General features: G+C 39.6%; 1 protein-coding gene across 2 annotated transcripts; it reads left to right on the forward strand.

The window, feature by feature from the left end:
- Positions 1-23,018: 23,018 nt before the first annotated feature.
- PDGFRA (platelet derived growth factor receptor alpha) lies at positions 23,019-52,522 on the forward strand. 2 transcript variants are annotated; one of them, XM_063458013.1, is made up of 23 exons: positions 23,019-23,126; positions 35,070-35,133; positions 35,535-35,852; positions 36,161-36,424; positions 37,184-37,314; positions 38,274-38,445; positions 38,939-39,128; positions 39,715-39,830; positions 40,188-40,314; positions 40,401-40,594; positions 41,420-41,514; positions 41,602-41,734; positions 43,164-43,268; positions 43,500-43,610; positions 44,188-44,341; positions 44,797-44,963; positions 45,576-45,685; positions 45,775-45,897; positions 46,945-47,056; positions 47,673-47,772; positions 48,221-48,326; positions 49,317-49,552; positions 50,148-52,522. In XM_063458013.1, exons 2-23 carry the CDS (start codon positions 35,082-35,084, stop codon positions 50,293-50,295), a joined length of 3,264 nt encoding a protein of 1,087 aa, XP_063314083.1. In that variant the 5' UTR covers positions 23,019-23,126; positions 35,070-35,081; the 3' UTR covers positions 50,296-52,522. The 2 variants fall into 2 exon arrangements, with proteins under 2 accessions (XP_063314083.1, XP_063314084.1); XM_063458014.1 differs by lacking the exon at positions 23,019-23,126 and adding an exon at positions 23,365-24,076.
- Positions 52,523-72,089: the final 19,567 nt, after the last annotated feature.

Here is a 72,089-nt window from a genome sequence, read left to right on the forward strand (position 1 = left end):
CGGGCCGACCACAGGGACCGGAGCAGGTGAGACCTCCTTTCCGGGGTGTTCAGACCCCTTACGTTGTTGTTCCAGAGGCGCAGGGGGGCCGGGCCGAAACCCCAGCCCGGGCTCCCCGCCATAGCCGACAGGGGAGGGAGGGGGGATAGGTTCTGGGGGGTTGGGGAGGGGGGAGGAAGGTAGTCAGGGGAGGGGGGGGTGGGGGAAGCATCAGCAGAGTCACCTTTGGCCAGCGTCCGAGGTTCAGTCCCACCTCCCAACCTACTGACTATTGCCCACTATGGTCAACCGCGATGCCCACCCCAGGTACCTCAGTGGTGGTCCGCGTCTAAGCTCCAGTAGGTAGTCACTCCTCAGATCCCGCCGGGCCACCAAGCATCCGGGCAGGGGATTCTCTCACTCTCCGCGTGTCCGGCGGTGGGCTGCCGTATCTCTTCTCCGGTTGGGAGCCAGCGGCGTCTCCAGCAGCCAGTTACGGGTGCGTACGTAGGGGATGTGTAGCGCTCGCAGTGTGGGAGCCACATCGTCCGGCCATCGGATGTGCAGCCAGGTGTTGCCATGTCGTATCTGCAGGCTGAATGGGAAGCCCCAGCGGTAGGGCACATTTTTCTCCCGCAGGATAGCCGTTATGGGCCGCAGTGCTCTCCTAGCGTCTAAGGTCAGGCTAGAGAGGTCCTGGAACAGCGCCACATTTGCGCCCTGGAACAATATATTATCTGAGCCCCTGGTGGCCGCCATTAGTGCGTCCTTCAGGCTATAGGCGTGTAGGCAGCATAGCACATCTCTGGGTTTCCCATCTTGCCTCGGGGGGCCCAGGGCTCTGTGGATCCGGTCAAATTGAATTGTCTCTGGGCAGTTGCGGCCTAGGATCTGTCTGAATAGGGCCTGAACCTTCTCTGACAGCGGGGTTGAGTCCGGCTCAGGTAGGCCGCGGATGCGTATGTTCTGGCGGCGGCTCCGGTTTTCTAAGTCCTCTACCTGCCGTCTTAGTGTTAGTAAGAGGTTCCCCTGTCTAGTGGTGGCAACCTCAGCAGACCTGTGTTGGGACCTGCTCGCCTCCGCTTCTGTCTCCAGGGCCTCTACTCTTACCTCCACTGCTGTCAGCTCGGTGTGCATGGTGGCTATCTCTTCTCTCATAGCTGCTCGGAACTCTTTCAGCATTCCGGTGGAGTCCGCCTTCGTGAGCATGCTGGACGAGATCCGGGTGAGTTCTTGCCGTATCATTGTTAGCGCGGTCGTCTGATCTCCGCGTTCGGAGGAGACTCCCGCGCTTTCTGCATCAGGGGAAGCCGACGCCATCTTTGCAGTAGGCCCGGCGGAGCGAGAGTCCGACGGAGTGGACACAAAATCGTCTAAGGTACCTCTATTGTTCCGCGGGGAACCGGTGTGAGGGGTACCCAGGAGCAGGTTTCTCTTAGTTCGAACCATTGAGGGCTCTTTTGCAGGCTTTGTTAGCTGTTAGTATAGGCCGAGGGCACGGAGCTCTGAGTCTACACGTCTGCTCTCATGCACGGTCCGGCCACGCCCTCTACTTTTCCCTTTTTAACATGTTTAATATAGTAATTGGGAAGTTATCGTTGAACGTTTTATAGTTCAAGTTGTACTAAAATGAGTTGCTTTATTGGATTTTTAGTTTGTTTTCTTTACGATATAATATTTAGTCTGGAACTTTAGTAACAACGTTAATAAAAAAGAATATTCAAAATTTGTAGAAACAACAGAATGTGACTACAACTCCAAAAACTGTCATTGATTAGAGTGTAAGAGGGCCTAGATCCCCACAGCCTACAAAGATTGTTTCTCTCGGCAGAGGAAAGACCGTAGAAGAAATAATAGCCATGGCTGCTGTCCGTTTACTTTTATTTATTTCGTTTTTAATATTTTAACAAGGAAGAAATAATAGCACAGAAAAATAATAAGATACAAAACTACCATAATGAGACAAATTATTAGGTTATAGTATTGTCTAGCAAATACAATCCAAGCATAAAATACAGTAAGTGACTTTGTACAGGTAAGTTGGCGTTGATCACAAGATTATGGTATGTGACAATGAACCTGGTTTACACAATTAAAAGTGGGAAAGAGTAAGTGAGGACATGAAGAGTGCAAGAGGTGTAGGATGAGAAAGGTGAAGGTATGTTTTGAAGATGGTAAAGAGGTGGAAGATGATATTAGAGCCTTATGTGTGCAAAAAATAGGCATTCCAATGACGTCACATTACAAGGTAATCAGAGTATCTGTGGTAATATCTGTGGCAAAAGCACTGTTTCCCAAAAGAATACTGCTACCTGTTTCTATGGAGAAGAGTAAAATGGGCTCCACTGTGGAACCTGGAGGTTGTTTTCTCATGTAGACTACACTGCAGTACTTACTGCTCAGTGGACCAGGACCTGATGATCGTATACAGGGCCGGACTGGGAAAAAAATTAGGCCCGGGCATTTTTTAATCAAAGCGGCCCCCTATGAAGGGGGCGGGGCCAGAGAGGGTGTGTTTTGTCATCACTAATGACAAGCACGCCCCCTCTCAAAGTGAGCATGTTAGTTCAACGCGCAGAGCCGCGCTGAAGAGCTCTGGCATTAGAAAAAGGCCCTGATTTTGTTCTGCGCAGCGCAAGCAAATTTAGTAACATGCTTGCACTGTGTTTGCTTTTAAATTGTCTCTGGTGTCTCCACAAGTGGGATACCAGAGGACAAAGGGCCAGGAAAGTGCATGGTGCATATGTTTGGAGCCTGTTTGTGGGATTGCGTGTATGTAGAGTGTGGTGTGGTATTGTGTAAATAGGTCAATTTAATTTGTGTTTGTGGTGTAATATGTGTGGCTATGGGCTGTAGAGAGTGTGTGTATATTGGGGGCATAGTGTTATAGGGGATGTAGCGAGTGTGTGCATACGGGCTGTAGTGTGTGTGTATAGGTGACGTAGTGTGTGTAGGGGTTGTAGAGAGGGTGTGTTTAGAGAATGTTGTATGTGTTTGCTGACAAGGAATGTAGTGTGTGTGTAGGTGGTGCAGTGTGTGTGTAGGAGATCTAGTGTGTAAAGGACCCAGAGTGTGTGTAGGAGATTGTGTGTGTCTGTGTGTGTGTGTGTAGAGGATTAACCCCTTAAGACCGCAGCCAAATGTACAAGTTGTGATCCAAAAAAAACGTAAACAAAACCTGGCATTTGCGCTACATGTCTGTCCAACCGTAATTCACCTCTTTCATATTAAATGCACCCACACTTATTATATATCATTTTATTCAGGGGAAACAGGGCTTTCGTTTAACATCAAATATTTAGGTATGGAACATAATTTAATATGAAAAAAATATTACAAAAATGAGAGAAAATAAGATTTTTTTAAATTTTTTTAGTTCTACGTGACATTCTAACTGTGAATGTCATAATACTGTTTGCTTTTACTGCAATACAATACACATATTTGTATTCAGCGATGTCTCACGTGTAAAACAGTACCCCCTATGTACAGGTTTTATGGTGTTTTGGGAAGTTACAGGGTCAAATATAGCATGTTACATATTTCAGTTTTTTCACATTGAAATTCGCCAGATTGGTTACGTTGCCTTTGAGACCATATGGTAGCCCATAAATAAGAATTACCCCCATGATGGCATACCATTTGCAAAAGTAGACAACCCAAGGTATTGCAAATGGAGTATGTCCAGTCTTTTTTAGTAGCCACTTGGTCACAAATACTGGCCAAAGTTAGTGTTAATATTTGAAAATGCAAAAAACTAATTTGAACGCAAATTTTGGCCAGTGTTTGTGACTAAGTGGCTACTAAAAAAAAAACATACCCTATTTGCAATACCCTGGGTTGTCTACTATTGCAAATGGTATGCCATCATGGAGATAATTTTCATTCCTGGGCTACCATACGGTCTCAAAGGCAACCTGGCGAATTTTAATGTGAAAAAACTGAAACGCAAACCTTATATTTGACTCTGTAACTTTTGAAAACACCATAAAACCTGTACATGAGGGGTACTGTTATACTCAGGAGACTTCGCTGAACACAAATATTAGTGTTTCAAAACAGTAAAACGTATCACAACAATTATATCGTCAGTGTAAGTGCCATTTGTGTGTGAAAAATGCAAAAAATGTCACTGTCACTGACGATATCGTCGTTGTAATATATTTTACTGTTTTGAAACACTAATATTTGTGTTCAGCGAAGTCTTCCGAGTAAAACAGTACCCCCCATGTACAGGTTTTATGGTGTCTTGGAAAGTTACAGGGTTAAATATAGTGCTAGCAAATTAAATTCCCTATAGTTTCAGCATGGGTTGTCAGGCAGGTCCCGCTAATTGTAATTAATAAAATGACCTAATTATGTAAAATTATTACATAAATATATGCGTAGAATTATTATATATATAGGTGTGTATATATATATATGTGTGCATATATATGTATATAATTTTTTTTATTATTTTTATTTATATATAGGTATATATTTAGTGATATATACGTATATACTTATGTATATAGATATATATATTATTTCGTTCTACATGTATTTTGATATCAATATATATATATTAATTTTAAAATACAGTTAGAACGAAATTTCGCATGTTTATATATTTTTTATCTATTTATTTTGTATTATTTTTTTAATTTTATTTTTTAACGTATTTATATATTTATTTATTTTTTATTATATATAAATATATATATAATAAAAATTATATATATATTTAATCAATATCATTGTACGTGTATTTTGATATTAATATATATATATAATTATGTATATATTAATATTAAAATACATGTAGACAGTGTATGTATATTTATGTGTATATGTGTATATGTGTATATATATATATACTTAGATCATATATATAATAAATATATATATGATCTAAGTATATATAATCTTATTTTTACACTGTTTTAATGGATTTTATTTGAATTTCAGACAGCAGGGGGAGTACCTGTCATTAAAGGCACTCCCCCTGCTGGCACTGCCTTGGACGGCTATGTCGTCCATGTGATCGCGGGGTCCTCGCAAGGACCTCGCGATCACATGGCCCTGGGGGGCCGAAGAGGACGGAGGGGGACTCCCTGGGCTCCCAGGTAAGTCCCCCATACCGCGATCGCCGGCGTGGGATCGCCGGCGACCGGGTAAGTACATAAGACCGCAGGACGTTCTATGCCGCCCTGCGGATTTTAGAGCCATCTAAATAAGGACGGCATAGAACGTCCTGCGGTCTTAAGGGGTTAAGAGTGCATATAGGGTAAGGGATCTAGCGTGTATCTGGAGCGTAATGTGTGTAGTGGTGCAGTGTGAGGGGTGCTGTAGTGTGTGTGTGTGTGTATAGATATATATATAAATATATATATATATATTTGGACGTATTGTATGTGTGAGGGGTGCAGTGTATGTGTATGTAAGAGGGCTGCTGTGTGTGAGGGTGTTTTTATCTGCCGTCACATTCTAGGTTTCTAATTTTCTTTGTCTGTTAACTCACTGAGGGTTATTTTATATATATATATATATGTGTGGGAGTGTGCTGTGTGTGTGAGCGAGGGTGCTGTCTGTCTGAGGGTGCTGTCTGTCTGAGGGTGCTGTGTGTGAGTGAGGGTGCTGTGTGTGTCTGGGGGTGCGCTGTGTGTGTTTGGGTGCTGTGTGTGTTTGGGGGTGCGCTGTGTGTTTGGGGGTGCGCTGTGTGTCTGGGGGTGCGCTGGGTGTCTGGATGCACTGTGTGTCTGGGGGTTCTGTGTGTGTCTGGGGGTTCTGTGTGTGTCTGGGGGTGCTGTGTGTGTCTGAGGGTGCTGTGTGTGTCTGGGTGCTGTGTGTGTTTGGGTACTGTGTGTGTCTGGGTGCTGTGTGTGTCAGGGGGTGCTGTGTGTGTCAGGGGGTGCTGTGTGTGTCTGAGTGCTGTGTGTGTCTGAGTGCTGTGTGTGTCTGAGTGCTGTGTGTGTCTGAGGGTGCTGTGTGTGTCTGGGTGCTGTGTGTGTCTGAGGGTGCTGTGTGTGTCTGGGGGTGCTGTGTGTGTCTGAGGGTGCTGTGTGTGTCTGGGGGTGCTGTGTGTGTCTGGGGGTGCTGTGTGTGTCTGAGGGTGCTGTGTGTGTCTGGGTGCTGTGTGTGTCTGGGGGTGCTGTGTGTGTGTGTGTGTGTGTGAGTGTGAATGTATTTTTTATTTAAATTTAAATATATTTTTTTAGTAATAAAAAGTTATATTCCCCCCCCTCCCTTCTTACCTTTAGCCTGGCAGCCGTTCTGCCTGGGAGGGGGGGGGGGGAGGTTCTGCTTGGGAGGGGGGGGGGAGGAGCCATTCGGCATGGGGGGAGGGGGGAGCCGTGCTGCCATCCTTCCCTGGTGGTCCAGTGATGAGAGTGAACTCTAGCCTGCAGGCTAGAGTTCACTCTCGCGAGATCCGAGCATTGCCACGGTAACTGCGGCAACGCTCAGAATCCCGAGAGAGGACCCGGCGGAGCTGCTGGCTAGAGCTCAGCCGGGCCTCTCTCCTGCCTCCCTCCCTCACAGCCCAGCAAGCGGCCGCCTGTTACAGTGCCTCTAGGCCAATGAGGGAGATCTTTGATCTCCCCACCGGCCCATGGAGACACACATTAGGGCCGGCGCTCGGGTAGCGCTGGCCCTGCAGAGGCTAGCAGGGGAGATCCTGTGATCTCCCCTGCTGGCCTCGGCCACACGGCCATCGCGGCCCACCGGGTATGCCCGATGGCCAGTCCGGGCCTGATCGTATATATGAAACCAAGAGGGCTGCACTCACCTGAACATGCATACATTATAAGGGTGCTGCTGGGGCCGATTCACACAACACGAAAGATCCAGTGCACTAATCATTAGATTGCTAGGATAAGACCTGCCAAAAATGGGATGCATTGGCGTTTATGCAATGTATGATTATTTACTGTAACAATACCCCCATTATTTTTGCCTAGGCGAGGTTTTTCTAATTAAAACTATTATGTTCTGTGAACTTTGAAATTGCCGTTTAGTGAACGAGTCAGTGTCCTGGATCTTGTATGTTACAGGACCTAAAGATCATCCTGGTGGGTCTAACTGTGGCATCCAGTGGCGACCCAGGTATGTACTCACTGGGCCAGCCTCTTCTCCTGGGGGGCCCAGGAGCCGGCCACCTCCGGGCCCCCCGAGGCTGGCCCTGCTTACACCCGGCGGGCAGTCAGGCTGGCGGGCGCGCGAGGGAGCACTCTCCCCTGAGTGCTCCCTCTTCAGCTCCCTCGCGCACCGCACTGAAACCGGAGCCGGAAGATGACGTCATCTTCCGGCTCCGGCATCAGTACGCGGCGCGCGAGGGAGCTGAAGAGGGAGCACTCAGGGGAGAGTGCTCCCTCGCGCGCCCGCCAGCCTGACTGCCCGCCGGGTGACACCACTGGACCCCAGGGAATCCCCTCAGCTCTCCCACAGGTATGGAGGCTGGGGGGATTAAATAGAAAAAAAAACAAAAAAAAAAACGTGTGTGTGTGAGAATGTATGTTAGTGAGTGTGTGTTAGTGTGAGTGTGTGTTAGTGTGAGTGTGTGTTAGTGTGAGTGTATGTTAGTGTGAGTGTATGTTACTGAGTGTATGTTAGTGAGTGTATGTTAGTGAGTGTATGTTAGTGAGTGTATGTTTGTGTGAGTGTATGTTAGTGTATGTTAGTGTGTGTGTGAGTGTATGTTAGTGAGTGTATGTTAGTGAGTGTGTGTTAGTGAGTGTGTGTTAGTGAGTGTGTGTTAGTGTGTGAGTGTGTTAGTGTATGTTCGTTAGTGTGTGTGTGTGTTAGTGTGTGTGTATGTTAGTGTGAGTGTATGTTAGTGTGAGTGTATGTTAGTGTGAGTGTGTGTGTGAGTGTGTTAGTGTGAGTGTGTGTTAGTGTGTGAGTGTATGTTAGTGTGTGTGAGTGTGTGTGTGTGTGTGTGAGAGTGTATGTTAGTGAGTGTGTGTGAGTGTGTGTTAGTGTGTGTGTGAGTGTATGTTAGTGAGTGTGTGTTAGTGTGTGAGTGTATGTTAGTGAGTGTGTGTGTGTGAGTGTGTTAGAGTGTGTGTGTGTAAGTGTTAGAGTGTTTGTCTTAGTGTTAGAGTGTGTGTGTGTGTTAGTATTAAAGTGTGTGTTGGAGTGTGCGTGTTAGTGTTAGAGTGTGTGTCTGTTAGTGAGTGTGTATGTATGTTTGTCAATGAGTGTGTGTCTGTCAGTTAATGTGTGCGTGTGTGTCTTAAGCACTTACCTTTCTCCAGCGCCGGACTCCCTTGGCGCTGGGGATCTCTCCGCCCCGATCCGCCTCTCAGCTCCGAATGCGCATGCGTGGCAAGAGCCACGCGCGCATTCAAACCGCCCATAGGAAAGCATTACTCAATGCTTTCCTATGGACGTTCAGCGTCTTCTCACTGTGATTTTCACAGTGAGAAACGCAGAAAATCCTCTAGCGGCTGTCAATGAGACAGCCTCTAGAGGCTGGATTAACCCTCAGTGAAACATAGCAGTTTCTCTGAAACTGCTATGTTTTCAGCTGCAGGGTTAAAACTAGAGAGACCTGGCACCCAGACCACTTAATTGAGCTGATGTGATCTGGGTGTCTGTAGTGGTCCTTTAAGTGTATGTGTTTATGCATGCACTGGCGTACATAACGTGGTCGCAGGGGTCGCAGCCCTGCGACCAGGTGCCCGCCGCCATGTGTTGTGGCCCCAGCCCGCGCAGAGTAAGCGCGCGCGCGGGGGGGGCCCACGGATCACTTTTCGCACCGGGGCCCCATGGGTTGTGTGTACGCCACTGGTGGCATCTATAGGATGGTTGACTTGTCAGTACCCCATACAAAGCTTTGCCTTCCTTATCTGCCAGGATAGGACCAATAGCAGTATAACAAGAAACAAGGGGGTGACAGGCAGAGCTGGGTATCATCAGCATAAAGGTGATACTGTAATACTAAGGAATAATAAGATTACAAAGAGAGGCAGTAAAGTCTAAGAACAAAAGGTGGCTGAGTACAATATCTTTGGGAAACCATCACTAAAGTAATCCTTTCACGGTGAAGTTGCAAAGGGCTCCCAGCAATATGTAGCATTAAATGTCTGCCGGAGTGAAAGTAATTAATCATAGTAACTCCTTTGGGTTAAATGCCATGGTTAATTAATTAATTTTGGATGTATGCTATACTTTCCAGGGGCACTTTTCATGCAGAGCCCCACAGCATGAAGCATTAGGCACCATTGGGGTTTATTTTCTAAACTCGGTATCATGTAGAATTCACATGAGCATTGTATAAATTAGGCCATGCAGCTAGACTGGAAAAGTAACTAGGAAGATTTTTTTTAAAGTGATCTGAAAAAGACTGCTTTACTTTTGGTCTCAAATGTGTTGATGTAATTTAAACGGTTCTAAAAATGGTCTAAAAAGTGTCTGTGTAAATTCTGCCATTTGCACACGTCTACTAAAGACCATTAGACTGCCAAACTGAGAGTGGTAGATAAAAGACAAGTGAAAAAGAACACCTTTCTGATAGAAAAAGAGAAAAAATGCTGTATATTCAAAAATGACGGTTAGGGCGCAAAAGAAAGCACTAAAGATTTAGTAAATAGCACTAAAAAAACAAACCACCAAGAACATAAACCAAAGATATACCAGTAAGGAAATAAACCTTGTGACACAGTGAGTAAGTAAATAAATACGAATACAAATGTATACTGGATAAAGTTGATACATGGCCCCATGTTGCAAGGTTCTGTACACAATTCCTGGAAGCTGAAAACATCCCAGTTCTTGCATGGCCAGCATACTCACCAGACATTTCACCCATTGAGCATGTTTGGACTGCTCTGGATTGGCGTATACGACAGCATGTTCCAGGTCCTGCCAATATCCAGCAACTTCGCACAGCCATTGAAGAGGAGTGGACCAACATTCCACAGGCCACAATCAACAACCTGATCAACTCTATGCGTATGAGATGTGTTGCACTGCGTGAGGCAAATGGTGGTCACACCAGATACTGACTGGTTTTCGGACGCCTCCGGACCCACCCAATACAGTAAAACTGCACATTTTAGAGTGGCCTTTTATGTACAGCGCTACGGAATGTGATGGCTCTATAAAAATAATAAAATGGTAATAATAATAATAATTGTGGCCAACCTAAGACACACCTGTGCAATAATCATGCTGTCTAATCAGCATCTTCTAGTGTATGTATATTATCTCTTCTAGTGTATGTATAGATCATAATATGTTGTATAAAACTTCAACCTCAACTGTAAAATGGTTGAAGACAGACATTAGATCGTGAAACAGTTCGAATGGTGAAACAGTAAAATAAGCAATGCAGATGCACACATGAGAAAATGTGACTATAACTAAGGCCTCAATTTAATAATTTTTGGGTAAGTTTTTCAAATAATTTTATATTTTTTTGAAAGATTTTAAAATGCTTTTTTTTTAAATATACAAATATATAATAGATAAAGAAATACATCAATAGATCAAAAAACATCAAAATATTACATTATCAAAATATTTTTTCAAAATATGACATAATTTCAAAAGCTTATCTAGAAGTATTAAATGGAGGCCCAAAATTGAGTACATTATTAAGTTATTTTCTCCTAAATGTATCAATTTGGTTTACAGTCCCTGCAAACTGGCATTTAGTCAATAAACGTGAATGTGTAATATTATACTGCACAACAAAAAAATATTGGATAAGGGTAACCTTCACTAGGCAACTAGACACTGGAACCGGGCATCTTATTACTAATGTATCTATTAATCTATACATTTACTAACAGTAGCGCTTAACAAAAGATAGCGTTATCGAAAGAGCAAAATAGTGCTCTCATATTATGCGTGACAAAGTCTCATTAACTGGTTCTACACTGTGTGTCAATCAAATGATCCTGTTGCATCTTAGCAGTATTTAGTGGAACCTTGTTTTACTACCTTAGAATGAACCCATTCATTTGACAGGACTATAGCTGAGGAGGAGGGGCTCAAGCTCCCAAGGAATCTCATCCCAGCAAATGGCCAAAGGCACATGTGCTATTCACAGAGAAGACTGCTACACCCTAGGGCACATATGGTGTTAACATCAGGGCAGATGCAGAGATAAGAAACACACATACAAACCCTCTGAATGTAAGGCATTGTTAAGACTCTCCAAGAGTCTCCTAGGAAGACCACACCAGGTTGTGTTTGACAATATACTCTGTGTTCTTTAACTTGTGCCACTAAAGGTTTTGCGAACTACCTTTGTAATGATGCTCCGTCTGTTGAATGGATGGCTGGCTGAGCATTATGAGAAATGTACTCCGCAACAAATAAAAAGAGAAAAAGTATTTTTTTATTACAATAACTTGAATATCAAAATATCAAAATACCACGGGCCCTATTTAAAAGAGCAGTCTAGGCTGGAGGAGGTCAAAATGTATAAATCCTTCTGGACAAAATCCGTTATAGTAAGAAAAAAAAATAAAGATAGGCAAAATACTTCTAAATTTACCTCACACCAATCAAATCATGATTAATTGTTTGCACCATCCCCCACCCCCCTCATATCACACAATTCTGCACCACCTTTTACTTTCAGAACCCACCCTTCCATGTATTACCCACATATTGCAACAATGGATAACCTTGGCACCTCTTGGTATATATTTAAATAGCTGTTCCCATGTGTAGCGGTACTTACCCTTTCCAGGGGCGGGCCGGGGTCCTCTGTTTCAGCCGCGCGTGATCCTGCTGCTTCACGAGCCGCGTGCGGCTCATCCGACGGCTGTAACAGAAAGGCGGGCAGTGACCGCGAGAAGCAGTCACGTGTCCCGCCTGACTCTAAGAGCGCGCCGCGGGTCTCGGGCGCGCTCTTAAAGGAACAGGTGAGAGCCTAAATTTGAGAAGGTCTCCCATTGGCCCCTGTCATGCCACATTCCACATACACTCACCTTTTGGGGGCGTGGATATGACAGGGGCCAATCAAATAATTGCTAAGGTATATATACTCACCTTTTCCCTTAGTACCTTGCCCTATCGTGGTTTCTGTTACAGTTCCCTTTAGCGCTTGTTGTGTTCAGTTGTGTTTCTTCGTACTTGACCTTGGCTTTGTTTCTGACTCCGTTATCTCTTTATCCTTATCTGCTCTGTTTGCCGGCTTGCTAATTTTTGTGTACCAGACCTCGGCTAGTCCTAGTTTATGCTGTCTCTTTGTGCCCTTGACCTCGGATCTTTCCTGGCTCTGTATCTCTCTCCTTTAAGTAGAGTCCGGACATTCTAAGGTCTGGTAGATGTATCTCGTCTCTGTGCTGTCATTTGTTAAGCTGAATCCTGCGTCTTGGGGTATATCACCGTTACACCATGATGCTCAGCCAGCCTGCAAACCTCTGATCAGCTGTACTACGCGTTATCTCGTAGAATGCTGTGAAATTGCTTGATAACTTGCATGTTTTGAGCAGGTACCCATGATGCACAAGAGCTTAAAGAGCCAAGAACAAACATTACTACCCTCTGAGTCTGAGATATCTTCATGTAGGGGTGTAGGTTTTTCCAGGGTGGGCATTACATTGAGATGAATTAGGCATATGCCTGGAGCACTGGTTCAAAGTTGGTACTCTGCAGCACCATAGGAACATCAAAAGACCCCTCTCACTGGCACAGCAACATGCTATAGGTAGATACAGATCACAACTGCAGGGTTATTCACTACAGTGAGCATTCAAAGTGAATCTCAAATTTTGGATCAAAGCTGTCAAACTGGAGAAATTCTCAGTACTGCTACTTTGGCATCAAATCCTAAATACATTTTAAATTCATTTTGAATTCTCACTCTAGTAAATCAACCCTGTGTATGTTCCCGCCAGCACTCTGATTCACATGCAAGTTTTGATGGTGGTGTGAACACGCTGGAGGGACATACCTTCCAACAGCACCTGATTAACGCCTCCCAGCACATCCTTCTTCAGCTGTAGTGAAATGAGTTGCTTAGACTCCTCTGGCACGCAAATGGTTAATAAGTGTGCTTGGCACTCTTTATAAGTAGACAAGTATAAGCATATTGGAATTTGTATTATTATTTGTTGTCTCCATAGTAACTAGATACTTTTAGTTAGCGTTTCTAATCCTATTTCTTGCCTAATCTTTTTCAGTAATTAGACTGCTTGCAAACTGTTATATATCCAGCTACATTGCTGATCCGGATCACCCCCCACCTTGCGGCATTGTTTAGAGTAAGGATACAACATTAATCATGGACTGGAAAATGTGCTGACAACAGGTAGGCATAGCGTTATGGGAACCCAAATGAAATATGAAGGCGTTTTAAGCCCAGTAATACTATGCACTTATTAAACACATGCAGAGGTAAATAAACCGATCACGTATATGAAGTAAACATTATTTGCTCACGTACGCTGCTTATGGTAGATAGTAAGATTGCAAGCATGCTGTTTCAAGTACCTGTAAACCCTTAGAATTATGTCAGGGATACTTCGCTTTTATTTCATTTTTATTTGTTCTTTTTAATCGGGATGATTCCGCATTGCAAATGTGTTGTCAGAAATTTGGGATTATAGGACCATATAATACTGTGTTTACTTATCCCCTATATTTAACAAATACAAATGTGCAATGTGTGAAAAATACAATTCAATATTGAAATCTACACCTCTTTGTCCTGCCTCCATCTTAGCTCTGTGTCAGTCATTGTGACTGTGTCAAACTCTGTTCTTTGTGCTTGGCTATTATTATTATTATCGCCATTTATATAGCGCCAACAGATTCCGTAGCACTTTACAATGAGATTATGATCGGGGGGATTTAACTATAAATAGTACAATTACAAACACAGTTACAGGAACGATCGGTTGAAGAGGACCCTGCTCAAACGAGCTTACAGTCTATAAGTATAGAGAGTTTTATAGGAGAAATGTGTCTATTTGTAATGTGATCCCTGGCTGTGCCTGGACCTAACTTCAATGTGATGTCATTTGCGTCTTCTTTTTTAAATGGCATCTGTAACATTTTGAACTTTTGGAAATATATCTATCTATCTAAATGCTAACTAGGAGCTGTACTATTTGTTTTTTAAATCTCAAGGATTATATTTATTTTCATTGTATGCAGGGCCGTCTTTATTATTGATTGGACCCTGGGCAAATCATTTGCCTCGGCCCCCTGGATCCTGCCTTCCTCCTCCCTTGCATGCAATCACGTCCTCCTCCCTTGCATGCAACCACGCCATACACCCCAATGCAGTGGTGGAACTAAAGTAAAGAGGTGAAAGAATTTTTTTGGGCGCCCCTATTGCAAGGGTGACAAAAAGGTAGATCACCATCTGTCGTGCAACTCCAACAATGCATTGACAGCTGGGGATCTACCATTTACCCATGTTTGCAGGTTTGTATTTAGCACTGAGCAGTGTTTGTGTGTTTGAATGTAAGCATGTTTTTGTATGGAGTATGTTTGTGTAAATGTAGGGATGTGCTTGTATGTTGTGTTGATGTTTGAATGCAAGCATGTAGTTTTGTGTAGTGTTGGTTTTTGAATGCAGGGGTGTTTTTATATATAATTTTGTTGTTTAACACAGAAGTGTGTTTGTGTGTAGTGTTGATGTTTCAACGCAGGAGTGTGTTTATATGTAGTGTTGACGTTTGAATGCAGGGGTGTATTTGTTTTTTATTTTTTGAAAAATATTTTTTATTTATCATAAAAGCAAGCATCTGATGTAACACTCGTGGACATGCAAGTCCAAATCAGCAACTATTCATAGGTCGCGTACGACCAACATAACCAACTTGCAAGACGCGCAGGTCCATAGCAATCAATTTAAGTATTTTTAGTATAATGTATCACTGTGTAATACACCAATTTCATCTATACACGTTTCAGGCGCTAAGTTGTACTGGTTAGAGATAAGCTTAAATAGTGTAAGCGCACCACCCTCCCGCCATCCCTTCGCTAGTCCATCCTGATCTGGTAAGAACATGTCCTTATTCCGCCCTTGGACCCGCCTGAAAGGGGTTCAGTGATCTTTTATCACAGATGAGATTGTTACAATGACTGAAATAATTTACAACAGGTATATTAAACTTATGAAGGGTTTAGGAGGCAGGATCATTACATTTTTTGGGCAGCTGCTTTGGTGGACGAAATCATGGCCACCCATGATATGAATTGTGTGAAATAGTTTTGTTAGCATTTATTTAGGTTGTTCTACTACATGTTGTGACAGATCCATTTAATTTAGCTGAGCACAGATGTTACTAATTTCTATTGGTATGTATGACTCTTGCCACTTCTGGTACACCAACACCCACTGCATGGTGATACACTTTGTCTCAAAGTGTCTTGTTTGTTTTGTATATGATTTTTTTTTTCTAAATGTGTTTTTTTACACATTTGTTAAACATATTTGTAAAATCTGTTTGGTGCACCTGGAAATTGTGTGCCTACAGACAACTGCGTAGCAGTTTGGGAAATATTGTACTTATTTTTATAAATAAAATTTATAAAGACTGTCTGACCATATTGGTAGAACTAACCATCATATTAAAAACATGCAATTAATTCATCCCTTTCGGTAAATGGCACCAAATGCCCTAGTTCATTTTTTTTCAAACTCCAGTAAAAATCCAGTCATTAGGATGCTGATATATTATAAATAGTGCGTGCCCTATTACCTCTTGAACCCTTGTCTTTTTTTGAATAAACAAACAAAGTAATAATACTGCATTGACTCCTCATCGTCCTTGTGTTTGTTTGCTTTGACAGCTTGAGACACACTTCACTACAAGCATCTAGAATCCAGATTAGTGTTGACTAGTTTGTGGCAAGCCAGCTGTTGACGTCTATTTTTCCCATGAATTTTGGCTGAATGAGAATCCTGTGAATTAGTCTCCACAATTATTCTAAAATCAAGCTGCAGTGTGCATGTACAATGTCTTATATGGAAACATGGTAGTGTGTTACATATGTTTCTAACCCCAATATTGGGATCTGCATGTGTACAACTGCTGTGCACTAAAATCCCTATTATGTGGACCCAGCAGTTATTGTGTACAGTAAATGTATTTAATTAGATATATTTTTTTTGTATTCTTTATTTTTGTTGTGCAAGCAAATAACAAAATAATAATAACAAAGTATTTAACCAGGAAAGGTACATTCAGATTACTCTGGTTTTCAAGTACATCCTGGGGATGTTACCTTAACCCAACATCCAGGGGTTGTTACTCTTACCCAAATTAATGGTACTCCTGTTATCTACCTCAGAAGGATGCAGGGCTGAGTCAAACCTGCCAGGATTTTAACCTGAGACTCAAGGGTTGAATAGATTCTACTAGTGATGCATTAGCCCACTAAAAAATTGCAAATGTGTCATTCATTGTATGTATAGTATTCTGCACAATTTTTAAAGAAAGACCAGCGAATAACAGGATATTACATAATGATTTCCCTAGGAGGTCTCAAGCCTATTGCATTCATAGTAACTAATATTAAGAAGCCTCAGATAAAAAATACAAAAAATAATAATGAGAAATGCAAGATAATAGATCAGATGCATGGGTAATGAGCAGGATATAGCTCATTAACCTATATAGCATGGAATGGTCAAGTTTGAGGGCCATGAGCTCGAGAGCCCAGATCAACCTATACCAGCCACCAGCATATCAATAGGAGATATAGTGACAGGCTTTCAAGCTCTGGTGTAGACCATCATGCCGAGCCATTCAGCATGAGAAAAGTTCCCCAAGGTACCTCCAACACTTTGAGAGTCCCAGCACTAAACAGCAGTGGAGCCCTCTTGTGTGTCGTCCTGCGTAGCTGTGATGGATGCTTCTTGCCCTGTCGACATCTTGGGGCCTGTCTACTGCTGGAGTCATGGACTGCCATTGTGAGGTGAGTGGTCAGCTAACTGTTACTGGGCATGTGAATGCATCCGACTTTCAACATGTCAACAACAATCTTTAAAAACTTTGTCTGGCCTGGACAAGGGGTCAAGCTTAGCTTCGGCGATGCAAGGAATCAATGTGCCAACCGCCATCTTGATAGAGTTGCCAGATATTCCAGCAGCATACTTGGACTCACCCTGTGTTGCTACTAGGTCATAGTTCCCTTCTAGGGGCATACCGAGATCACCCCCGCTGGTCCAGGGGGGTGGGGGTAACGGGGCACTTACTCAATGCTGATAGCTGCCGGGTAACCCCGGGACAGGAGAGCGCCCGCCTCTCCCGCCCGGTGCTCACCAGGCCGCATTCTCTCATGAATATAGCAAGAGGTCACTTGTCGAGTTGTGATCCACTACACAGGGCACCAAGCACATCGAGGGGTCTGGTAAGTTGTTGTATTTCTCACAATTTGAGAGAAATGGAGATTAGTAAGGAGCTCATTTGAGAAATATTTCTTTTCCATGAAAGTCAGGCCCTGCCCCCCTTATTTGGATAAAAAATGTAATCTGGTTTGATCCAAATATGCTCACTTGATCGTTTTACCTAATTTTGGCTACGCTTGGTAGGGTTTGTATTCCAGCTGTCAGATCTTTGATAAAAACCGAAACCGCCTTTGGACAAGTAAGAGTCAGATTGACATAGGGGCTACTGGAGAGGCAGCTCCAGATCCATGCTTTGAAATAGTCCTAAAACAGCTACAACACAAATGATAAGTTATTTGTCGGTTATTTATGAATTATGAATAGAATGCTGCAATTAAAAGCTAAACTCCACTAATTATATATCATAATTGGCTTTTTTATGTATTAATAGTTTCTCAGTTGCTGCTTGGTACTCAGCTCCAACTTAATATTAAGGTTTCTTGTTGCGTGTGCAGCCTTAAAGCCAGATCTGCAACGCTATATTCACACAGCAGGGAGTATTCAGAGGTTATGTCGACCTGTAATAGAATTTCCATATGTTTGACAAGTTGTCCACGACAGCCACCACCACATTGTAAATGTAAATTTGACTTCCATCATTGGGTCCATCAACATTTTCCTCTCCAGGGCCCTAAATCCAGCACTGGGGTGAGCTTACAGTGAGTTCTACAATGCATAACATCTGGATGTCATGTTCCTGGAACCTGGCCCAATCTGTGAGAGATTGTTATATAAATAGAAAAGAAAGTAAATTACATACTGACGTCATATTTTTGTCGATTCCGTGGCAGTGAAGGTTATCCTTTGATAATGCAGCTGTTGTGGGCAACGTTCCCCATGATGCACAACCAGCCAAGTGACTGGCTAAGCATTATAGAAAGCACAGACTATGGCACTTGCAGTGCTAATATTTAGACATCACTATGTTATAAAATACATCTGGCAGATCAAAATTGATCCAAAGTTAAAAGCTCCAGAAATTGACCATCATAATACCACTGGCATGGTTCTTTTCAAGAAAGTAGTTATAGCGGCTTCACATCTGGCTCTTAATCTCACCCCTCCTGGTGTGGCAGGCATGCATGGGGAGTACAGTATATACCATTAAATGCTTTAGATATGCTTATCTTGTCAAGTTAACATAATCTGGTTAACATGTTTAGCTATGATTAGAGTCTTCCATGGATATAGCTTTACAACACTTACCCATTTGCTGTATGTGGACTCTGCAAGCCTCACACTGGCTCATCTAACCAGATGTTCAACAGCGTCACATATATGATCTGAAATGAAAGGTCCTTAGTTCTTAATCGTTTTCATTCTAAAGGTCTAATACTCCTCTAAAATTGTTAATAAACTAATTTATACCTTGACTGCGGGGATACGAAAATCTGCTGGTTGTGTGGCTGGGACATGTGGGACCTTTTTCTGCTGCTTAAAATATTTCAATATTTTGGATGGATACACCAGTTTTATAATACAATGGCAGAATGATTTATAGCATTTAATTGGAAGCTTACTGCTTTGCAGGAATTACAGTGTGTTTTTTTCTTAAACTCTGGCACAAATTGCCATTCATTGAATACTGTAAATGTATCCTTGTTGTTAGCACGTTCTTTGTTAAGCAGTAAATTGCTCTCCTGTTAGAATAGAGAAACATTAATTATAACAGCTCAGGCATTGAGAATATTGGTTCTATGTTTGGGATCCAATGATCTATGATTGAAATGTTTTGTTGTGTGTAATGAATCCCAGGTTTAGGGTGTATTGTCCACATTAGCCAACAGATCCAGACTTTGGAGCAATCGTAGAAATGCACAGACACTGATTTTGTGCTGGGGCTCTGGAGAGTTACAGGTTTCAGATGTTGACAACAAATCTTCAATTTAGGGCTTTGGCTATGCCACAGTTTCTGTCTGTTATTATTTATCATTATTATTAGTTATAGAGCGCCAACAAATTCCACAGCGTTGTACAATGCGGACTAACAGACACATATTTGTATCCAGACGAGTTGGACACAACATGCTAGAGCAGGGATAGGCAACCTTTCGGCACTCCAGATGTTGTGGACTACATCCCCCATAATGCTCTTGCACCCATAATGCTGACAAAGTATCATGGGAGGTGTCGTCCAAAACATCTGGAGTGCCGAAGGTTGTCTATGCCTGTGCTCGAGGGAGTATTGAACCACTGGGCTTGTTTCAATATTTTGTTTTAAATACCATTAAATCTTACTATACTCCTTTGGAGCAACATGGCTGTAGGAATGCGCTTACTGTTTGCTAGATGTGGGAAAATGATGGGCACGATATAGGGTTCATTGGCATGTGCAGCACATTATTAGGGTATGTGCACAGAGAGAAGACACTTCGACCATGTATTGGGGTGTGCCTGGTCACACATGCACCCTGTTGCACGTGCCTATGCATGGAATAATGGGTTCTAGAGGTAGAATTTAGACATCATCTGTGGAGTATGATTGCTGTGTCATGACGTTTGGTTTGCTGTGGGATAAAGACGCTGAGGTTAGGAGTATGATGTGTTGGAGAAAACTGTGAGAGAAAACTGAAGGGTTAGATTATTTTTTTAAACTATTCCCTGCTTTATGTCACTCACTGTGAATGACAGCTGATTCCATAGATGGTATGTGCCCAGGCTGGAGTACCAGTGTGTGTCTTGCATGCCGTTATATAAGAGGGTATGACAGTGCCCAGCTATAGTACAATATGATAAAGCCTTCTAACCATCTTAGAACCCTTTATGTTAAGGTTTAACTCAAAGGGAATGTCAAATTGTAGGCCTGTATAGCCAAACAGATTAAATATCTGACTTGGAGGATCTTTCTAATTCAGATATACTAAAATGTGAAATTTACTTAGAATTCACTAGTTATTTTGACATTTCAAGCCTGTGTACTTCTATTCATTAGAGCTTCAGTGTTACATCACAACCTATTTACTGCTTTAAATAAACAATCTATGGGAGGTTGTTTTTAATGAGGATATCTTTTTTTTATATATATATTTTACCATAATGCATTTCTAGCCTTCTCTAAAGTGATTATCACTGTTATTATTAACATATTAAATGAAACAGAGATGCATGTTTTCAGGGACTGTTTGCGGGTTATTTAGGAGAACTACGGTATCCTGTTAGCATTCCTAACAAGAGTCTGTTCATATATTGGCTTCCAATGACTTCCTGGAGCAACATATGGAAGCAATAGCTGGGTTATGCAGCCAGTCAAGCTGAAGTTGTACTACAGGAGGAGACTATAATAGCAATCAGAGAGCTGCAGGCTGTTTGCTATCCCCATAGAAGTGCAGGAGGCAAATCCCCCATAGAAGTGCAGGAGGCAAAGAGTACATCTTCTCCCTAACCAGTCAGATACTGTGTACAGTCAGAAAACATTCTACCAGATCATGCTTCCCCAAACTCCATCCCTCCTGAGGTTGCTGAACTACAACTCCCATGATTCTGTGAATGAAATAGATTGAGGCTGAGAATCATGGGAGTTGTAGTTCAGCAACATCTGGAGGGCCGGAGTTTGGGGAAGCCTGTACTAGATCATGCTGAGAATTGTGACCCACTACAGCTAGAGTACAGCAATGGCGTCCCATGCCATAAACTGATGTAATGAAAACATGCGGGCACTCACCAAAACATCCATTTAGTCAAGTAATGGATACAAAGCCATCCAGTCCTTGCCACAGCCGGTGACAACGTAGAAATAGAACAGAATGTCCAGAACTCTTACTTAGTGAATTAATTTCCTTTTAGAACATCAACAACAGCCACAACATGTCAGCCATTATAAAGATGTAGTAAAAGGGATTTCATTTACTAAGAAGGAGTTTTGAGCTCCTCACTTGTTTCTACGTGAACTAATGTAACAGTTTTACATAAAGTATGAGTTTGATCAGGTTTTTTGTGTCATTGCAGACAATGAATTCAGATGGACCAGTCCTGACCTTGCCTGGAGCAAGAAGAGTCTCATTTGAATAAAATGCCACTGCTGTGCCAATAAAATAATAAAAAAAAAACAAGCACTCAAACCATTTATCACCAATTATAGGTCATAAACATGTTCTGCAGAGTACACTGGCAATTCTACCCAGATCCAAAGTCCCAGGGGGCCCAGAACCTCTGCACCCCTCCTGCCCCTGCTGTTCCTTTAGTGACTAACCCTGATACAAAGAGTGGGTAAAAGAATAGTTACATCTCTGCGATTACCCTGTTGCAAAGGTTGCTCTGGAACTGGGAAGAAAAAAGCCAAGACTCCTAGCCCTCCCTATCAGAAAGCCATAGGCTAGGCAACCGAGTGGATCCAGGTGGTTCATTGCTCCCAAAGGTTTATCAATAATTCAGAATTCTCCCTTTGCAGAATATGGGGGTGAATGAGGACTGATTCGGAAAACACACACAATGGTGATCACATCCCTGCTGTTGGGAGTACTTTTGGTACTTTTTACAAAATGCATGTGCCAGGCCTGGATTCAGTAAATTGTATGCAGCAGCCTCAGTATTTACTTTATTGCCTGAAACTCCAAAGTATGCATTTTCTAAGCATCCCTGATACTATATGGAAAATTATCGTCCTCTAAATGTACTTTTGTGGTAAGAAACTGGATTCGAGCTTAATATCCTGGATATAGGCTGTTACATTTTGTGTTATTTGATAAAGGCTGGATACAATACGTTGCCAATCTTTTCTTGCTGGCTGCATTCTGGACTCAATATATACAATACACACCATTTTAATCAAAGCTTTAAATATGTGTATTTTTTAAACATATGGACACAATTATACTAAACTCCCCTGTGCATGATATAGTTGATATAGATTTTTATTGGAGCAACAGCGCCCCCAGGCCGTCAAAAAGGGGCAGCAATGTTATTTTTTTCCTGCAATTAAACAGCTAACTTTCCGTTGTTCTCATTGAAATCAGACACAGTACTTTATTGCAAAATAATCCCGGATGCAACTCCAGTTCTGTTTTTGCATTTTTTTCTCCACTAAAGTATTTGTTTTATACAATGTTGCAGATCTCAGTTTCAAAACCAACTACTTAATGTTTTATTTAATTTTTTTTGACCGGGATAAATGAAATAAAAACAATAATTATCATGTCGACCACTGAACTGTGAGTCATTGTATAATTCGATATCTCACTCTGCATGTTTGTCTATATTTATGTTAAAAACTAGAATCCGTACCCTTCCCTCTGGCTTAGAGAAGGGGTATTAAAGAGATGAACTGCAGTCTAGACATTAATTCTTTAGACAAGACAAAAAATAAAAAAAACAAAATAAAAAAAGAGAAAGGGATCTGAATAGCAGTAAAGGAACACAAAATAAATCTTTGTGTTAACATAGCTAAGAGTGCATAGAGAATCTGCACAAACAGATAAAAAAACCAAACACACAAGTAAACACACATCACCTACAGCTATAGAATGCCCAACATATAAACAAGATTTGAAGTTGACTCTAACTGTATAAAAGTCCCTGACTTTTCCTGACACCATGTAGGCAGGACTTTGTACGTGCAAACATCACCGGAGACTATTATTATGAAGCAGAGAGAGGAGGGCTTCATTCTAAGCCTGCAATAACTGTTTAGAAGGATGGACTATATTGAATCAATTACAAAGCACAGTGTTTGAGCTCTATTACAGTCGAATTTAGGAGGGAGATCAACTAACTGCAGGAAGTTCTCAGGATAAATACTTTTATTTTTATTTTATTTTTTTCTCAATATAATTTTTTTTATTGATATTTAACACATACTGAAAAGGTAAGGGTGGTGATTATATATCTATACAGATACATAGTTATATAGATTTTTTTTTAATTATTATTATTATTATTATTTTTATTATTATTTTTTTAATTTAATTTAGGAACAAAACACAAGTTTCTCTCGAGATATTTAGAGTTTTCCAGTTTCTTTCAGGGTTGGGACAAGATAGTAATTTTGTATATTTTACGAGATTGTTCTATTGCTGACTGGTCTGTAGGGGTAATTACTTTGTATCTTGTGTATGCAGAATGTTCCCTGCAGAAAGCGTTTTAACTTGGTAAGCGTTGTCTAGATCAATGATACATGCTGATAAACTCCAGATAAGTCGTTTTAATATGGAATAGGGTATTGGCAACCACCTGGGAGAAGTTATTGGATGGGTTTCTAGACCTTTTATTTGGCTCTGGATGAAGTTTACACAGTCATTGCTGGTGCTGATGGAGGTCCCACTTCAGATCTAAGCGAGGAGAACATCTCCTGAGGATGTGGAGATAGCTCCAATTCCCTGCTAATTCTTGGCTTTTGGTACACTGGATATATGCACATTCAGGATTTCATTCTTGGAGCTAAGTCGATTTCGTGCTGGAAGTTAAAGTTTCAGGAAGGACTGTATCTGCCCAGGGCTCTGTGGATGGTTCCTTTTTCTCTGGGGCACATGCGATTTCCCACTAATGACAACCACATTGTGAATTGAACAGTCTCTCCCTCTCTCCAACATTCCTGGAACCTGGTCTTCTGGAATTCAGAGCTGGACTCGAGGCTCTCTCTCAGGATTTGGGGGATTGCTTTCTTGTTGAGGCGAAACTCTTTTCCAACTTGTATGATCTTCAGATGATTCATACAACAGGAAGGGCAGCCAACACTCTATTTGGGACAATCTAAATAATCTTCTAACCTTGAGGTGTTTGGGTGTACTTTTAAGACTCATAGAGGAACAGAAAGAGGTAAGTGGGGACTTTTAAAATATCACGCTATGCATTATTATTTTCATTATTTTGTTTCGATTTTGTTTATGTTTTGTTACAAATATGTGTTGTTATATTTAATGTTTTGTGTGTGCTGGTCGTATACTTTCTTAAGGCGATATATCCTCACGGTGATTCAATTTCCTCTACCAATGGTTCTGTTGCTTTTCCTATTTAGCTTTTATAGCCTGATTTATTCATCACTTTAATAGCTTGGTGTTTGTTCTTTATGCGTTCTTGTCACACCTAATTCTCTCTTTCTCTAAACCACATGTTTGCATCCTATTGCCATGTCAATTGTCTTTTAACAATTAGTGGAAGTCAAAGGACAGTGGAAGGGGGTTATAACTGTTAGTCTCTTTGCATCCCAGCTCCCCCGTGGTGATCCCCAGGCAGCAAGGCTGCTAAATCGCTTTATCGTCCTTCCAGATTCAAGTATTTGGTAGAAAGTCCTAGGAAATCCAGTGTTCTATTGAACCTTGGTAGAAACCCCAAGAAAACCAGGGTTCGTCTATAGAACCTTGGTAGAAATCCAAAGAAAACCAGGGTTCGTCTATAGAACCTTGGTAGAAATCCCAAGAAAACCAAGGTTCGTCTATAGAACCTTGGTAGAAATCCCAAGAAAACCAGGGTTCGTTTATAGAACCTTGGTAGAAACTGCAACCAATCTAGTATTCTTCTCTATAAAACCTTGACAGCAACACCAAGGGGTCCAGTTTTCTTCTCTAGGACCTTGGTAGAATCTCGTAGGGAGTCCAGTGTTCGCATCATTCGTGGTTGTGCAGATCAGTAACTTGGGAACACCTAGCTAAAATAAGCAGGATTCGTAAAAAAAAAAAAAAAAAAAAAAGAGATTCTCCTGAGAAGTTTTACCCATTGATCAAACATCCAGGCTTATCCCCAACTTGGCTGATAACCTGTGTAAATGGGCCAGGCTTTTTGGCTCCTCTGAGCCCCGCTGAACATTTTTGGATGTGCTTGCTGTAGGTCAGGATCCAACGAAATTTACTGAACAAGCAATTTGGTTGTAAGTATGCAAACTAACACACACACTTTCCCCATCAGTTTATAAGGATAACATTTTTCCATAGTCTTGCTCTGGCTGTTGTGTATTGTTATAGTCTTTTACTTGTGACACTAAGGATTGTGTTTATCTCTAAGCTACAAAGTCATATCTGATATAGCCATGCATAGGATTGTGTTGAAATCTGCTGAGTTTTGGGATTGAAGGTACATCACCCTTAGCTATTTTTATTACACCATTGCACCTCTTCTATTGGCTAGCTCTGCATCATCTTTAGGATACACCAAGACTGGCAATAAGAAGCTGATAAGATAAGGCTCTTTCAGGAGACATTAAGAGGTTTCAGTTAGACATAGAACATCTGCTGGTGAAATCAAGGTTCCCAGAATCCTGGAGCACAGCAGGGCAATCTGTCACTGGCTTTGTCAGCCATTTGGACATTCAGTTAAGGCATGTGTCCCTTCACACCTTTCATTCCAGCCCTAACATTCTCCCAGACATGGCATGATAACTTTCCTTCACATTCCTGCGAGGCTCTGTAAGATGTCACATGAAGAGGTCTCTCCCCCCTACCTATCATCAGTATTTAAAAAAAAAAAAAAAAAATCTTTTCACTTTTATAAGTATGGTAACAAAAAAACTTAAAACTCTTAAACACCATTAGTCACTCACTATATATTTGCTGCTGCTGTTGATCCAAACCAAAGGAAAACATTTCCATCCATATAGGATTGTGATAACTTGTCCATTGTCCTGCCCTTTGTAGTATGTTTGAGCTCTCCAGGACTTGCAATACATATTAGTTAAAGAAACCCAGTCTTGTTTTGCAGAGATGTTGGGAATGGTCTGTTTGTGACTGATGGCTTTTCGTGTGTTGTTTAGAAGGTGAAGCTGGATGTCTGCCATCCATTATTTTGTAGTAGACCTCAAGTTGCACTGCACTATGGTATATGTTAGAACTTTGTAATAAAGTACCAGCCGCAGCAATGTGTTTATATAACATTCTAGCCTTGGTTTTTTTTGGGAACATTCAAACTCTTGTGCAATCTGAGGTTCCAATTCTTTCCTAGACTTCTACAGAGACATTTGTATTCAGTATTTCAGAGTTCAGACAAAACTCTATCTGGGGTGTATGTAGGTGTGGAGGGAACTCTTATTTCACTACGTAAACAAAGTGATCATATGAAAGCTGGCTGTGCAGATTGCCACATACTGATAGGACAGGAGACGCCAGATCACCCTTCTCAAAAACATTATGTAAACGGGTCCAGTTTATCACCTCCCTCTTCCAGATGTGCCCGTGGGAGGGGAAAGTCCATTATTCATTTCCCAGAAGCCTGCCAGACGCAGGGACACTGGATGTGTGCATTGCTATATGCACACTAATGGAAAAAAGAATTGTGTTTAAAGATGTGGACACTTCATTTGGCAAGTTATGAAAGACTAAATACTCTTTACGGAACCGCTGGACTAAAACTCCCATCATCCACAGCCTGTCTGAGGATAATGCGAATTATAGTCCATAGAAATGGAATAAAATTGCATGTGAGGGTTCCTGCCTCTGGATTCAGTGTGGCTCCCAGTTTAGGGTCAGAATAAAATGTGTTTAATTCCAATTTGTGTGCAGTGATAGAATTAGTCTAGTACCCCATAGACAGTGGGTTACAACTCCAATGATGCTATGCCAGCCAAATGAATGCAAATCCTGTGTGTTTTAATCGAAATTTAGAAAAATAAATAGGGCACAGATTTTCACTATTTAAAGAACACTGTATAAGGAGAAACGTTTTATTTTCTTTATTGAGTAACAATTATCCAACAAAACAATCATAGTTTTTGATTTTAGATTCTTTTGATTTTTTTTGTTAATAGTGTTGGATCTCCTTTTTTATTTTTATTTCCACCGATTCCAGTACAAGTATAATGTATTATAGGGGACACTTCTAAATACATACATCTATCTATCCAATGTGTGGAGACAAGTTGGCACCATTTGTGATATACAGTTATTCAGTAGTTTCTGATAGTCTTAAAGAAAAACAAATTACTCAGTGGTTGTGTGGGCAGCTTGACATAATGATAAGAATAGGCAGATCCCTATGGGTGGTGCCTTAAGGATGTCAAGGATAACAGTGGAGCCACATCAGACATATTCTGCAGGGAGAATATCTCATTAGATTTGTACTTGTAAATCCCAAACTAGATTTGGAAGGATGTTGCTGCCCTCTAGTGGTGGTGTAGTTTGTCACATTTACATAGAGAGGTTAGTTTATGTAGACTAATTAATACAAGATTAAGAATGACCCTTTTGGGGTTGACATAAACTTTTTTTTAAAGTATGTGTAAAATTAATTTCCCAGATTTTTGTAAAAAACGAATAATTTAAACAGTGCACTCCTAATATATGTTACCAGTGCTTCCTAAGAAAGGAAGGGGCACATTTTAACTATCATAATTCAGTTTTGATTTAGATTTTTTTTTTATGCACGTGGATCAGAAACATCATATTTTTAAAACGAATACTTAAAATAAAGTTTTAAAAAAGCTAAGCTTATTTTGCAGATGTGTGTTTAATGTATTTTATTTAACGCTATTAGATGCACCTTTATCCAAAATGAAACTTCTAGTTTGTGTTTATTTCTAAAAAAAATAATAATAATCTAAAACAGCCCAGTGTTTCAGAAAAACACACACAAAAAAAATAGAGATTTTTTTTTCTATTTAGCTCTTCATTCCCCTTTGGTATTTCTCATTTTTGTTATGAAGATCAGATACTTACAATAAAAAAGTACAAAAAATGCTTAAAACCTCTAGTACAAAAAACAGTGTGTAGACATGCAAAACTATTCACAGAAAACAGACAACTATTGTTCTATAGAAGAGCTACACAGCCCAGCGATTTTTAGAGTTTGGGGTAAAATTATTATAATTTTTTCTGGGCTTAATGTGAATTTATTTTTGGTAGACATTGTATTCCTTCTGATGTATCATCTTGACTTGAAACATTTCATTTATATTTGCATTTATTTATTTTTAAAATGCAGATATTTATACAGATGAGATTATACATAACTGTAGTTCTGAATATTATTATTATTATCATGCCTTGATTGTGAAACCCAGTGATTCACAGTTTACACAACCATGTGTATCTGCTGCTGCAGTCCTTGTGCAGTATCCCAGCTCAGACGTGGCAGTGTGTACTTTCTTTGTTAGTTACTTTTGCAGAGCTTAGAGCTCACCGGTTGGCAAAATGTATATTGCAATCGAACTACCAGCTACTAACTCAACGAAAACTATAAATTGGACAAATGTTTGTTTTTTTCCAGCAAAAACATAATTAGGATAAATGCCTTTTGTCATTTTAATGCAATATGTTAACTGTGCCAATGTCTGCTTTACAATGTATAGACCCCCTGTTTGGCACAGCAGTGTTTATGTACAAGACGTGCTAAAAGGATCATTGTTTAAATCCCCTATCTTACATTTTCCTATATGCAATAATTAATAAAGTTCCTTATATTTTGGGATATGAAATAATTTAGTCTAAGAAGGACTCTGCTTAGCTGCTATGCAGCAGTGACTAATTTAGGGAGTGTCTATTTCTTCCAATTTAATTTATCATATAATATTTTAATATATTTCTGGTTAATAATTCCTGTACCAGAATTATTTGTGAAAAGTGGTTATGGTGTCTACTGACTCCAGATTCCCAAGGTTCTGTTGCCCAATAAAATATGTTTAGTGCAGTAATTCTTCAACCAAGGGAGTTGAAGGATTACACATTGCTAATACAGATGTTACCATATACCTGGAGTATCCCATATTGAATGTAAAATTCTATCACATTCTATTTATCCTCCCTGGAGTGACCTGGGTTGGAAGTAACTTTAAAGATAAAAGCATCTCTCTGGATTTAATCTTTTGTTTAGCTGAATTAGTCAGAGCAGAAGGCCAGTCTTAAGAACATTTTCTCCTTAATTTATCTTGAAAGGTAAAACTACTAATACAACAGATAACAACTAATTGACCCATCCAGTGTGTTCACTCTGAAACCTCATGCGTAAACCGACAGGCAATGAAAAAATGCCATTAATTCTGGCATATTTGTTTTAGTTTAATTTAGCAGGATAATTTGCTTGTAGTTGTCCAGTGCCAAATAATGTAATTACTGGTTAGCACAGGAGATAATTGAAATTGAAAATACAGAGCACTGAATCAAATAACTAGCTTAGGGAAGGAGATTTCTCCCCTGTGGAGCTTACAATCTAAATAACTAAACTTCTTCTTCAACTAACAGAAAGACATCTCTGATGTGGGAAAATTGGATTACAATCTGCATAAATTCTGATTTCTTTTAGAATCGGTCATTTGTTTCATTTACTTGTAAAGCATTTGTCAAATAAAAAAAAAGATGAGATTATATTGTATTTTTGCTATTGTAGTGATTTTTTTGTTTTTTACTACACATGTATTTTAAGTTCCAAATTAAATGCAATGCCTTTTGTCATTTGCTGTAATTCCATGTAGATAAATACAGACCCACTATTTCTGAGTTCAGGCTCCAGTAATTTTCAAATGCTTTTCTTAACTGTCTTGTTCCATTAATTTGAGAGAGATATAGTCAATGCATATTGCAGGGCAACAGTCAAATCAATGTACTTTGGTAGGTCCACCTCTCTGTTCTTAAATGTCCAGTTGTCTGGTTACAATTACGTGTCTGTTAGTCCACCCATTGTACAGCGCTACGGAATCTGGTGGCGTTATATAAATAATAAAATAACAAAAATAGTGAGGTTTAATTCAGGCGAGGAAAGTTATACTCAAGAGAGCTTACAGTCTAAAGGTGATACTGACTGCGAATTGAAGTGATGATATTCTATATAAATTAGGTAGAGTAGGAGTGTACAACTGCAACTTCTTACATATGTACTTTCAAGCCATTTCCCTTAATGCCTTGCGGGCCTGTGTCTGAGCTGGGGGAGCACAGTTTAACACCTCTATAGAACAAAAATGTACAATTTACTTACTTATTTCAATGATCATTAGCTTATTAATGTCTGTATATTAGTAACAGACAAGTGCTCTCATAGATGTTTTTTTATGAGTGAGCATGCATACAAACATTTTATATTGCTAATTATAAAGTAGTTTGTTACAGTTTAGTTTTTTTATTCTGCTTGGTACACCAAAGCTAGGATGCACATGTTATTTATGAAAATATAAGCACTGTACATATATCACTATAGATAGTAAAACAGATACAGAGATTAAAAGTTAGAATTGAGAGTCTCATGTTATTCCTGCCCAGAATCCCTAGCTGCAGTGTATGTCGTACCAATCTGGTGCTTTGTCTTGGGTGTGGAGTTAGCAAAACAATACATTGCTGATAAAACTTTCTGCTTCAGTTTTCAGTTGCCAAAATGCCACGGCATATGCTCTGTGGAGTATGTTGGAGTTTTATATAATATAATATTCAATGTACTGAGTCCATTTTATCCTGTTTGCTACATGACTATGGTTGATTAATGTGGCCCTATACCACCACGAAATAATTTGCAGCAGTAAAGTTGGACTATGAAGAGCTCTAACGACCTCTAGTGGTGCTTTGTACACCTATCACTCAACTTATTTGACTGAGATAAATGTTGGGTATCGGCAAGCCTTGCTTAGTAGACAACTGAATGTCTTGCTTCTTGCATGGTTTTGTTGTTTGCATGTCCCAAAGGGAAATTTCAATAAGATCTGTTTTTAAAATATTTGTGTCAATCACTTGCTCCAGGAAGTAATTTTCATATGGTACAGCTCTACGAACAGACTACATGTCTGTTCGTCCATCCACTGTAAAGCGCTGCGGAATTTGATGGCGCTATATAAATAATAACATAATAGTAATACGGAATTTGCTGTCGCTATATAAATGATAATATGGGATATATAAAAACACAGGTTATAGCTCAGTACAGATCCTGCTATAAGAAGCAATATGGATAACACAAAGATATCTGTATTCAATAAACAATTTAATTCTATCCGTCAGCCTGATGTGTCTGATGCTATGGGCAAATAAGTGTCACACCTAGAAAGTATTTGTAATCAATAGATGGGGCAGATTAATTACTGGATCAAGTGCTATTGTAGAATTTTCATTAGTATTTAGAAATGAATAGTACTGGTGTAAACATTAACCCCTTAAGGACACATGACATGTGTGACATGTCATGATTCCCTTTTATTCCAGAAGCTTGGTCCTTAAGGGGTTAATGATATTTTTCACGTTTATTAGGCAGATTTAGATATATATGTTGTCACAAAGGTCTGTAGTGCTGGCAACACAGACATTTTAAGTGTAAATGTTAGATTTTTATCATCCAGTTATTTTCGTTTATATTAACTTCTACAAAATGAGTAACATTTTTTAAATGAAAAGCATTAACCATAAAATGTCTGGCACCACTAGAAAAGCAGTCTTAACCCATTTTCAATCAACCAATTATAGTTCAATGTACAATCAATGTATAAATATAGAGGGATTTCTACAAGAGTTGTATCCATCTACCCCCACACACCATCACTTCACAGATAATGAGTTGCATCATTGCATCTTTAAGACGTGACCCCCACAGGGTAGAATGTGATAAAGATTCAAACATGGAATCTCTTTGAAGTCTCTGAGACTAGATTCATTAAAGGGCACATATCTTGCCATATGGCAGCAATTATCTGTATTTTCGAAACTTTTCACCAGTTCGCGAAGGGTTCCAATCCCCTCTGGCAGCTAAATGGTTAACAGGCTTTTTGAGACATTCAAAAAATATTTTTCATATGGTTGGAAAGTTACACCCATCTTCATCCAAGCAATTGGCCAATGTTAACTAATTATATTCTTTGTTTTCTGTGTACATGTCTCTGTTTAATGTTCCAGCTCTCTACCTCCCTAGTCATCTCTTAGCTCTCCCTTACATGATCTCATCTTCAGTAGTGCGCCTGTTATGATAACTTTACCTTTCTATTAAATATTGCTGTTATTATGAAACATATCGGCAACTGCGTTAGCTCTCAGCACACAGTGTGCACATGGTTAAAAGATCAAGATACTAATAGACTCCAACCATGACACTTACTCCTGACCCACTATTAGCTCTCAGCACACAGTGTACACTGGCTTAAAGCAGCATGATACTAATAGACTCCTTATTACATATGCATCTGGCGATACAAATAATCTGCAGTGGTAATTTTTAGCCAAACAAAGTAGCTGACATGGTTAACAGAAGCAGCCATCTTTACAAATGAAACCAGATTGAAATCAGAAACAGTTCAGTCCTCAGAGTCACAGCCCCAGTCCTGCAGTTTGAAGCTTCACAGCTTTTCAGTTAGCCATAGAATGAATGTCTCAGGTCTCAGCTGTAGAGTGACTGAGCACTTTAAAGAAGATGAAGGGTATGTGCAGTAGGAGCTATTAAAACAATTAGTGACAGACAGCGTAGTGCTCCTATGGACAAGCCTCCACTGTCCCTTAGACTGTGAGCTCAATTGAGCATGGCGCCCCACCACTATTTGCTCCTGTACATCCGACTTGTTTTGTTGCAACTACTTTATTGTGAGTCCACCTATTGTACAGGGCTGAAGAACATGTTAATATAAAAATGACAATAACAATAAATGGAAAATAATTACATTATATGTATGGCAGAGTGAATTCATTAGAGATGTTTCTGGGACAAAGTACTAATATTGGTGCAGATAAGTTACATTCTTCTGGTTTCCATGGTGATTGCACTGCAATTACTTTAATTTTGTAACGTGTACTTTATGCAAACACTCTTTAAAGGTTTTAAACACCTATTTTTGGCCCATGTTTTTGGTGGTCATTTTCAGATAAGCACAGCTCTGATATATGTATGTGTATGTTACAAAAACATGATGATGTGCATTAGATTAATGGATCTTTTGCTGGCTTTTAAGAGCAACTGCTGTTATGACAGCAACATCCTTTGTTTACCATGATGTGTCCATCATCTTAGTTTAATGGCAACTGCGGAGACAACATGCTCTACCAAACCATCTTTAGTTCAAGAGATGGTGAAATGTAGCATACTGCTCCGTTATTGTCTGCATTGGACATTGTAAGGTTTTATTCTTTGTAAGAAGACCAGTGTTCAGATATAAAGCACTCTAGTATGGGATTGCCCAGATACCAAAAATCGCAATATATTTTTTACGCACATGTTTTTATTCTTATAGAAAAACAACATAATTTATGTTATTTTGTAAAAAAATCATTGGTTGATATGTAATATATTTGTATTCGTCTTGATTGAGCCATGTAATGATTGTAAAGAGCTCCGTGCTGAATAGAACACAAACTACAAATGTCCCTATTTAACTATACATTTAGCAAATGTTTTTTGCTTTAAAATGTGTCAATGAATGTTTTTAGTTTAATTGTAATAACCAAAGGCCTAGATATTTTTTCATCATCAATATTTCTTTACTTAAATGCAATGTTACAGTTTCTCTATGATTTTTGTGCCGTGCTTTGAAAAAATAATTCCTACTTTTCCAACTTATTAACATTATTTTGCTATACGAATCTGGAACAAAATTGTGTTTTTGTACAGAGCCATCTATTATGTGATATTATTCTGTCTAGACAGAAAGACAATGTAGGTAGTTAACAATTACACCCCAACCTTTTGGCCTTTTTTGTTAATATTGTCAGGTTCCCAGCCAGTTCTATACCGCGAGCGCGGCTTTTGGGTAACTGCGCGCCGCTCGCGGCAGCTTTGGTGTCCCGTGTGCAGCTCGTGGCGGCTTCACCCTCCTCCTCACTGCTCACTGCAGCTTCCGCTCGCACTTCTCCCCTCGCCATATTTAAATAGGCGCCCGAGTCAGCAACATGACTCGGCACACAATAATGATGTCACACCTCACAGTGGAAGGACTAAATGCCTTCTACGTGTTGTAATCAATTCTATTTGGAAGTTAGCCAATCAGAATTACCCTAAGCATTTATAAACTTACCTCTCCCATGTCTCCTTGCCCTGCTGTGGTCTTTATTATCCCAATAGCGCGTTATAGTGTGTCTGGATTATTTGGTTACCAAACTTTCGCTTGTCTTATGTTTACTCTGTCTTCTCTGATCCTTGACCTCAGCTTGTTTCTTTGTATTCCGTCTCTCTCTTATCCTTGACCTCGGCTTGTATTCTTACTATTCTATCTCTTTGCATAGCCCTGCCATTCTATTTCTGTGTGTCTGTGTCTGTGACCAGTCTGCGTGTCAAGGTTTCCCTGACAACCATGACAAATATGCTCTGAAAGTGCAGCCATTTTCTGTAGATATTGACTCCATTTTGTGACAGAGATGTTAAAACATTATCCAGCAAAATTGAATGTTGTTAGGTTTTGATGATTATTTTTTCAGAATAAGTTTACTATGGGCTCTGTTTAGTTATTCACTGAGCCTGGATTTTGACCGGAGTTTATCCAAACTCCCAATTCTGAACCAATGCTGAATATAACAGAGCAAATGCCAGGAACATCAATCAAGGCTTTCACTAAAGTGTCAGAAATTCAAGCTGTATACAAAGCGGATTTAAAAATCTAGGTAGAAAAAAAAAAAGTGAATTAGAAATAATCTCCAAGTCAGTTATGCTTTCAGTTTGGCTATTTGTCCTAAAATTCGAAATACACATTGAATTTCTTAAGGTTTACACTTTAGAGAATAACATTGCAAAAAATGTTTTTCTTAAAATGATTAGCATTTTCAACAACCAATTGGCACTGCGCATGCTTTTAAAAAAAAACAACAACTTAATTAATCATAGAAAGGTAAAGCAGTATCTTGGAATTTGGTAATTTCTTAATATCCTGTAGAAACACAGAACAATTAATATGCTACAGTAAACAAATTAATTTATAATCTTTTTTCTTTTCTTTTTCCAATTTTCAGCCACCATGGAACATGTCATAAGGACATCCCTTATTTTGGGATGTCTTCTAATGATCGGTAAGAACATTAATTATTTGAATCATTCTTTCCATAGGCTTTTTTGCATTTTTTTACATATATGTTCATATGTACGATTCAGATGACAACAGTCATGCTAAAGCCTCCGTGACTTACTGAGACAAAATCATGGTTTCATGAATGACATTATACCCCTTTGTACAGCTCTACAGAATCTGAGGAAGCTATATAAATAATAAAATAATAATAATACCGTTTTACACAACTTTCCTTGCTTTCTGCTACTCTGTATTTATCAATATCTTATATTTATCTTCTTTTTGTATCTTTTATTTTTTAAATAATTATTTTATATCTTTCTTTCTGTCAATGACTATATTCTGTCTCTAGTCTATAAAGACAGAGTTTGAGTTTTGTTATTTTTTTTTTCTGCTGTACAGGTCCATGGTCCATCAGCAGTGAACACCCGTTACCATCAATATTCCCAGAAAAAGAAGACATGGTCGAACAGTTGTATTCTTCCTTTACGCTCAAGTGCTCTAGCGAAAGTGAGCTGAGCTGGGAATACCCAGAGTCTGAAGATGATAGTGGCAATGTAGATATTTGGAGTGAAGAAAACAACAGTGGCCTGTTTGTCTCTGTACTTAAAGTCCACAATGCTTCTGGTATAAACACAGGACTATATACATGCTACCACAACCACACTCAGATAGAGGACTATGATATTGAAGGCACCAGTATATATGTCTATGTTCCAGGTCTGTATACTACTGCTCCACTAAACATTTTTACGCCTCATTAATTAGTGTTTTATAAGAGAATCAGCTGAGATTCACCCCTCCAGCTTCTTTAGACTTGATATCAGTTTGTTATAGACCTATATCGTCTTAGCACTGAAGGATACATTTTAGACAAAATCACAGATTTTAGACAATTAATTACATTATTTTGTTTCTGCAGAAAGGAAGAGGTAATGAGTCATTAATTTATAAAATGATGCTTTGGTTACAGCAATGTTAGATATATAATGTAACTAGTAACTAATACTTTCTTTGTGATTGTACAGATCCATCGATGGCCTTTGTCCCCTCCATGATGCTAGAACATATAATTGTGGTAGAGGAAAGAGATTCGGCAATTGTCCCATGCCGCACCACTGACCCCACCAGCCAAGTGACTCTAAGAAATCAGGAAACCGTCAGGACAGTCAACGCCTTTTATGACAGCAAGCAAGGGTTTGTGGGTAACTTAACAGGAGTATACACCTGTGAAACAAAAGTCAATGGCGTGATGTTTACAACTGAGCCCTTCATCGTACAGAGATGGAAAGGTACTTGGAATATGTTTTGTAACATTACAGCTCACTTACCCTTGCTGTTAGATGGTCCTCCAAACATTGGAATCAGGGCTCAAATTTATTTTTTTTGTCACTAGCTATTGGCAAGTGAAAATTCAGCCCTGGCGAGTAAAAATTCAACCTTGGTGGCACAGTCTCTCCAGGCTTTTAATGGCTAATTACGTGTGATGCCTTTTTTTTTAAAGCTCTGATTGGAATGAAACGTTGCAGACCTAAACTACTAGAATGATAGGCCATTCACTTAAATGGTCTGGTGGAAATAAGAGACACTATGCTAGAGAATTTATGGTCTCCATGAAATAACAAAATGGGTGGAGTGCTGTTACTATTACTCGAGTCTAAACTGCGGACTAGAAACTACTTTGAGAAATTAAAGTGCATAACTTTCTAGACTAATTAATCTCTTCATTTAAAACAGTGTGTCTAAAATGTTACCAGTCATCATTCATAATGTTTAGAAATACAATGTTTAAATATAACTTTTTACATCTATAGATATATTTCAGCATTTTAGAAATGGCTTTCTCATAACAAGGGATTATAGCCCTTCTAAACAGATTCAGAAACATTTAGACTATTAATTAATTGAACATGGACACTGAGCCTTAACTGTGCCCTAATAGCTTTCACTCAAAAATTCACTCAATGTATTCCTGATTTAGTTATTGCTTATTATAGTTGACATATTTTAGCATAATTTGTATGTAATGTATTCTTGTTTTGTTGTTTTAGCTATTCAAGACTTTCGTGTCGAGATGAATGCTCCAAAAACCGTTTTCAGATCTGGAGAAACCATCACAGTTTCATGTAATATATTAGACATTGAGGTGGTTAACTTGCAGTGGACTTACCCTGGAGTACAGGTAAATAAAAACACTTTATTTTTCTTGGTTCCCATATTTCCTTTTAACCTTTACCTTTATATAAATGTAATATATAAGAATATAAATACTTAGTAAGCTCTTTGGGTCAGAAATTAGTTATTCATTGCCTACTCTGCCCAAAGAATATTACTGTATAAATGATATTCTGTTTTGAGCAGAGAACAAGAATTTACTTGTCCCAATATTTGTGTATTGCGTAGAACACTTAATCTAGCATATAAATGACCTTCAACTGTGCGCAATTTACATTAATGAAATTCCATTGTTAAAATGTAACTGTCACCGTGTGAATATAAAAAAATATGTAAATCAAACATCTTTTTCTGCAGGCTACATATTATAACGTCTCACTTGTAATAATAGATGGTATATACCGTAGATGGCCTGTGTTTTATGACAACACACCTAGTGATAACAAACAGAAGATATATGAGAACACTGAGAATGGGCAAGAACTTCATTGTTTGCCCTTTGGGTCCCACTCAGGTCTCAAAAATGTACCGGCATTTCGGATATGAATCACCCTTTGGAGCAGTCAGATATGTGACCGACTTGGATTTCCTCTGTAATAGCACATATGAACAAAATCCTTTTTGAGACCCAAGCAGGGAGTAACTGAAGTTTTTGCCAACACTTAGTGTTCTCATATCTTACATTTCTTTTTGTTTCAATGCATTTGCTTATGGTCTGAATAAATTCAGAAAATTCACTTAGAATTCTCATAAAACAGTAACTAATCATGAAAGGTGCAAAAAAGACAAAACTTTTCAGGCTACTTTTAAACCATTTTAATAAACTGGAACAGGTTTTTGAAATGAAACCACCAAAAAAATGCACTTTTAACTTTAATAAATCCCCCCGCCTTTTTATATACCTTGTCATTCTTCAAAAATTTGATCATTTATAAAATGCTTTCTTTTTTATCTTGCTAAATACAGAGAGGGGCTGGTTTTACAAAGGTTGTAGAAACCAAGAAGCCATATCAGAAACTGGAATACACGCTATCTATCCCCAACGCTACAGTGGAGGACACCGGGGAGTATGTGTGCGCGGTTAACCATGCAACACAAGATACCAAAGAAATGAAGAAGGTCACTATGACTGTGCATGGTAAGAAAGACTTGATCATTGTGAGATAGAAAGCAAAGGAGTTTTGAGCATCGAGAATTAAAGCTTGTCTCAGACAAAGTCCTCTCTGACACTACCGATGTTGTTAAAGATGAACTGTCACTCAGAGAAGCGACCGTACTTGGTTCCTTCATCCCACTAAACACTATTTGAGTATTTACTGTCTGAATAGAGCAGCAATAGAGTTGCATTTTTGTGTTGCATTGTCATTGTAACCCTCGTTGTCTCAGGTGCAAACATGCATGTTCGGGAATCAAAAGGAGATATTCCATATGGGCCCATATACTATGATCTTTCTCTATCAGTGCCATATACACGTGTTCTTTGTGTACTGAACTATTATTATTATTATTATTATTGTCATTTATATAGCGCCAACAGATTCCGTAGCGCTTTACAATATTACAAGAATTAACTCATTTAATGCTACTAAAAGAAGGATGTTTAAACAATGACTGTTTCTTGTAACTTCTAGAGAAAGGGTTTATTGATTTGGAACCTAATTTTCAATCACTGGAATATGCAAATCTTCATGAAGTTAAGAGCTTCTCCATTGACCTACATGCATATCCAGCACCAAAGGTCTTCTGGTTAAAAGACAACAATACCCTAAGTGATAATCTGACAGAGATTACAACAAGCACTGTGAGACTCCAGGAAACCAGGTACGCAAAGACCACTTTTGTTTTATTCCATACATGTCTGTCTCAGCTTTTCAGCCTTTAAAGGTAAAAAAAAAAAAAAAATGAATACCAGTAATGGAGTAAGTTATAACAGAAGATTCTGATGAGCAATACATCTCAGAAATATTTAGACACATGAGTTTAATCACTAAATAGGCAAAAGTTGTGGGGAAGAATTAAAGGGACACTATAAGCACCAAAACATCTTTAGATTAATGAAGCAGTTATGGTGTATAGATCATGCCCCTGAAGACTCACTGCTCAATCCTCTGCCATTCGGGAGCTAAATCACTTTTTCTATGCAGCCGTAGTAACACCTCCCCTGGCTGAGACTCACACATCCTACATGCAAAAAGTTATTTTTTTTTATTGTGTTATTATAACATTTCAAGACTATAGATTCAATAGATATGTTCAAACCTCAAATTTATAAATGTTGTTTTATTATTTTAATTAGCATTAAAATAATTACGTATACCATACAGCATGCATTCTCTTTATCAGAAAATTTCAATTATTATCATTTTTTATTATAAATCAAAGTGGATACAATTGTCATCTACTGTAGGTTCCAGAGTAAATTGAAATTAATTCGGGCCAAAGAAGAGGACAGCGGCGTATACACTCTTGTGGCCCAAAATGATGCTGAAACTAAACGTTATTCCTTTGAATTACAAATAAAAGGTGACAACATATTAATTATCTCTCTCTCTCGCTTTCTTATTGTATTCTTTTATGTTAAATAATAATTAAACACAGATTCAATTAGGCAGACTTGCCATTCAACAGCTGTCAGTTTGTTTCCATTGAACCTGTAGCTTTATTTAATTAATATTTATTACAACAGCTACACTATATTCTTATTACTATAACCTATGTGTTTATCTGGTTGTAGCTACGAGCCATATTTGATAACTATTTTAGGCCGCACTGAAAAATATATTTTCTTCAATGTGTGATGGCAAAGTAAAAATTTCGTGCCCCTTTTTATTTTTTAATTCTGTTACATACCTAATTCGTAGTTTGCTTTTATTTTTGTAGTTCCTGCATTGATTTTGCAGTTGTTTGATGACCACAATGGTTCTTCTAGTCACCAGACTGTTGGGTGTCGGGGCAAAGGCATGCCTATTCCGGATGTGGAATGGTTAGTTTGCAAGGACATTAAGAGGTGAGAAAATAATACTTTTTGAGCCCCAATGTGCTGTTATTTCCACCATATTACGGTAGTAATAATGCATATCTTGTTCTTCCCAGATGTAATAATGATACCTTTTGGTCAACTCTGGTTCTTAATGGATCGGAAATCAGCATGGAGACTCATGTAATGGAGGAGAACTCAATAGAAAGCAAAGTCACCTTCAAGAACATAGATGAGACACTGTCAATCAGATGTATTGCAAGGAATGACCTTGGTGTTGATGCTAGAGAGCTGAAATTAGTAGCACCCAGTAAGTATTAAGTAAAACATAACATTTAAATAGTTTTCAGACAAATCATCTTCTTGATTTGCAAATAAAGGATGTGATGCTTCAATAGTGTCAAGTATGCCATAAATGTGTGATAATATTACATGGGGATAGAGAATAACTGCAATACTGTAGTGGCATGTTCTTTTTTTTTATCATAGGATCCAGCAATTCAGTATATTATAGCATACCCCCATCCGTTTAAATTTTGTTAATGAAATAGAACCTCACTGAAGCATCTATTTGGAACTTCAGATGATTTGCAGTTTTAAATATATTCATTGCCCGAACAACAATGTGACCTTCCCTAGTGATAAATTCCAATATAACTTTCTTTATCAAATTTGTTAAAAACAGGAAATTTGATCTACGAGATGGATGGTCTGATGCATTTCACACAATAATTTGTTGCTCTTTTCCCCTTATTTCTAGTCTGCCAATAATGGATATGTAAATATTGAATTAGGTTTCCTGCCAGACGTTTCTGCTCCCTGGGTCTGTTAACTTTGGCAGAACATATAGTCAACATTTTAATAACTTCTGTCAAAATTGTAAAAATATAGTTTATGATTGTTTATAAGTGCATAGATAAATAGATGGGTAGATTGTATTGAGGAAAATAATACCGTTGTAATTTATTAACAAAAAATGCAATTTTGCCTTACATGTAAAATTAAAAAAAAAGGTTTTGCCTCACATCTATTCATCTTTCTTATTTTAAATGTTACTTTTTTTTATTAGAATATCCTGTAATGGTATTTAATTTTCTGTGTTAAATATTCTGAAAATGTTTCCATTCTTTTTCAGCCCTACGTTCAGAGCTAACAGTGGCGGCCGCAGTTCTTGTCCTGCTTGTTATTGTCATCATATCCCTCATTGTGCTTGTTATACTATGGAAACAGGTATGAAATAATGCTATGCTTGCTATGTATCCTAATATATGGTTATAAATGTAAAGAGCCATTTTAAAGCTTGTCTCTCCTTTTCAGAAACCAAGATATGAAATTAGATGGAGGGTCATTGAGTCTATCAGCCCAGATGGCCATGAGTATATCTATGTCGACCCAATGCAGCTACCTTACGATTCACGGTGGGAGTTTCAAAGAGATGGACTTGTTCTCGGTAAGAGAAGAAAAATGAAATATTCATACTTTGTAATAATCAAATACTTGGACACATTATGACCTATGTCATTTATGTACAGTGCCTGTTAAACTCTTCCTTGCCCCAAGCACTTGTACAAATGAGAATAAGCATGATCCCAATTTAAATAAATAAGGTTATCAAATAGACAATAGCAGGAAATATAATTACTATTGGTACTATTTTGAAAGATTAGTAGCTGTCACAAACTATAAAGACAAGACGCCTAGCAGTAAAAAAATTTGCATGTCTTCTCTATAACCCCAATGTACTGCGAAATGCTATGCCTGAGGATTGCCATTGGGGTACCTCTCACCTGTCTGTTATGCCTTTATGCACAGCAAAAATACAAAAAAACAACAACTATACAGACAAGACATTGTTACTAATCATATGTGCAAATTGTCTGTTTATGTGAGCATACAATGATGACTGGTTAAATGAATATTAAATTTAACGACAATACAATTTTACCCATTTTTATAATCTTAAGTGACTTATGTAGACTTTCTACAAATAAATAATACCATTTACCAGCAACTTAATATTCGCTATGATATTTCTGTTACTCTATGAACACTGTGTTGGAGAAAGAATCGTATTAAGAGTACTTTGCATAATAATCACAATATCATATATTATTATTTCTTCTTATTTTAGGTAAATTGTGTTTTTGTTACTTTGTCTGACATTGGGTCACTACAACGTTTTGAAGAACAGGAACAATCTAAACCTTAGCTAAATGGGGGAGGGGGGCTGCCACTGTTCATTAAAACATTCATTCCCAGTTATGCCTAATTGACCTATGGTGGTTTAAAAGAGATTTTTTTAAATTCCACTCTGGTATGGTCGGGGAGTGAATGGTCTGTACGTTATAGTGCTTAGAACATTCTTATAAGAACATTCTCATCATACGATCAGTTTCCTGCTTAGTGATGAATTTGCAGATGGTGGTAGAGTTGTAGGGAAAGATTTATCAAGGTAAAAAAAGTCGCTGTTCTGGAGCAGTGTGTAAATAATACCTAAACAGCATGGAAACTAGTTGAATGTTTCATTTACCACTTTACACCCCAAATAATATCTGTTTTCATTTGATACCTGTTGCCTATAGTGTTGGAGCTTGTCATTTTTGCCTTGATATATCTGCAGATAATTTTCTACTAAATTATTAATCGTTGACATCACATGACACTGGTGTCAGGGAGTCAGTACAGGTGTAGTTATATAGTATGTTCGGTGATTCTTGTAGATGCTTGTTCCCCGAATGTTAGATGCAACCTAGATCCAGTTTAATACTAATTATTGGAGCACTCATGTCTTGAGACTTGCAATGAAGGATCTTATTTTTCCTGTGGTATAAATTTTACTGCAGAGCGAAGAAGTCTAAAGAATACTTTTTAATGTGCAGGTCGAATCCTCGGATCTGGAGCATTTGGTAAAGTAGTAGAAGGTACCGTCTATGGACTAAGCCGTTCCCAGCCAGTGATGAAAGTAGCAGTAAAAATGTTGAAACGTAAGTAGCTTTTACTAGTATTATCAAATAACACTGTGAGACTGTAAACGTATAGATCTATAACATTTAGATTTAAATATGCTTTTTGTGATCTGTCTTTGTGGCTGGTTATCTGTGAATTACAGCGAGATGACATATATTGTCCCATTGTTAAATGAGAAAAAAATATATATTTTCTCTTCTATTTCTGTCAGAACTTTGTTTAATAATTTTTGCTATTTCATTCAATAGCTACTGCTAGATCAAGTGAAAAGCAAGCCCTCATGTCTGAGCTGAAAATAATGACACATCTTGGTGCACATCTGAATATTGTGAACTTATTGGGAGCATGTACCAAATCAGGTATGTCATCAATGGTATACCACCATTATTATTTTTTTTTATTATACTATGTCCACAGTGCACATTTTAATAAACACTTTAGCTCAATAATGGTGTGACTTTGAATAAATCTATTGCATATTTAATTTCTCAAAAATTAGATACATTTGTATAAATATTCCTAATATAAATACATTACTGAACACAATACGGTCAGATTTGATCAGCAACATCAACAGTTGCATCTTGATCATACTAGAACTAGTTATTGCTTTAGCTGGGCAAATTCGTAGTGGGCCACTGGCTAGATCCCGTGCTAATGATGAAAGTTTATCAACCTGTGCAGTCAGAATGCCTAAGTGTGATGTTATTTACTATACATACACATGTGGCATAGCACTGGACTGGTATCTGTGGCTATGAGGATCTGCTCCTAGAGGTGCAGAGTTTTATTTCATTGGACTCTGTTGCTTTCTCAAATCGATATTGGATTATTTTCTATTGTTTTTTTTTAAATAAGAAGAAAAAAAAAAAGATTGTTCTGTTGGTAATTTGTGTTTTCATAGAACTGACTTGATTTTTTACTTTGATCTACAAGGTCCAATTTATATTATTACGGAATACTGCTTCTATGGAGATCTCGTGAATTATCTTCACAAGAACAGGGACAATTTTCAGACTCGGCACCCAGACAAACCAAAGAAAGATCTGGATATCTTTGGGTTGAACCCAGCTGATGAAAGCACAAGAAGGTATGGTCTCAAGCACAGTTTTTTGCTTATTATATTATAAAATGATTCTCCGGAAAATACAATCTTAGAGTCTGTTTATTTTCATATTTTCTATTTTTTATTTTTTTATTTCTGTGATACATAAATGGCTTCCAAAAAGAGCAAACAAACCAATCTATTCAGTGTGATATCCCATTTGGTTATTCCAGTTCTATTTTTCAATATAAATATGTGCAAGAATCAAAACTCAGCCCTGTGATTAGAAATTCACCTTTGGAGGTTGTGCTATGAGTTGCAGTGGCAAACAACTTTCAAGGCCTGGCTAGTAGCCTAGGACTAAATTAAGCCCTGAATATGTGATCTGTACTATCACTTTACTCTTTCCCCTTCCATCTCTTCGATGATATTATTATACACAGTGTATTTGCAGGGTAATTAAGAATATTTAATTATGTGTGTATTTATTTATATTCTAGCTATGTCATCTTATCCTTTGAAAACAATGGAGACTACATGGACATGAAACCTTCTGACACCACACAATATGTACCAATGCTTGAGATGAAGGAAGCCTCAAAGTATTCTGATATTCAGAGATCTTTATATGATCGCCCTGCATCTTACAAGAAGAAGCCTATGTCAGGTAAGGGATAAGTTACATCTGTTGATAGGGTTATTGTCTGCACTGCAGTATATGATATAGAATGCAGTGTTCCAGCTTCAGCAGGTAGAATGGAGCCATACAATGTGGAAGAATGGAAATGAAAAATTATCAGTGGGGCAGCTAGTACAGTTTGATTTATTTTATCATTTTGGGTTGGTTCTACCGGATAGAGTTATCCAACATAATCTTGAAACAGATTAAGATTTTGAGTGTGGAGGAGCTGTCATTAGTGCACTGATCTTTATTATAGGATAATAGAATGCTATACAAAGTGCGATGTGTATAAAATAGTGGATGATAGAAAAGTGGTAGCAGTGGAGGAATCTTGTTTGCAACCACGACCGTGTTCCTGCTTATGTTATCAGCATCAATGTCTCAATGTTTTTGAATTGATTTATGTTTCTATTATCCTATATGTTAGCCTCTAAATCCAAAAAAGGTCCACAGATCCAAACCAGTTGACTGGTTTAGTAAAATTATTACGTACATTCTTCTACTTTTTAATTAGTACTCGAATTGCTACATTTGTCTAAGAAAAGACTGATTTCATAGGAATTAAGTGTTATTTTTGTTTTCCGTTTTTCCTATCAGAAGTGAAAAGCATCTTGTCAGATGATGGCTGTGAGGGTCTCACTCTCCTGGATTTGCTCAGTTTCACATACCAAGTTGCCAGAGGAATGGATTTCTTAGCATCTAAGAATGTGAGTGCCAGATAAATATTGTTCATGAAGAGTTGAATGTTTCCTGTGTGTCCTATTAAGAGATCACTTATTTCTGTGTCTCGCTTCAGTGTGTACATCGTGATTTGGCAGCTCGAAATGTTCTTCTGGCACAAGGGAAAATTGTGAAGATCTGCGACTTTGGCCTGGCAAGAGACATCATGCATGATTCCAACTACGTTTCAAAGGGCAGTGTAAGTACCCACTCTGTCTTGCTGTTTAATTTTGTGTTATATATAGAGTTTAAAGATTGTAATTATCTGGACCACTTGTTTTGTAATGAACCAGTAACGTGTGTTATGCATTCATTTCAAAGAACATTACATACCATTTATCTTGCACTTGCAAACCATAAATCATTATCGGGTTTCGGAATGCTTTCCACCACCACACCCAGAGCATCTGTTTGTGACGAGTTCTCTTAAAACTAACCAGCATTGGAATGCTGTATTTTTTGAGATGTTATAGTTATGCGTCAGTAATTCCTGCAAAACATGGTATTTTGTTGTTTTGTGCAGGGACCCTGTGTTATTTTTGATGATTTAGTTAGTTAAACATCCTCTAAAGTTTTATGACAAATACTCCTTTTTACATTAAGTTGATATTGCAAAACAGACAATGTCGTTGACAGAATGGGTTTCAGCTCACCTTTCAAAAATATGCCCAACATTTTATTCTGCCTGTTGCATCAACAAATCTTCCTTAAACCTCAATTCATTAGGAAATAAATATGATAGTATTATTCACTAGTGTAAATTGTTGTGACTTCAAAGGGAATTTAAAATTTTAGGTCAAAACAGGCCAATTAAAAAATAAATTTTAAGTCAGCTATGTTTTTATATTGGCTGCTTTGTCTTAAAATTTGAAATTCCATTTGAATTTCCCCTAAATTCTAACACTTTAGTGAATAGTTTAATTTGATTTCAAAGTGTAACTTTTGTTAACGTAATCTGTATGACAAACTGGCTGCACTAGCTGTTAAAGGTCAACTGAGCAGTTACATTTTAGACAGCAGTTGTCCTTTCTGATTGTTTGAAGTCCAAACGGCCTCAAAGATCTAATTCTAGAGTGTAAAATGTGAATATAGATTCCAGGGAATAAACACGTTTTGTAAGGATGTAATTAAAGAATCACATATACGTTTGCAGAACAGCGATGTATTTATCCTGCACTACATTTACAAGTCTAATCTTTTGCTACAGTGCAGAAAATAATATTAATTATTTGATTTTTTTCTGCAGACATTTCTCCCTGTGAAATGGATGGCACCAGAGAGCATATTTGATAACCTATACACAACTTTGAGTGATGTGTGGTCTTTCGGCATCTTGCTTTGGGAAATCTTCTCTCTTGGTGTGTATATAAAATGACACAATATCAAATCAGTATAGAACTATCTGTCTGTACAAAATGTGTTCAGATTTGACAATAAAGTCTAAGAAAGCAGCATTTAGACACCTTTCTGTTCTGTCTTATCCATGTCCATGTTTCTTTAATATTTTCCCATACCAACAGAATTATTTGTAGCTGAATTTAAATTTTTTAAAAGAGGCTACAACTATAGGGGCCTTAACATTACTATACAAAAAAAGTTTCACCGATAATAAAATGGGTGCTCTAAGCACCATACGTACTGCAGCTCGTTGTAGTGAATATGGGTCAATATTTGGATACCATCTTCCTATGTATTTTGTCATTCTAGAGCATTCTTGAAAACTGGGGCTCTTCTGGCTCCTGAAACATGGCCCATACTCTTCTTCAAATAATGCAGAATTCTCTCTTCCACATTATCTATCCAATTTCTGACAGCAATATTGTAAAAGTTTGATTTAATTCACATATGTTGAATGAGATCACACTTTGCATAATACAGTCTGTGTCCAGTGAATCATATTGCATGGGCAGTGTATAATGTTATAGTATAACAGTATGGATAATGTTCTTATAGAATGCATTATTGTGGTTTTAGGGGGCACACCATACCCAGGCATGATAGTGGACTCCACCTTCTACAACAAGATAAAAAGTGGCTACAGAATGACAAAGCCTGATCATGCTACACATGAAGTGTGAGTATAAAAGTGTTTAAAAGTTTAATATAATTACTAACCAGACCAAAACTGAAGCTTGAAAATAACGTTCACTAAAAGGTCCCTTTTGATCTCACCTTTGCAATAAATATTTATAAATATGTGTCTATGTGTTTACTATACTAACAATTAAACCGTCAGGGTGTTGAGTTATGAGCATCTACCTACCTACAGACATTATTCAGGTCTCCTCACGGCAGCAAGATTTCTGAAAGGACCTAGCAATAATGCAATGAAAGTTATGTCACAATAATCTGGAACATGGTATACGCTAGACTGATGTCCATGTGTGGCCAACAATACCAATGATACTCTTCCATTGTGTCATTATATCATCTAATAACCTGTCACAAGAATTGTACGTGGAATAAGAGGCATAATAATGACAAATTAATTTACACTAACTTTTCTCACTGTTAATCTATAGGTATGACATCATGGTCAAGTGCTGGAATAGTGAACCAGAGAAAAGACCTTCATTCGGTCACTTGAGTGATATTGTCGAAAGCCTTCTACCTGGAGAATACAAAAAGGTACCCACACTCTTTATGTTTATAAGTCGACTTCTCTTCATGTTACATGTACACAATAAGTTGCTATGTAAGCTATTAATGTTAGTAGTTGTAATAATCTTCAATATTATTCACTTAAACTGATAAAATTCATTTAAAAAAACTATTTGATAGCATGTGCAGATGTCCTTCTTTTAAGAACTCTTTCTTTATATCTTCCATTTGTTTAAAATTATATAACTGAGCCACAGTCCATCTATATTACACGTTTATCAATGTTTAGGCAATAAAAAAAGTTAGAAATGGTTCTTGAGTCTTTATACAAGAATCAAGTGAACCAGATGTTTATCTATCTTTCTGGTCAAACAAATCTAGATTTGTCAACTTAAGTATTAAAATTAGCTTGAGACTCTAGGTATAATGGGCCCCTCTTCACATTTGTTCCAAAATGGTCATTGAATAGCTGAATGTTATAGAAGTATCACACACAGTAAAGGGGGACAAAGTTGTGAAAGTTGATATATCACCAAGGGACGTAGTAGAATTTTCCTGATGATTCCTCTATAACCATTTAACCTCAATGAGGTTAAATGGTTATAGTGCCTACGGTGTTGCGTTAAAAACCTAGCCAAAATTATGGCAAATATTGAACAAGTCAGGAAATACTAAGAAGGTTGAAGCCAGGTATTCTTGAGTGTTTCTTGACATAAGCCTGACTACGACAGAGGTTTATGTACCTAAACAAACACTCATGTCCTCTGTAATACTCCCGAGTGATAACAATTCTAAAAATAATAATAATTAAACCACATATTTAGAAAACAGATTATTGGTTTCTAGACAGGATAATTTTGCTTAGAAATTACGATGTATTTTAGTTACAATAATAATAACAAATCAGCTGTAGGTACTGCTGAGAAAAAGTTTATGGATAAGGAAACCAAACTAGAGAAAACATTGGTTTCAAACTGTAAACAATGACAACTCTTGCTTTTTTTCTTGAATCTGCAGTGTTACGAAAAAATTCTTCATGATTTCCTTAAAAGCGACCATCCAGCAGTTACTCGCATGAGAAGTGACAGTGACAACTCATACATCGGGGTGACTTACAAGAATGAACATAAAATGAAAGACAGGGAAAGTGGGTTTGATGAACAACGGCTTAGTGCCGACAGTGGTTACATTATTCCCCTGCCGGACATTGACCCCGTGTCAGAGGATGAATCAGGGAAAAGAAACAGACACAGGTAAGCAGAAATAGCATATGAGAGTTTAACCACAGCACTTCAGATGTTCGGAAACAACATTTCCCATAATGCATGGCCAGCATTAAGTACAACTTAGCATCATGGGAAATGTAGACTGCAAGGCAATTGACCGTTCTATGCAGATTGATGTAGATCAGGGTAGGCAACCTTTGGCACTCCAAATGACTACATTTCCCCTAATGCCAGCATTACAGCTACAAGTACATTATAGGACATGTAGTCCACACATCTGGAGTACTGAAGGTTGCCCACACCTTTAGATAAACACAGTTTATTTCTCTTTTCAAGCATGATCTCTGCCTTATCCTACAAGTATATGAAAAGGGTCAAAAGAAAAATTCTAAATTAAATGATTCAATATTAAATATATATTAAACCCCGATAGTACTGCATTTCACTGGATGAAATAAAATGAAAAGAATCTTAAGACACTATAAAACATTGAAATTTGACGCACAGTAATAATTATGCTATGACAATTACATGCAATTTAGCAATAGAAACAAATAAATGAATGCTAATTCATTATAAACTGGCAGAATAGTTAATAAATGTACCTATATTTTCTCTCCAGTTCACAAACGTCTGACGAGAGTGCAATTGAGACTGGCTCCAGCAGTTCCACATTCATCAAGAGAGAGGACGAGACGATTGAAGATATAGAAATGATGGACGACATTGGGATCGATCCGTCAGATCTGGTGGAAGATAGTTTCCTGTGATTCTTTTTTTGATGAATCCGTTTCAGAGATCAAACCATGAATTTAAGAGAGAAAGACTGTGAAGTCCAGGGAATTCTAATGTTCTTTTTTTTTTTTCATTTGGAAAACCACTTTATTGCGTCGGACAATGTGAGGCGGTGAATTGTTTGCCTCAACAACCACATGGTACTTGTTATGACTTCATAAGTACTCACAGCATATTTGTCAACTGGAATTAATGGTTGTTACAAAGACCAATGATTTCTAAGCACATCTTTGAACAAGCGGTACATCTTTGCATCTCATCGTATGTTTGTGTTTGCTTTCAATTACATGGACAAATATCAAAACAGTAGCAATGTTTTTCAAGGGCATTCATAGCAACGAAGGAACCGAAATCAAATGACTGTTGAATTTCATTATTGTATTTTTGTAAATAAAAAAGAAAAGATGTAAACATATTATATGGACTAACAGAAGAGACCACTCATCGGTCCTGTGTACTTCGCTGCTTTGTTATAACTGTCAAAAGTCTTTTAAACCACTTTGGAAACTATTAAGACTGAAGGAAAATGCAGAACCTTTTTTTTATGATCAAAAAGTATTAAGCAAGAGCATTGCAAATAACAGATTGTGGGTCTATGAACTTGTTGTAGTATCCCTTTCGTAAAAGTATTAACATGAATACTAAAATGATTTTTTGATAACCCATTGTAATTGGTTGGTAGATTAATTGCATTTAACAAATGAATTTGGAAGATTTTTATAAACTAACAAGGATTATTAGCATATATTTCTATGGATTAGAATTTTTAATAAGAACATAGAATTTAGCTAATGTCAGTTAGAAATGACGCATGTGTTGTTATAGAATTTACTGACCACTATAGGGCTTAGATAACAATGGGATCGTAAGGTACAGTACACTTTTTTTTTTTATTACAGTAAATACTCACTATTTTTACAATGAAAAAAAAAATACATCTAAACGAATAGTCAGTGTTTTGTAAATGACAAGTTACACCTCAGCCTAGTGAAAACTAATTTTAAAAGCAATTTTGCAGAAGTGGTTATTTACGAAAAATGGGTTTTGAAGGAGATTTTAATCTGTTAAGGCGTCACAATCAGAAACGTGGTACAAAGTTGTAATAGTGAAATAGCCACCGATGGTTCGAATCTCTTCCAGAGTGAATACACCACTTTTAGAACTTACATCACTTTTAATATAAAACATTGATAAATCTCCCCCATTGTGATTATTGAAAATTTCCTGTGCTTAAATAACAGATAGTAACAATACCACACCCTGGGTTACTAAGACATTCTATTTGAGTCTATATTAACCCATTAGGTGGTAGAATAGTACGGTAACATGCTGCAAAGCGTTGCAGAGCAAGACAATGTGTTGCACGCAACTCAGACAGTTAAATGGTTAATGGAAATCTGATGACCAAGTGGTTCTCGTGTAATGCACGAGTAATTATATATGAAAAGTATTTCGTTGCAGACTGTTACTTCTTTGAATTCTAAAAAGAATACCTGTTTAAAAGCAAAAATAACATAAAATTACATTTTTATTTTTATACATTTAATAAAATATTTTTGCTAATTTCAGTATTAATCATACAGACAGACAATATCTTCTTTAACTCATTCCAAATGTTATTCAAACTAAACTGGAAGAATTGTTCAGCAATAATAACAATGTTGGACTATGGACCAAATTTGATGTATTTTATTACATTTTTTTTTAATTTACATCTACAGTACAATTTTAATGCAAGTGTATAATAATTGTTTTACATTTCTTGTGAATATAAATCAAATTTCCTGTTTAACAGCAAAAAACTGCCAATTTCTCTGTCATCTCTAAGATTCAGTCTGATGTTGATGTGCTCCGTAGCACCACTTTGTTTCTAAACAGTGTGTATACATACTTTATTCAATGAGGTCTGTATCAAATAGTCCTGTATCTGATGAAGGACGTAAGCTATAATGATGTTATACATCAATTTGTATATTTTTTTCTTACAATATAGTCCTTAAATACTGCCAGACAATTATGTTAAGCTGTATCACTGCCTTTGTTTATATTTGTTTTGACTGTGATGTACTCCACAGATGCGTAAACTGTTGCACTTTTAAATGTTCAAAATTATATTTTAGAATAATAAAAAAACCTCATGTTTGGAGAAACAAAGCTGTGAGTGTGATAACATAAATCATCACTAGCATATTTCATTTTTGTTCACGATGCTCATAATACATTTTTTTTTTTCATTTAGAGTTTTTTATTTTCATACTAACAAAAAGACGGGGGAGAGGGATACAGAATAAAAAGGGGGGGGGGGGCGAGAACTTCGTATCTATAATATTGGTAAATTTTGCTTCTTAACTCTGTTCGGGAGGGACATAGTGTCTTTTTCCAATTCTGAGCTAGCAGGAGCCTTGCTGCTAGGATAATGAGGGAAGCTATTTGTTTAGTTTCTTTACTCCATTGGGGTGGGAATAGGAGTAAGAGCGAGATGGGGTAACAGGTGCTGAGTGGTTTATTATTTCGTTCAAAAGTCGTTGAACGTGTGACCATAGAGGTCTAATCTTTTCACATTCCCACCAGATATGTGTCATATTTCCCTCTTTCAAGTTACATCTCCAACAAACGGAATTCACGGTATAGTAAATTTGATTGAGCCTCTGCGGAGTGAGGTACCATCTATATATTACCTTTTTGTGGGCCTCTATATGGGAAAAGCATGACGTGATGCCCTTAAGGGCGTTCAGTGCCTGGAGCCATTGCTCATCAGTAAGTTTGGGTAAACCTTCTTTTTCCCACTGTGTCACGTATTTGAAAGAGTGAGGAGGCGTTCTGTCTGTTAAAGTTTTGTAACATATCGATATTGATTTGGGTTTAAGCGGTGCAGAGTGGCATCTAGAGCTGACAGCTATAGCATTGGTCATAACTTGTGGCGTATTCTGGGGTCTTAATGTCACCTTAGTATTCACAATGCTTTTTAATTGTAGATATTGGAAAATGAGAGAATTAGGTAGTTTGTATTGTGTCTGTAGATCTGGGACTGGGAATGCTGTAATTTTATTTTGTTGGCATAGATCTTTGATTTGTTTGAAACCATATGTGGACCAAGTTTTCATTGATAACCATGGGGTCAACCTCTCTAGTGCTTTGATTGGGGCATTTGTGCAGAATTTTCCTTTTTCAGCAATATTGGTTAGTACTCTATCCCAGAATTTCAATGTTAAGGTATTGGTGGGGTATAATGCCAATTTTGGCGCTCTGTCTATTTTTGGAGACCACATTATCTGAAGCATGGAGTGTGGGTGTACTTCGTCATGTTCCATATCCACCCACTGGAAAGTGTGTCTGGGGACGTGGAGTCAAATAGCCGACTCTAGGATGGCTGCTTCGTAATAGGCGCGTAATTTTGGTACACCTAGGCCTCCTGATTGTGGTGTCAATTGGAGTAAGGCAATAGGTAATCTCGGTTTTGTTTTGTTCCAGATGAATCTGGTTAGAGTGGATTGGAGAGTGCGGTCGAACATATATTGGCAGCATTCGGAAGATGTATAAGATTTTAGGTAGTAGAACCATTTCGATGGTTTGGATTCGACCTAGCCAGGATAGGTGGACACGTTTCCAAGTCTGAAAGTGGGAAGTGCAGATGCAGTGCAGTGGGCCATAGTTTAGGGATACAGTTTTTTGGGCATGTAGGGCTAGTTTCACTCCTAAATAGGTAATGTGTGTCTGTCTCCAGTCAAATAGGAAGGTCTGACGTAGTCTGTCACTTTGTGTGCTGGGTAGGTGCAATGGTAAAGCTCGTGTTTTGGCTTTATTAAGCTTATAATGTGATATCTTCCCATAGTCTTGCAACAACTCCATGATGCGAGGCAAGGATGACTCTGGGTTGCTGACAGTTATTAGAATATCATCAGCAAACATTGATAATCGATAGTCTGTATTTTTTATGTGTATGCCTGAAATAAGCGGGTCTTTCCTGACCTTGTGGGCTAGGGGTTCTAAAGTGAGGATGAAAAGGAGCGGGGATAGTGGGCATCCTTGCCTCGTGCCATTGGTAAGGCCGAAGGGTGACGAGATAAATCCCGATTGGTTCACTTGGGCGGTGGGGTGTTTATAGAGTGTCAATATTCCTCGAATCATCTCTTGAGGGAACCCATATTTGTTTAGGACTGATAACATATATGTCCAATTAAGCCTGTCAAAGGCCTTCTAGGCATCAAGGGCCAAAAGAAGGCTCTCAGTCTTTGCTGATGCTATGTGGGATAGTATGTTAAGAACTTTTCTAGTGTTATCGGAGCCCTGCCTTCCCTTGATGAAGCCTGATTGATTATTGTGTACAATGCGATTCAAGATAGGGTTTATTCTATTTGCTAACAGTTTGGCGTACAGTTTAGTGTCACAATTTAAGAGAGAGATTGGTCGGAAGGTTTACCCGGCTTTGGTAGGGTTGATATGTGGGCCTGGAGCATTGCTGTAGGCATGGATCCTTTTTGAAAGCATTGATTGAACAGGGTAGCCATGTGGGGCGCTAGGATGTTTTTTGTAAGTGCTGTAATATAGGTTTGTGAACCCATCGGGTCCTGGTGATTTGTGTTTTGGTAAATGCTCGATCGTATCTAAGATTTCTTGCAGGGTAAATGGTTGGGTCAGTTTCTCATGCTCTTCTCGTGTGAGAGTGGGTAGACAAATATCTTTCAGGTATAAATCGATATCCTCCTGTTTAGGAGTATGGCAGTCTTTTTGATCTACTAAGTTATAGAGGTCTTTGGAGTACCCACTAAATTCCTCTACAATTTCTTGAGGATTGGTGAGTTTTTCCCCATTTTTATTTTGGATAGAGGCTATCTTAGACGATAAGGCTCTTGTTGTAAGTTGTGTTTCATTTTCATTAGTAGGTAAGTTGTTTTGGCTAGTTCCATATCTCTCAGTGTGGCTTGAAGTTGAAGAATCCGCTTTGTGGTGTCATGTGTTGGTGCTTGTTTGTTCGTCTTGGTGAGTGTGGTTAGCTCAGTGATTGTATCTATGTGTTTTTTCATGCGCTGCTTTTTGTTGTAGCTAGCGTATTTGATGAATTGTCCCCGAAGGACCGCTTTGTGAGCTTGCCATAAAGTTTCCACCCCTACGTCTCCCGTATTATTCACAGCAAAATATGTTTCTAGCTCTTTGGCAATTTGTGTTACCAGTGTATGATCTGTGAGGAGAGAGTAATTTAGTTGCCAAGTGCGGTTCCCACTCCTAGGGTGTTGTGTGGTGATTGAGAGTGTGATTGGTGCATGGTCTGACCATGAAATAATATCTATACCGGCCTTGCAAATTGTGGGGGCTTGTGCTGATGGAATTAAAAATCGATCGATTCGGGAGTAGGTGTTATATACTAGGGAATGGTGTGTGTAATCTCTTTCCAGGGGATGGAGGGTTCTCCAAACATCCACATAGCCGTGTGTGAGTAGAGTAGTTGTTATGAGGAAAGTAGAACGTGTACTCTGCTGTGCTGTCTTGAGTGATATTCTAGAGGAGGACGTAATATCTAATGTCGGGTCGACAATAAAGTTTGTATCGCCCCCAACAAGGATCTCTCCGAATTTATGAGCTTTTGTTAGAGTAAGAATATGGTCTAAAAATATGTGGTGGCCGTTATGGGGGCCATATATGTTGACTATTGTGTATTGGGCATTATTAATTATGCATTGTAGGAGGAGGTAGCTTCCCTTTTTGTCGCTTACTTTTTTTATTAGTTGGAAGGAGACTGTGTTGCTGTTTAAAATTGTGACTCCCCTCTTTTTTGTCTTATATGTGCTATGGTAGCCTATCGGAAAATGCCTGGAAGAGAATTTGTAGAAATGGAAAAATGAATCCAGGGACTCCAAATGAATTCCAAGAAAAAGGCAATTTATTGGAACCAGCAGCTGCAAAGCGACGTTTCAACCCCTAAGGGTCTTTATCAAGCTTGATCTAAGATTGATAAAGACCCTTAGGGGTTGAAATGTCGCTTTGTAGCTGCTGTTTTCAATAAATTGCCTTTTTCTTGGAATTCATTTGGAGTGCCTGGATTCATTTTTCCATTTCTACTACTATATTTGGTCCATTTGGGTACTGGGACATATCCAGTGAAGCACCCTGGATTCCTTGGCAGGGGGTGGAGTGCTCTTCCATCATTTTCTACATTTATTGGAGGAGAATTTGGGCTGGTGGTAGGTTTGGTTATGGGTTTCCTGGAATAGTGCCACATGTGCTCTGTTTTTTTTTTTTGCTTCCATCAAGGCCATGCGGCGTTTATGGGGTGAGTTAAGGCCCTTGGCGTTCAGCGAAAAGATATTAAGTGCCATTGAAAGTGATTACTGGGGTTGATATATATATATCTGCTGTGGTACAGAGATTATGTCTCTAGGCATCCTGGCAGGGGTTTGTCCTGTAATGTCGAGTGAATGGGTTAGCCCATTATGGAGCAGTATATTGACACAGTGACTCCATATGGGGCACCCAACTGATGTTGTGTTGATTTTGTGCAGGGTAGGGATGGTCATGTCGTGGTGACGACGCGTCACCTTAAAAGGAGAAGGGTTGAGTGGGAGGGTGAAACATAAAACATATAAACAACTATATACAGAAACGAGGTCTTCAGCACGAGACCTGATTTTCTTATTGTTCTTGGGCATTGAAGCCCTCGTGGGGGTGGAGATTTCCCCATCTCTAGAGGGAGATCATCTGTTATCAGGTGTGAGTGTATTGGTTAAGTCCCATCCACTCTATTCAGCTATCATTGGTGATAATTTACCCGGGCCAAAGCCTCCAACTATGATCAGGATTATGTTCTTATTTAACTAAATCTCCCAGTTTCCCCAGTGGTTCCACTAGGATGAACGGGATCTCATATAGTGCATCCTGGAGTGTAGAACAATTATAACATGCATACATATAACATTGTATTCGATTGTGACATAAATGCAGTCCAATGTAACTCGGTAGAGCTCCATATTGCGTTTTCCCATGAAAGGTATATTCCAGAGCCATTTTTTCTTTTTTATATGAAATGGTGTTAACTGGAGTAAGCATCATGCACTTCTAGCATTGTACTTGGTATAGTGGTGGCTGAGATTTGTATGTGTGTTTAGGTTCGGGTTGTTCCCCAGGGCATCGTAGAAACAACATAGTGTCTTATTAGATCCACATATGTGTAGTAGATATAAATTATATGAATCATTCTATCTTAATTTGCTCCCGAATCATATTGTTCCCGCCGTCCGGGCTTACACCCAGGGTATGTAGCGGTTCGATGGGGATATCACATGTGTTGTGTGAAGAGGTGTAGGGCGTTGAGAGTCACCCGTTGTACCAGAAACCTATGGAGGCCTCTACCTTATTGGTAAATGTACTCTGGAGCTAGACAGCATACTGTATAGAATATCGGTGGGGGGATAAAATAACATAATCTCAAATAAACATATAATGCATATAACTTAAGTCGGTCAAACATTACCACCGTATCCAGTTACCGGCCGTAAGGTTATGAGTGTTCATATGTTCGCTAGGGGCCTGTAAGGCAGAGTGCCGGAAGAGTCACTTACCTGTGGCTTGAGCTCCCCAGTCATGGGTAAGTTTAATCGGTGCTTTGGTCTGGATTTCTGTAGGTGGGCCGTCATTTGCCTCGCGGTCAGCGGTATGTTCCATTCCTCCAACGCTTTTTTTCCAGCTTCTGGGGTTAAGAGGCGTTTTTCGTTGCCATTACGCTTGATGACGAGGCGGGCCGGGAACCCCCATTTGTAGGGTATATCTGCTGCTCTCAATGCTCTGGTGATTGGTATGAAGCTTTTCCTTGCAGCCAATGTAGTTGCCGAGAGGTCGGTGTATAGCTAGATCTTGCTATATGCATCGGGGAGAAATTGGTATCTTCCATGATGCTGACATTATTGCCTCTTTGGTGGTGTAATAGTGAATCCTTGTTATGGTGTCCCTCGGTATAGAAGTTGGGAGATGCCGAGGTCTGGGTAACCTGTGGGTCCTGTCTAGAAGCAGTGCTGATTCTGGGAGGTCGGGGGCTAGTAGTTGAAACAAAGCCCGGACATATGTGGCCAAGTTGTTAGGGCCAATCTCCTCTGGGATGCTGCGTATGCGGACATTATTTCTCCGATCTCTGTCTTCGTGATCGGCAAGTTTGCTGATAATAGACGTTAATTTTGCATCCATGATATCATAGGCCTCAGCAACATTTTTATGTGCAGTTATGATTTCCTCGGTTTTATTCTCGAGGTAATCCGTACGCTCCCCCAGCGCTTTAACATCAGCTCTTATCTCTGTCGCCTATTTTGCAAAATCTGCTTGTAATGATGTTTGCAGATCATTCAGCATTTTTTGAATTGATGAGTCTGTGGCCGGGAGTTCTCGGTTAGAGATAGTAGTGATGTCGCTTCGTCCCGAGCTCGAGGCTGGTGATATTGGCCTATCGGCGCCATCTTGCGTGCGGCGTGGCAGTGAGGCCATTGCTGTGATTTGCAGGGAAGAAGTTTCTTTTAGTTTAGGTTTTTTGGTGGATCGTTGGGCCATGTTGGTGGGGAGTTGCTCGGGTGTGTGCGCTGGTTTTTAAGTAGATAATCTCTTGATTGTTGCTCGATTAATCGCTGTATTAGGGGAATCTCGCTTGGAGCTGATCACTCACACATCCGTCTCCTCGAGTGGTCAGGCCACCAAATACAATTTTTTTTATGTTACAGCACGTACAGTATGTCACAAAAGTGAGTGCACCCCTCACATTTTTATAAATATTTTATTATATCTTTTCATGTGACAGCACTGAAGAAATGACACTCTGCTACAAAGTAAAGTAGTAAGTGTACAGCCTGTATAACAGTGTACATTTGCTGTCCAACACACAGCCATGAAAATCTAAACATGTGGCAACAAAAGTGAGTACACCCCTAAGTGGAAATGTCCAAATTGGGCCCAATCAGACTCACACCTCAAATACAGAAAATGATTCGCACCAATTAGTTTAAATTACAATCTGACAAATACATAGGACACCTTTTCAAAAATCCCCCATTATTTGTCAACAAACCGGGGGCGATCTATAAAAGACATGGTTAGAACCAGGGATATGGGATTTTATTTTAACTTTAGTTAGCTTTATACTGGATAATTATTTCTTTTTTGATTAAAGATTTTTCCCGAACATAGCAGGGATTGCCATGGGCACCATGTTCGTCCCCAGTTATGCCAACATTGTAAAGTATCTAAATCAAAATCTATTTAATTTCAAATTTACCCCAGAGTGGAGTAATATAACCAATAACTTTTTAGATGTGACTTTGTTTAATGAGGATAAGAATGTGAGATCTCGTTGCTTCTTTAAGCTAACTGATGGCAACAGTTACGTTCACTGTAAAAGTTGTCATCACCAGCCGTGGCTTAGAGGAATAGCTAGAAGTTAATTCACTTGAGTGAGACGGAATTGTTCTGACACTCGAGACTATGAATTGCAGGCTAACCATGTTAGGGACAAATTACTACAAAAAGGTTATAAGAGGAACTCCATAGTAAACAAAATAAAATTAGCCAGAAGTAAAGAAAGGAACTTGCTACTACTTATTAACAAACCAAACAAAATTCAAAATACCAAGTTTCAACAGAGTTTTATCACTAGATACAACAAGGACCATTGGAAAATCAAAAGAGGATTGGCTAAACATTGGCCTATCCTCTTACAGGACCCTATGTTAAGTATGATTTAAAATAATAAAAAAAAACATTAAAAAAATATATTCTTTTAAATTGTAAGCTAAACAAAATCTTTTGGCTCCCAGCTATGTGAGAGGCCTATAAACCACCAGTCGACAAAAAGATCCTGAAGAACCAGGTTTTAAAGGTTTTGGGAGGTATAAAGCTTGCCGCACCATGAAATTGCTAAAAACTACTACATTTAAAAGTACCACAACAGGGAAAACGTTTTCAATCGAGACACAGATTGATTGCCACATGTACTACGTTGTGTATCTACTGCAGTGTCCGTGCGGCAAGCAATATGTGGGACGTACCAAGCAATAATTTAAAGTTAGAATACTGGAGCACACCAATAATATTTTTTTAATATATATATTTTTTGAGATTGACATTTCTAGTGACACATAACACACATATTCTCATCTGTAGGAATATGTGATTGACAGTAATTTTGGATTGTCAGGGCAACTCATATAACATATAATATATATGAATATAGCATAAGTGTGTGATGAGTAATGGGCTTACATTCATAGCACTTTGATTTATAGTGCACTGATCCTTTACCTAAATATATGAGGAAAAATCTTGCTTAAAATAAATATGTGAAGATGATAACTGTTCACTAAGACAACTTTGTTTTTTCACTAGAGTAAAGAGTTGAAAGTAAATACGTGATCTGTTTGTGAACATTTTTTCTAAACTTTTCAGTTTTCCCTTAGTATGCCCATAATATCTTAATGATTATACTCCCCTCTTTATCACTTGTCTTTATTTACATTTGTTATATTGTCTTCTGTGTGCCTTGGCACCTCCATTTTGTTCTCATCCATCCATAAAGTCTACAGTTTTTCCTTCTCTTGCATTCTTTTGAATGATGGATTGTGGGAAATAGCTTAACAACTGAAATGAAGCTTTGCTCAAGCTCCACCAACATCACTCTCCCATGAGATAAAGTGCTCCCTACTTTTCCTTATGTATAATTAACTATTGCCTCAATTTAATAAGTTCCTGTGATGGACCACCTGCCGCCCCAATCGGGTACCTCCGTCAATCGATGTTCCTAGTGCTCACTGAGGACTCCAAGCACTCCACCAGACACCATAAGCACTGTAGACTCCACAAACTGCCACAGCTTGGTTGGGGTCTCGCCGTCCTCCACCCACCCTGGACCCAAGACTAGGATCCTTCTTCCAGTGGGTAGACCTCTCCTACTCCAGAGAGCATAGCAGGAACAGATTTTAGAAGAGCTAGTGATTAAACTCAGGGGAGTATTGTGATTTAGCATTGTGATATAGTATTGTGATATTGTGATCTGGGTGACCAACATATCCAAAAATCACCCAGATCAGTTCAGGGGCTCAGAAATTTTATGGAAGTCATGTATTTGACCGACAGCAGGCATGGTCCCATGCCCAAAACAGTTCCAGAGAATCAGGGCTTGTGGTTGGTCTAGTTCAGTAGTTTGAAAATGAACAAACTACCGAACAGAGTCAATAGTCTTACTCTGGAGCTTGTTCCCTTCATCCAGACGAATAATCTCACTGAACACAGTGCCCTTCTAAGCTGAATAGAAACGAACGCAGTCCAGCGGTGTTCGGGAGTTTCTGCATCTGATTTCAGTTCCATGAGATTCATGCCCAAACACTGCTGCCTGCGTTCATGCAAACAAGATGGCCACCACTTCGTGGTTGCTCATAGGAATTGCGGCCACCCAGACGAACAATTAGAACACTGCGGTGAGAAACATTCCAAGTTGTTAATAGGTGTTAACAAGCTCCAGGGTGGTCTCTGTTCGTGCGGTTGTTCGGTAAACGAACCATATAGTGCCAATTGCATGAACAGAGCCTGTTTGAAGTATTTATCCAGATCTATTGCACGGGCCATAGTCACAGGGTAGGAAGCTGGCAAACAGGCTCCTCCAAAAGCCAGTGGCGAGGTAACTTTCGCCACATATCTTCCCCCCCATGGCAAGACTAACCAAGTACCTGACCTCCTGCCAGTCGGTACCTGAGTTAGTCGAGTAGCCACCCATAAGCAATTACTGGACCTGGTGACTTCTGTAGCTGGGGGCACACAGCCATTAATGTCTAAACCGTTGGCAACAAAAGAGAGTACACACCTTAGTGGAAATGTCCAAATTCTGCCCAATTAGCAATTTTCCCTCCTGTTGTCATGTGACTCGTCAGCGTTACAAGGTCCCAAGTGTGAATGGGGAGCAGGTGTGTTAAATTTGGTGTTATCGCTCTCACATTCTCTTATACTGGTCACTGGAAATTTTGACATTTCAACTTAGGGGTGTATTCACTTTTTTTGCCAACGGTTTAGACATTAATGGCCAGGGCCGGACTGGGAATTAAAAGCAGCCCTGGAAAAAAATGATTTACCAGCCCCATAATGCGTCGCGCCAGCATAGTGTGCAGATCCAGAGTTAGAAAAGATAACTTAAAATTAAAATTATTACTCCAACGTGAAAAAAAGCACATATAGGCTTAAAAAAAAGAGTGCAGATTTATTTTAAGCAGACGTGCCTTTGCATATAATCAATGTTTCAGTCCAACTACCATGACATATTAAGGAAAGCTTGGTAATGGGACTGAAATGGTGAATGTATGTAGGGCACAACTGTAAAAAATTACGTTATCTTGTTTATTGTGAGGTCTTGTGGGTGCACTCTTCACTTTAAATATGTTATTGTGCTGGATTATGCACCTAGCAACAAGACTGGGCCAATATCTGCTTATTACATATTGTACATATCAATGACATTTCTTAGTGTATTATGCATATATAAATGTACATTAATATATGTGTAAATATAATAGGCATAATTATATATATATATATATATATATATATATATATATATAATATAAATCAGTGGCGGATCCAGAGCCTGATCTCAGGAGAGGCACCTATAGATTATTTAAAGAAATAATCCATGCACAATAACCACTACTGCTCTGTGTAGTGGGTATGGTGCCAGGAGTGCCGGGACCCGCTCCCAGAGTAAGTAGTCAAACCGTTTAAGTACAGTTTGACAACTTACCTGGGGTCTGCTGGGATATGGGGCTGTAGTAGGGTATAGGAGCAGTGGTGCAATGTGTGAGGGGTGCAATGTGTGTGAAAGGTTCAGTGTGTAGGGTGCGTGGGGCAATGTGTGTATGGGTGGCTGTGTGTGTAGGGGAATGTGTTTATGGGTGTCTGTGTGTGTGTATGGGGGGGCAGTGTGTGAATGTGTATGGTGTGTGTGGGCAGTGTTTGTATGGGGCTAGAGTTCACTCTCACCACTTGGACCACCAGGAATCCCTGGTGGTCGCAGTGGTGAGAGTGAACTCTAGCCCGTAGCTCCAGGGCTAGAGTTTCCCTTTGGCACTCTCCCTCCCCCTCTGTCTCTCTCTATTTACGCCTCTTTCTCCACTTGTGTCTCACTCTCCCCCCTCTGTCTCTTTCTCCCTCCTTTCCCTGTGGCACTCTCCCTCCCCCTCTGTCTCTCTCTATTCACCCCTCTTTCTCCCCTTGTGTCTCACTCTCCCCCCTCTGTCTCTTTATCCCCCCTCTCCCTGTGGCACTCTCCCCCCTCTGTCTCTCTCTCTATTCACTCTCTCTCTATTCCCCCCCTCTGTCACTCTCTCTATTCACCCCCCTCTGCCTCTGTCAGGGTACCTGTGGTCTCTACCTCCAAAAGAGGTAGAGACTTAGCTGTTCCACCATCCAGACGGTCTGATGACTCCCTTCCCCGCGGTCTATCCGGTCATGCAAGGCCGGCCGCGAGGGAGTGACTGCCTTTTACACCATCTAGGCAGGAAGTCATCATCAGGACACTCCCCCGGATCGACCTGTCAGTCAATTGCTGCAGGACCAATCAGGACGTCTCGGAGGTGTGGTTACTGCTCTGAACAGGGTATTTAACAGAGCTTCCTTCATTAGCTCATTGCCCTGTCGTGGTTCTAGCTTGTTCTAGTCACTCAGTGCTTGTGTATTCTATTATCTCTTTTGGTTTTGACCCGGCTTGTTTACCTTACTCTGCTTATCTCTGTTACCCTTGATTCGGCTTGTCTCTCGCTTACCTGTCTTCTGTTACCCTCGACCTCGGCTTGTCTTTGACCATTCTATACTGTACTACTTACGTTAGTCCGGCCATTCTAAGGTCCGGTATACGTATCTGGCTACTGTTTGTACTCTGCGTGTTGGATCCCTGTCCCGATCCTGACATTACGACAGGGCCAATGGATCCTGCAAGTACAAACAGTCAGCTGGCTTCTCCTGATCCTAGGTTTGAAGCCATGGATCACAGAATGGATCAGATGGCGCTTGCGCTACAGGCTCTATTATCTCATGCCAATAACCCACCAGAGGAGATACGTAATACCCCTGTTTCTCCTGTCAGTTTAGGTCTAGAGGTAGCCACAGTGGGTGCTTCTTCTCGCATTACCCCCCCAGTACGCTATGGTGGGGCTCCTGAGAAGTGTCGTGGTTTTTTAAACCAAATTAGTATCCACTTTGAATTGCAACCCCGCTCTTATCCTACAGATAGGGCAAAGGTAGGATTTATTATCACCCTACTTATTGAGAAAGCTCTGAGATGGGCCAACCCACTATGGGAAAACGATAACCCATTAGTGTATAACTATAACGCATTTGTAGCTGCTTTTAGAAGAACATTTGATCCTCCAGGTAGAAAGGTTAATGCAGCCAGATTACTGTTGCGCCTGAGACAGGAGAACCGAACACTGGTGGATTATGCACTAGAGTTCAGGTCTCTGGCGTCAGAAGTCAAGTGGAATGAGCAGGCGTATATGGATGTATTTTTGAATGGCCTATCTGAAGTAATCCTTGATGAGGTTGCTACCAGAGAACTCCCTGAGAATTTAGAAGATTTAATTTCGTTCATCTCTCGTATAGATGAACGTTTAAGAGAGAGACAGAACACTCGAGAGAGGAACCGGAGACCTTCTTTTAGGTTAGCCCCCGCTTTTCCAAGTCCTGACTCCACGGTATCTTTGCTTCCTGAACCTATGCAGATAGGTTATACCCGCCTCTCTGAGGAGGAAAGACAGTACAGGAGAAGAGAGGGTTTGTGTATGTATTGTGGAGCCAAGGGTCATTTACTCTCGAACTGTCCTAACCGTCCGGGAAACGCTCGCACCTAAGTCTCTCTAGAGGACAAGCCTTGGGTGTTTCTATTTTGTCCTCTACTCCTAATTATAAAGATCACAGGCTTCTGCTACCAGTTTCCTTAACTTGGGAGAAGGAAGTAGTAAGGGCTATGGCATTGATAGATTCCGGGGCTGCTGAGAATTTTATCGACCAAGCCTTTGCTATTAAGAACAATTTCCCATCCCAGCTAAGGGAGACACCCTTGGCCGTTGAGGCCATAGATGGTAGACCACTACTAGACCCTGTTATCTTTCGTGAAACCATACCCATTAGTTTAAATGTTGGTATCCTACACGTGGAGAATTTATCTCTTTTGCTCATTTCATCCCCTTCCGTTCCCATAGTTCTGGGGTACCCATGGTTGAAGAAACATAACCCTATTATCGATTGGGAGTTAGGGGAGATACTCTCGTGGGGCCAGGGTTGCCAGGATAGGTGTTTATGCAAGGTTTCTCCATTAGCTAATGTTAACATACCTGAGACTCCTATTCAGTCCACAGAAAGACAGATACCAGACCTTTACCTAGACTTAAAGGCAGTATTTGACAAGAAGAATGCCGATTCTTTGCCGCCACACAGGCCATTTGATTGTAAAATTAAGCTTCTACCTGGGACTATGCCTCCGAGGGGCCATGTATATCCTTTGTCTGTTCAGGAAAACTTGGTTCTAGAGGAGTATATTCGGGAGAATTTAGAAAAGGGATTCATTAGGAGGTCTTCTTCCCCGGCCGGGGCTGGGTTCTTTTTCGTTAAGAAAAAGGATGGCACGCTGAGACCTTGTATCGATTACCGAGGCTTGAATAAAATAACTGTCAGAAATGCCTATCCTATTCCACTTATTACCGAGTTATTTGATCGTCTTAAGGGCTCCAAAATCTTCACCAAGTTAGATCTCAGAGGGGCATATAATTTGGTGAGAGTCCAGCAGGGACACGAGTGGATGACGGCGTTCAATACTCGGTACGGTCACTATGAATACACAGTTATGCCGTTTGGACTTTGCAATGCTCCTGCAGTATTTCAGGATCTGATTAATGAGGTACTTAGGGAGTTTCAAAATGATTGTGTCATTGTCTACCTAGACGACATACTGATACACTCTAGGGAGATTGAAACTCACCGGAGACAGGTCAGAGCGGTATTACAGAAACTTCTGCAACATGGTCTATACTGTAAATTGGAAAAATGCAGCTTTGATCAGTCTCAGATAGATTTTCTTGGTTACGTGATTTCTGGGGAAGGTTTTAAGATGGACCCTGACAAACTCCAGTCTATTTTAGATTGGCCATTACCTAAGGGACTCAAGGCTATTCAGAGGTTTATTGGTTTCTCCAATTATTATAGGCGCTTCATTAAGGGTTACTCGTCTATTATTGCGCCCATTACCAATATGACCAAACAGGGGGCAGAAACTAAGACGTGGTCTCCTGAAGCTCTCGCTGCTTTCAAGAGGCTCAAAGAACTTTTTGCTTCTGCTCCAATATTAGTCCATCCTGATACGACTTTGCCGTTTCTACTCGAGGTCGATGCCTCTGAGACAGGAGTAGGTGCGGTTCTGTCACAAAGATTAGCGGTAGATAAACCATTACACCCGTGTGGTTTTTTTTCCAGGAAACTTTCTGGGGCTGAGAGCAGATATGACATCGGAGACAGGGAACTGTTAGCAGTCATTAAAGCCTTAAAGGAGTGGAGACATTTGTTGGAGGGGACCCTACACCCTATTACGATTTTGACAGACCACAAAAACTTGTCATATATTGGGGAGGCTAAGCGCTTATCCTCTAGACAAGCTCGTTGGTCCTTATTCCTGACTCACTTCAATTATGTACTGACTTACAGACCTGGTTCTAAAAACTCTAAAGCCGATGCATTATCTCGCCAATATGAACCTTCTACTGTACCTGAACCAGTTCTTTCTTCTATAGTTCCGAAGTGCAATATCATTGCTAATACGAATCTCAGGATTCATTCTCCATTACTGGCCGAGATCATTAAGTTGCAACATCTCGCACCTAAACAGACCCCTGCGGGTCGTCATTTCGTTCCTCCTGCTTTTCAACTGGAACTTTTACAGTGTTTACATAATAGCAAGATGGCGGGACATCCTGGTATTCGCAAAACTTACGCCTTGATCTCTAAGGACTTCTGGTGGTCTACTTTACGGAGGGATGTTGAGGAGTTCATCGCTGCATGTGAAGTTTGTACTAAAACCAAACAACCCCATACGCTTCCATGTGGACTCCTGCAACCCTTGGAGGTTCCAGAGAAACCATGGTCCTGTTTGGCCATGGACTTTATTGTCGATCTACCTATCTCTAAAAGACAGACTGTTATCCTCACCGTGGTTGACAGGTTTACTAGGATGGCACACTTCATTCCCCTGCCTAAACTTCCGTCTTCTCCCGAATTGGCAGAGATATTCGCCAAGGAGATTTTTCGCCTACATGGGATACCCTCTCAAATTGTATCGGACAGAGGCTCCCAATTTGTTTCCCGCTTTTGGAGGTCCTTCTGCTCTCAACTTGGTATTAAATTAAACTTTTCTTCTGCCTATCATCCTCAGTCTAACGGAGCTGCTGAACGTACCAACCAGAAAATTGAACAATATTTACGATGCTTTGTTTCTGAACACCAGGATGATTGGGTCGGTTTGATTCCTTGGGCGGAGTTTGCACACAACAATCTCGTTTGCGATTCTACTCATTCAAGCCCCTTCTTCATGAATTATGGTTTTCATCCGTCTATTCTTCCTTCGGATTCTCCTTCCCAGGGGGTGCCGTCGGTTGATGTTCATGTTGCCAATTTGAGGAAGTTGTGGGATCAAACTCGACAAATCCTTGTGCACAACTCTATGTTGGTCAAGAAACACGCTGATAAACGTAGAAGGGCGGCTCCGGTCTTTGTTCCAGGTGATAGGGTATGGCTGAGCACGAGGAACATCCGTTTAAAAGTGCCCTCCATGAAGTTCGCTCCTCGTTATATTGGACCCTACAGGGTGCTGACCCGTATCAATCCGGTTGCGTATCGTTTAGCTCTTCCTAATACCTTACGCATTCCGAACTCGTTTCACGTTTCATTGCTGAAACCACTCATATGTAACAGATTTTCCTCCACAATAGCCCCTCCTCGCTCCGTTCAGGTGGAGGGTCAGGAGGAGTATGAGGTCAACTCTATTATTGATTCTCGAATCTCCCGGGGGAGAGTACAATATCTGGTTGATTGGAAGGGATATGGTCCTGAGGAGAGGAGTTGGGTACCTCAGGAGGATGTTCATGCTCCCCGTCTCCGCAGGGCGTATCACTCTCGCTTCCCATCTCGTCCCGGTTCATTCCGCCCGGTGGGCGTATCTGAGAGGGGGGGTACTGTCAGGGTACCTGTGGTCTCTACCTCCAAAAGAGGTAGAGACTTAGCTGTTCCACCATCCAGACGGTCTGATGACTCCCTTCCCCGCGGTCTATCCGGTCATGCAAGGCCGGCCGCGAGGGAGTGACTGCCTTTTACACCATCTAGGCAGGAAGTCATCATCAGGACACTCCCCCGGATCGACCTGTCAGTCAATTGCTGCAGGACCAATCAGGACGTCTCGGAGGTGTGGTTACTGCTCTGAACAGGGTATTTAACAGAGCTTCCTTCATTAGCTCATTGCCCTGTCGTGGTTCTAGCTTGTTCTAGTCACTCAGTGCTTGTGTATTCTATTATCTCTTTTGGTTTTGACCCGGCTTGTTTACCTTACTCTGCATATCTCTGTTACCCTTGATTCGGCTTGTCTCTCGCTTACCTGTCTTCTGTTACCCTCGACCTCGGCTTGTCTTTGACCATTCTATACTGTACTACTTACGTTAGTCCGGCCATTCTAAGGTCCGGTATACGTATCTGGCTACTGTTTGTACTCTGCGTGTTGGATCCCTGTCCCGATCCTGACAGCCTCTCTCTCTCTATTCACCCCCCGTCTCTCTCTCTTCACCCCCCTCTGTCTCTATCTCTCTTCACCCCCCTCTGTCTCTCTCTCTCTCTTCACCCCCCCTGTCTCTCTCTCTCTCTTTTCACCCCCCCCGTCCCTCTCTCTCTTCACACCCCCCTCTCTCTCTTCAAACCCCCCCTCTCTCTCTTCACACCCCCCTTCTCTCTTCACACCCCCCTCTCTCTTCACACCCCCTTCTCTCTTCACACCCCCCTCTCTCTTCACACCCCCCCTCTCTCTCTTCACACACACCCCCTCTCTCTCTTCACACCCCCCCTCTCTCTCTCCACCCCCCTCTCTCTCTTCACACACCCCCTCTCTCTCTCCACACCCCCCCTCTCTCTCCACACCCCCCTCTCTCTCTCCACCCCCCCCTCTCTCTTCACCCCCCCCTCTCTCTCTCTATTCACCCCCCTACTTCCATCCCCCCCACCCACCAGAGAGGAGTCAGGGGGCTGGCCGCATTGCACGCTGCAGCCTCGCCGGTCCGGCAGCACTGTTAATGCTGAGGGCTGTAGGGGGAGGGAGGAGCATGTCTCTCTACCATGCTCCCTCGCGGTTCCCACAATCCCCAGCACGGATGCTGCTGGGGATTGTGGGAACCGCGAGGGAGCATGGTAGAGAGACATGCTCCTCCCTCAGCCCTCAGCATTAGGTGTGCCGCCGGACTGGCGAGGCTGCAGCGTGCAATGCGGCCGCCTGCCGGCCGGCCCCCTCAAAGTGTGTGCCACCGGACCAGCCACCCGGTGGCACATATTGCCCCCAGGTGCCGCGGCCCACCGGGAAATTTCCCGGTATCCCGGTGGGCCAGTCCGGCCCTGTTAATGGCTGTGTGTTGAGTTATTTTGAGGGGACAGAAAATTTACTCTGTTATACAGGCTGTACACTTACTACTTTACATTGTAGTAGAGTGTCATTTCTTCAATGTTGTCACATGAAAAGATGTAATAAAGTATCTGCAAAAATGTGAGGGGTGCACAACAATGTAATACTTAATAATTTAACACCCTTTTTGAACCAGTATTCATTCCAGACAGCAAAATGCATTTTGCTTTGATTTCACTTTACTTTTAACTTACTTTTAACTAATTTCAGGATGCGAAAAACTAATATGACTTTGAAAACTCTCAGTTAGCTATCGGTTCTGACATATAGTCCATTTATGATGATGTAGGATATGGGTATACAGTAAAGGGCATGGTAAACTTGAACGATGAGTAACTGTAGACCTTGTATTATTTATTGTCTGTGTATAGCTTCCATGGAGTAACAGTTAAAGTATTGTTCCTTTTATTTTTTATTTTTGTTGTTATGCTTTACATTAATGTTTTGTTGATGTTTTTTGTTGTTGACACTTTTTGTTATTTGTGGTAATATGACATTTTCCACCCAGAAACACCTAATAACTCCACTCGTAAACATAGCCTACTGCCATTATTTTGGCATCTAGGGGGCCAGGACAAACCAAGAGCACCTCATTTTCTCTTTTGAATATATGCATCTCAGCCAACCCATGGTGATCTGAATACAGAGTAAAGAATGAATCCCTGGAGGGAGTTAATATCAAAGGCATTTCAACTTCAGTGAATATGTGAGTGACCACTTGGGAATACATTTGTGGTTTATTACATACACAGTTATACGCTATGTTTTTATGTTTTTTATTGGTTTAGCAGATCGTCCCCTATTTTTTGTATATATTTTTGTATATACAGAATGGACTTATGCATGGAATTTGGTTTTAAAAACCTTAACTGTTTGAACTACAATTTCACATTTTCAATAGACTTTATTTAGTACCTAGTTTTTTTGTCAAGATATACCAGAATGTCGAGGATGTGTGTTGGAGATGTAAGGCCAGCAGAGGGGATTTTATCCACATCTGGTGTAAATGTAAGTTAATACAAGTTTATTGGATGAATTTACACTTTCAGATACAAAATATTACAGAAGTGGACTTACCTTTTAGCCCTGAAATATTCCTATTGCAAGATGTACTACCAAAGTGGTTTATAATAAAAGAACAACTATTGTTTCAGCTAAAGATGGAAAAGGGACTAGTTAATCAACAAGATAAATCTAAGGAATATATTAAAAATTGGATAGACAAAATTACTCTTTTATAAGGTAGTGGATTCCGGTCTTGGCTTTAAGGCCCATGCAAAATAAATGCTAATATTTTTTATTATTTTTAGACTATATTCCTATTGTCCATGTGATTTGTATGTGTTGTATGGAAAATAATGAAAACCAATAAATAAAATATATACAAAAAAAAAACACTTGACATACCCCATTTTGAATACCTTTGGTTGTCTACTTTTTCAAATGGTATGCCACAGTGGGGTTAATTTTTATTTCTGGGCTGCCACACCGTCTCAAAGGCAACATAGCCAATCTGGCAAATTTCAATTTGCAAAAACAGAAATTGGCAAATCTTATATTTGATCATGTAACTTTCCAAAACACCATAAAACCTGTCCATGAGGGGTACTGTTGTACTCGTGAGACATTACTCTACTCAAATATGAGTGTCTTAGAGCAGTAAAATGTATAATACTGATGATATCATCGGTGAAAGGGCAGTTTATTTGTGAAAAATGCAAAAAAACTAATATAAACGCTAATGTTGGCCAGAGTTTGTGACTCTGTGGCTACTAAAAAAGACTGAACATACCCCATTTTGAACACCCTGGGTTGTTAACTTTTACAAATGGTATGCCAAGATGGGGTTCATTTTCATTCCTGGGTTAACAAACGGTCTAAAAGGCAAAATAGGCCTAGCAAACCAATCTGGCAAATTTCAATGGAAAAGGGAAAAGCCCTATATTTGACCTCTGTAAGTTTCCAAAAACTTATAAAACCTGTACATGGGGGATACTGTGGTACTCGTGAGACTTTGCTGAATACAAATATTAGTATTGTATTGCAGTAAAATCTAACAGT

This window comes from Pelobates fuscus, chromosome 6 (genome assembly GCF_036172605.1).
Source record: "Pelobates fuscus isolate aPelFus1 chromosome 6, aPelFus1.pri, whole genome shotgun sequence".
Classification (NCBI taxonomy): Eukaryota; Metazoa; Chordata; class Amphibia; order Anura; family Pelobatidae; genus Pelobates; species Pelobates fuscus.

Excerpts from the sequence above, each read along its gene's own strand:
- PDGFRA (XM_063458013.1), top strand. The coding sequence starts at position 35,082 with ATGGAACATGTCATAAGGACATCCCTTATTTTGGGATGTCTTCTAATG. Across the intron at positions 39,831-40,187 it reads CTTTGAATTACAAATAAAAG|TTCCTGCATTGATTTTGCAG; the intron begins GTGACAACATAT and ends TTATTTTTGTAG. Across the intron at positions 44,342-44,796 it reads GCTGATGAAAGCACAAGAAG|CTATGTCATCTTATCCTTTG; the intron begins GTATGGTCTCAA and ends TTTATATTCTAG.